We start from the raw sequence: 65200 nt of genomic DNA on the forward strand, positions 1-65200 counted from the left end.
GATTAAATCGGCAGATATATCTTGGGGCCGACTCCAGAGGGCTTGTTTGCTGTGCTCAGCGGAGTTGCTCTATCGGCTGCCAATACTTGCTGCTTTGCTCATGCGCCATTGAACTCATCTGATAAATGTCATTCTGCTTTCTGAGCACTGCTGGGGTTTAAACAAGCTGCTCAGCGGCTGAATATCTTGTAAACCCCCTTCTTGTAAACAGTAAATAGCAGTGGTTGGTGTTTTGCTCAAAGAAATAAATATTGACTGTTTAGAAGAATGGAAGGAGTTTTTTCCCCAAGAGCTTTGGAGAGAGGATTAGACAGTGGATTTGGAAAAATCATAGCTGCTTTGCTCGGCTATGCCAAAGCCAGGAGATGGGTGCTGCCCTGCCTCCGTGCTGGGCCGTCGCGGGTGCCCCCTCCGCGGGGGAGGCCCCGGGCTGGGGCTGGGTCCCCCGGGTCGGTGCCTGCAGACGTGCCGACCCCGCCGTGCTGCCCGACGGGGACCCCAAAGGAGTCCCACGGGTGGCGATGCCTGGACCTGCTCGCTCCGGGCGCTCAGCACCGCAGCATCCCGCTGCCGCCTGGCAGCCGCTGCAGCAGCCGTGCTGTAACGTGCTCGTGGTGTTACCCATGAGATGGGTTTATTTTTTCCCTGTTTGTTTACTTAAAAACAAGAAGGAACTTTCTGCTTGTCTTTTGCTCAATCGTTTCCTTTCACAGCGAGTAAAATCCTGTTTCAACGGTGCACGTAGAATTGCAAATGCAGGCACGGAGCTCGATGGGAAAGCAGCGCTGAGGCTTTTTGGGCGTCAGGCACGCAGCAGAAGAGGTGAGCCTTGCCTAGGTGCTTCACTACCTTTTTATTTTCCTTATTCTCTGTAACTCCCGGAGTTAGAGGGAGCCGGAGCGGCCGGGCTGAGCCGTGGGTGTGCGTGGGGAAGGCCAGCGCCGGGCGAGCTGTGGGAGCGCACCGCAGAGGGGAAGAAATCCCCCGCTTCCCAGCCGAGCCCTGGCGCAAAGGCGGCAGCGCCGGGGTGCGCCCAGCCCGGCCCCGCCGCCAGAGCCGGGCACCCCGCGGCCCCGGGGGGCTCAGCCCTGGAGCACCGGGACCCGCTGCGGGATTTCCCCCTGGGCAGCGGGAAATGAGGCGGCTTTAGTCCCTCGCAGAAGAACCCCTTTCCTTGAATTCCCCCGCCCGCCTCCCCGGCGCCCCTCACCGAGGCGTCGCGGTCCCCCCTCGGCGGGAGGATGCTCCGGGCGCCCCGCCGGGCTGCCAGCTCTGCCCTCCCGCTGCCTGCAGGGGAAAGCAGCGCAAAGCAAACCCTTTTATGTGATCGTCTGCCTGCACTCCTCCTCCTCCTCCTCCTCCTCTCCCCCTCGCGGGTGTTGTGTTACAGCCCCGGGGAGGACAGTCCCAATTTGCTGAGCCCCAATGACTGCCCTCAAACTGCTGAGATCCCAAGCGACACCCTCTGCTCCTTCCTCCTGCCTCCTTTTCGTGGGTTTCCCCCCCCTCTTTTTTTTTTTTTTTTTTTTTCTTCCCTTCTTTTCGTTATTACTACAAGCCCGTTGCCAAACAGGATGATCCAGGGTTGTCCTCTTTGCCTGGAGAGCATAAATACCACTGGGGAGCTCTGGGAGGCTGCAGTTGGTACGAGCTGCTGAGCTGAGACCTTGCATCCCTCGCACCTCCTAAGGCTTATTTCATCCTTTTCCCCCTCCTCCTAGTTTAAAGATTTCAGATATATAATTTATTTTCCACAAGCAGGCTTGGAGGAGCTACAATTTCCTGGGGAGTTGGAAGTACTCGGCGAGGTAAGTGTAAGCTTTGGTCTCTGCTTCTGGAATGTGGTTTGGGGGGTGGGGGGGCGGGCAAGAAATGTCTCTAAGGAGGCACAATTTTAGTATCTTCTCACAAAAGTTGCCTGCATGGTGTAAAATAGCACAATACTGCCTGAGCTTCCCTTCTGTATGCTTTGCAGAGGTTAACGTGAGATTAATAAACGTTAATCTTGAATGAATGGGAGCAGTTTGCAAGTAGAGGAGTGGATTTCTACACAAACAGAAAATCTCTAAGGGATGCTGCGGCAGTCTCTCACAGCTGGCTACCCACGGCACAGCTAGCCTGCTCCAGGAAGCCTGTGTTTATGCAGCTCTGCTCTGAAGTCCTGTCTAAAAGGAATTTCACAGTGTCGCCACATGTTGTGTCTGTTACCCGTGGGTTTTCCGTGTGGTTTTGAGTAGAAACTCACCCACTTCGGTTCTGTGGGAGAGGATTGTAATGGAAGATCCAGATGTTTTGGCCCATGGCCCTGAAGATGCTGAATGCGGAGTGTGTTCTGTGCAGACAACATTATGTCCTGTGTCAAGGGGCTTGTCATCCCACTTCGCTTTTGAAGCCCACACAATTCTTCAAAGCTTGACATGTGTGCATCTCGGTTAAATAGGTGACCTGGGGTTTAATGCATTAAGTATGTTGTGGCTTTAGCGTTGGATTTCTTTGCAGAGGTTAAAAGCTGATCCCAGGGTAGCTCCCTTCGGCTTTGGTGTTTTAGATGCTTTGCTGGTATCCCCTGCTAACTCTTTCATTCCCCTGCCTTGTCAGCTTGTTCCATGTATAACTCCGCAGATCCCGGGATGTTTTAGCTGCAAATGTCATCCACAACCAAGGAGTAGACACCCACTCGTGTACTTTACCAGGGAGGCAGTTAAAGATCAATAGCCATAAGGAATAAGGTGAAACGAGGACATAATGAATTACAGAAGTCTGCCTGCATGTGGCTTAGCAGGCAGCGCTGCATGCCAGGCTTCAAATGCTACCAGCTCTTCTGCTCTCTGTGAAATGCAGACACCATCCATTAGCTGGGGAAATAGCTTTCTAAAAATAATCTTTTCCAAAGTCCGGTGCTGCTTTTTAGCTTCCTCAGACCCCAGAAGAAGGCCTCCCCTTTGTCCCCAGTTTGGACAGGCTTTACAGGGTATTAAGGAGTCGGTTTCTGCTGACTCACCCGTTCCTGATCGCTCCCAGATGTTTACCTGGCACCAGTATCAAGGGCCTGATGCCTTTCAAGGGAAGCTGTGCTAATGCTCCTCTTGAACCCTTGAAAACAACAGCAGAGACTTCCTCAGCTGACTGTCAGGTGATAATTTTTTCTGAATAAAGTCAAATCCCAACTCAAAAGCAGTATGATTTCAGTCTTCCTCAATGAGGAGTTCCAGATGCAGCCTGGAGGCATTGCCCCGGCTCTGCAGGGCGCTTGGCCTGGCTGGGCTTTAGCACATGTCCGAGTGTTTCGTTGCACCTGGGCACGAGGATATTAAGAGAGGCAAATGGGCAGACATCTGAAATCAATGCGAGCTTTCTGAAATGTGAGCATCTATCTGCTGCTTTTAGTTAATCTGGCCAGGCAGCTCTTCGCTCCCTGTCCCTCTCTGATCGCTTCATCCTTCCTTTGGATGCTCAGCGCTCCCCGCCTCGAGCCAAAGCAGAGGAAGGGACCTGCACGCCCCAAGTGAAAAAGAAGATAGTGCCAAAGTGACCTGATTTTAGAGAGGTGCCAGTATCTCCTCGCTCGCAAATGGGATACAGGGAAGAACATCCTGAGGAATAATGCATCATCTGTTGCAAGGTTTTGGCTGGGACACGAAACCAGACGTGTTGGCTTCATTGCGTAGCCGTGAGTGGGGCAGCTCCTCTGGGCTTTCAGATGTTACAGCTGATTTTTTCAAGCTGCCCTGTCTGTAAGTTCAGTGTTTGCCTTAAATGGGTGGTGGATACGGGCTCCTATTTAGCAAAGGGCACCCGGCCAAATGAGGGGGTACAACTGCAGTGTATATTAGCTGTCTGTTCTGCCTGCTCTACCTACAGGGCAAGCTGCAGTTAAAATTGCTTGTGCTAAATGGCCACATTGTAAACGGCTGTGGCAGAGCATCTATTTTTAAACTCTTAGGGAAGTGCCTCAAAGTAGGAATTGTTCCCTGAATTTGGGTCAGACAGTCTACAAAAGCAAGAGCTCGTTTTGCCTCCCCTACCCCTCTGTAGCTGGGTTAGAAAGTCGGGCTGCTGCTTGGGGGGGGGGGGCAAACGCCAACAAACAGGGCTGAGAAGAGGATGAGGTTAAAGCAATATTTGTCCCGACGCTACCGAACGTCCTGTCTTTCAGGTGTGCCTGGAGCTGGGGACAAGGCGTGTGTGTTCGACTTGCTCTGCGGAGCAGGAAATAATGAGAAGCCGTTACCTAAACTGAGCAAATTACATCCCTGCATTGTTCTCGCAAGGCAAAGGCTTAATGCTCTGCCTGGAGAGAGACTGAGGGCAGCTGGTTTTCATCTGCCTTAATACAGTACAAGTCAGAAGCCTCAAACAGCAACTTTGTCTCTTTTGTGTAGAGAGCCAACAAGGTTTCAGGGTTTCTCAATGGCCTCAGAGGTTTTGGGGGTCCCCACCGGTGCAAAGCGCCTTGCGCTTGCCACTGCCCTCTGCAGATGCCTTTGTGCCGGGTCTGGGGAACAGGGGTGTGGGACTTCGTGCTCGAGCGTAGCGTTTCCAACTGGGAGATGGAAGATGCTGCCCTGCCTTGGATGGCTTCCAACTCATCCAGTCTCAGTGTATCCAAATCGCATGTCACTGGGCTGACACTTCTTGAATGATTCCTTCTAACCTGGTGTTTATTTCCTGATGGTGCGTAGGAATGCTTTCCACGTGTCTTTTAATTGTGCCGTCAAAACTAGATCCTCACCTAGTGTTGAAGACGGGGATGGCGAACCTTTCTTCCAAAATTTAACCTTAAGGAGAGAGGATGCTGTTCTTGCCCATCCGTGTGGATGCTTATTGCCCCTGATGGATTGATTCTGCTCTGGTGGCTCTTAGATCCCACCTAAAGAGCTAGGTGCTGCAGAGCCATGTAGCAGCACAGATTTCCTTCCCTGAATAGCTCATGATCTAAATAAAACCAGCCAAGATGTACAAGGCTCATTAGACAGAGAAGTCAGGGCGGGGGCAGAGGAAGGGAGGAGGAGTTGGGAAGTGGCAGGTGGAGCAGGAGCACCATGGAGCAAGGGAGGGGACTGGGGATTAAATGAAGCCATTCAGACCCAGTAATGACCAAACTGAGACCATCTCTCCAAGGCCCTGGTGCTGACAGCTACCGAGCATGCAAGGGAACACCTAATCTTCTGGCCAGGGGAGGACGGGTGCTCCGGCTCCTCTCTTACTCTGCCATAATTCATATCGCTGGCCGCGCTCCCGCTTGCCGTAAAGCGATGCGTCAGTGAGAACACCCCGGTGCGTCATTCGCCAGCAGGGATTTTAGTTGTTCGACGTTACGGTGACATTTCACATAAACAGCCGCTTTCACGGAGTCTGGCAGCTGCTCTGCTGGAGTCTATTGGCAGAGCGGGGCCTCCAAAATAGCTCTTGCTGATGTCTGACCTCTGCGATCTGGTTTGCTGGGAATTTTACTTTCCCTTTTATTCATATCCGTTCTCCACTTTTTAACAGCTGGTCTGTGGGCAAATAGCTTCAAATGTCTCCCCTTCCCGCCTGTGAAGGGATGGAGCTGGGATTGTTCAGAGCTGCTGGGCATTGCTGGGTGACACCGCACCCCTGGCATTTTTGGTGGGGAAGGCATGCGCCGTCATGCCTGGGTGCTGCCTGGCTAATGCTCGCTCCCAGTACAACTTACGGTGTTGTTCAGGTCTTCCTGTCATTGGGGTGAACGATAATTGCTTGCACTGTAGGCATCACTCTTTTTCAAGCCAAAATCTGGGTTGTGTGGCTTCCCCAGTGGGGGTCATATGCACTGGGAGCTTCTCTGGCACTGCTCTGACTGCCTGTTTCTCCCCAAAATCCAGATCCGCGCTGAGCCACGGGAGTCTCTGCAAGAAACCCGACTGTCGCCTTTGTCTCCGCTCCTGCTGGCTGTAGAGGAGGAGGCATGAATCCTGTCCTGCCTTGGATCCTTCCTCTTGGATGTGTACTGCTCCTGACAAAGGCAGCCGAATGCTTTATCTTGCCCAACTCAAGTCACCTGGAGAGTATTTTGAGTAAATATCAGGATGGGGAAACTCACTCCAGATCCAAGAGAGCCATTTTATTCTCAGACAGACAGGAGATATTGATGCTCCACAATAAATTGAGAGGTCAAGTGTACCCAGAGGCCTCTAACATGGAATACATGGTGAGTCTAGCTCCTGATACCTAACTTTTTTTTTTTTTTCTAAATTTTATTTTAATTTTCCTTACGGTGCAAGAGGTGTAGCAAATTTCCTCTAAAGTAAGTTTTTCTCCAGAGGTTTCCTGGAGCAGTTTCATTCCAGAGTGAACGATGCTTTAGATCATTGGACTGTTTTGGTTGGAAAGGGCCACTAACGGGTCATCGAGTCCATCCGCTGCATAGTTTCAGGACTGGTTCCATTATTCATAATCTAGCGTCTGGCCCAGCCCTGGACGCATCTCCAGTGATGGCAATTCCACAGCCTGCCTCAGCAGGTTCTTCCATTACCTTAATGTCATAAAAGCATCAAATTTTCCCTAGTGTTTAACCCACGTTCTCCCTGTGAAAGCTTTCAGACCATTGTGACTGGTGTTTCAGGACACCACAATCTGCTCAGAGAAACCTCTGGTGGTCTTTGGGTTGCTGTCAGCTACCGCCCAACGCTGGAGGTAGCATCTGCCCTTTTGTCATACGCTGATCACCAGAGATTATCAATGTGAGCCAAGCATCCGTGATCCTGCTGGGAATCTGCTTAGAAATCCTTAGAGAAACAGGGTTTGAGGAATGTAGCTCCATCTGCAAAGAGTTTCAATCAGTGGAAATAGCTGGAAAGACTTTGGGAGTTCATGGGTGGATGGGTCAGTGCTGTTGGCTTTTCATAGTTCAAGAAACCAAAATAAAAGTTTGGTCAATGTATTCTCCCACTTCAGAGGGAGAACTTAAAAGTATGAGTATGAAATATGCCTTTACCATCAACAATTCCGATGAATAGTTTTTTTTCACCTGATGCCAGAGACCCTACTTTGAGCTATTTTTGACAAGCCATCAAAATATTGTGGGGCCAGAAAATGATGTAGGCAAATAATTTTTTTTTTTTTGTGCTTTTTCCCAATGTGCAAATATAGTTATGACCAAAACTAGCCTGACTTCAACTGTGCACTCCTGCTGACAGATTAAATGATTAATGATTTGTTAAGACTGTGTTTAAAAGGGTAAAAGAAATAGTACACTAAATGTAACATAAAATTGTTTGCCAGCTGTGCTGAAATGAGTGCTGCAAATGGAAAATCCTGCCTTTTGTGATGGTAGGGAAAAGGAAAAGGGAAGGGAGAGCAGAGGACAGTAAGGAAGGAGAACCGTCCATCAGTTGGTCCTCGTTAGCATTCACCCTGCTGCTCTTTCATCCCGCTTTTGTCAGAAATCTCATGCCTTTCTAAGAACTGGTGCTTTGTATCTCTCTCAGCGGGCTCTCACGTTATCCTGCAGGCTGCCTGCAAGGTACGGCCAGAGAAGAGGTGACTTGAATGATTGCCAGAAAGTAAACACAAAGCATGAGAAAGCCAAATGTGTTTTGGTTGGCTTTGAGGATCTGAGAGGGCTGCTGTTGCGGACTGTCCACTGGCCGACTGCTGTTTACGCTTGCAGCGTGGTTACACTTTTATGTTTGCCTTTGCTCAGTGTGCTTTTCTAGTGGTTTTTATGGGCGATCGAGGGTAAATGAAAGGGCCTTATATGCTGTGAAGAAAGAAGCCGAGTATAAGATGGTGCTACTTGGAAAGGCTATAATCAGTCTTTCATGTATTCGTGTTTACCCAATATTACTTGGAAATGCTGTGTATATTCTGAACGTGAATTTCACTTTAATCCTTTGTTCTGCAGAGGACATTTCTCATTTGGACTCGTTTAAGAGGACGGTCTGTCTTTAGTACCGGAGATGAACTTTTTTCCTTTGGTGCCAGTGTGGAGCATCACAGGCGACGTGTGGTGCTAATTTGTGGATAAGTAGGTAGGACTTGTTCTTGCCCATCAACGTCCAAACGCTGCCTTGTGAAAGTCCTTTCTCCCAGCTCCGTATCTGACGTATTTAAGTGATCTAAAGTGGCAAGGGGAGCTAAGGTATTCCAGGAAAGGGACATATTTATCTACTACAGGATGAACTTTAGTCAGTGGAGGCTGTCAATAAGAAAGCAATAACACAGTTTGTCCCATGACTTATCTGGAGATCAAAAGAGTTATATGCATATGGGATAAAGGTGAAGTGGAGTGAAGAAATGAAGGAAGAAATAGTTTTGCTGCTGGGTTTGTATGATTAATTGAAAGCTAGCACAGGTATTCAGTGTTAATGGAAAATGAGTGAGCAGAGCACATCTTCCTGACAAAGTTGGTCAAACACAGAATTACCTTAACCCCTGTAACAGCTTTGTGATCAACACTTCCACTGTGTGTTTGGACATGTAACAGCAGTCTCGGCAGTGGATGGGTGCCAAGACCAAAACAAACTCCTTGTTAATGAACACAGAGTAAAAAAGGACATAATAGTTCCTGAAACATCTTGACCTTTTAAGATGGCTTAGTCAGATGGCTTTCAGCAGTCATGAAAGGCAGAAATCTTTCCTCTTGCGGAGGCCTCAAAGACAGCTGGATAAAATGAAATTGTTCTCAGTACAGATTGCTGGAAGGAAAATAGTTTGTTTTCATGTATAAGGTATCCATCCTTCCTCTAAACTGTAGGGTGGTGACTTTCCTTGTCAGGATGGGATAGTATTTCTGTGTGGGTTAGCAAAGCATGTCCACACTTCTGCCAGTACCTGTCAATCCTGGACTTTCAGGCCACTTTTAAAAGTAAATTGCCAGTATTGCAAACAGTCTAAGCTGGGGAGAAAAATGAGAGAGTAACCTGATCACTACAGCTCAGGTGGCTAGGGTTAGGTTTACAGACTAGTTAGGCTCAGTAAATGGACTCCTTGTGGGGTATGTTCTTATTAAATCTGAACCTACAAATTGTGGTATAGTGTGTGTATGCCATGCATGTATTTAACATGTACAGGGAATACTGTACTTTGAAAGGCCATTACAAATTTGCAGGAGTAAAAAAGAGTCCATGTGCTAAATCACTTGGAATCGCACATAACCGAAGGCTTCTTGATCTCTGCTTGAGAAGGAAACTGAGCGTAGATGTGCACTGCCCCTCTGGCTTCAGTAGTCTTCCTAGATACTGCTTTGAATATTGGCATAAAGTCTTCTTGCAAGCGTAGCTGGGAAAGTCTGAAATCTCTTTTTTTTGTGTGTGTGTTTATTGCTCTGAAATAATTCCAGCCTCCTGACCGCATTCACGTCTGAGAAGCAAGAGGCAAATAACTTCTCTAATTTAAATGGGATGGCTTTGTAATCTGATGCCTGCAGAAATGAGCTTCTCTACACATGAAGCACAAAGCCATGCAAAGACATAGCTCATTCCCAATTGCCTGTTGAGTATCTTTTGTCCGACTTCATTTATTTTATCCGTAGGCATCAAAGGAAGATGTAATGCATACGTTCACATAAATTTCCATTTAATGGCCTATTGCTCGTAACATCTCTGCATTAAATTAGAAGATGTGGAATGTCTCTGCCTTTGAGGCTGCAGGGAGTAACGCTCTGCTAGAAAGTCTGAAGTACTAGCAGCGTGTAATGTCTTGGGAGAGTTTCTGTGGCTTATGTGTTGGATGGGAAGGTGGATTGTGGCTGGTCATTGCCTGGTGCAGAAAGTGGGAGACCACAAAAAGTTGTGTGTCTAGGCACAATTGCAATAGTCTGCTTGAACAGAGGTTTGGAAATGTGTGTGTGGTGGGTCAGATCCCATACACCTTCAAGGAGCTGGAGGGCTGAGACGGAAAATGCTTTTATTCCCTCTGTCAGAGCCGTGTCCGCACGGGGTTTTGCAGACTGACATGAATTTGCTTGGCCACTGGTCAGTTCAAAGCCAAGCTGATGAGCTCAGAGCAGCTCTGGGATGTTGTAGGAATTTGGGTTGCTGAGCATGCTTAATGATAAGCTGTTCTCGGAGGTCTGGGCTGTTAGCTCAGTTAGATGAGCTCATGTTTGCCTTACGAAGATAGTGTAGACACACCAAGTTCCAGGAGACACTGCGTTTTCCTGTCGTCTTAGCCAGGGACATGCGGTCCCTCCCCATCCCGGTTATAACTGCCCAAGACTGTGTTCAGATACTAACTCGGAATGAGCACTTGATGTTTTTTAAATGTGTTTGCGAGCCTAAACGCCCTCCAGTCCTCTAAACAGGCTCTGACAGGTCCTTTGATATGTTTGAGATCATAAGTTGCTTTTCTTCTGGAGAAGATGGGACTTGGAAAGACCAGCTGGTTGTGATGGTAAATGTCCAAAGAAGACATAATCTCACGCTGGCACGTGAATGGGCTGGAGACACATTACAAGACCTGTCTTCTATTTGGTTTTATTTGTAGAAATGTGCACTAATATTTTAATCCCGATGAATTACCCTCTAAGGACTGCTCTGAATAGACCAGCTGTCAGTAATTACACAATGAATTCAGGGCACTGTCTACTGGGTCCAGCAAGTCTGGCCTTCAAAACAAATACACTCCTGGGCAGTGGAGCCAATGAAGCCTGCTTTCCTATTTGCCTTTGTATCGTGTTAGAGCTCTCGTTTGGCTTACAGCTGGGTGATATTCAATGAGGACTGATCTCACGCCAATGTCCTTCCCTCAGTGGGAACATGAACGGGATTTGTCACTTCTAACCTGATGCCTGTCTCAGTGAGAATGATATTAGCTTAACAGCTCTGGGACCTTGCCACCTCTGTTAAATTTGACTGGATCCATTGGTGGACTCAGCAGTTAGTCTGGAAGGAGAAGGGGAGATGGAACCAGGAGGCTCACACCCACACCCCTTGCTCAAGAAGTTGGGCCAAAAATCTCCACCTGTGTTGGTAGTGAACTGCAGGAGCACATCCACTGTTGTTGGAGTTCCCCTTGATGGGAACGCCAGGAAATATCCTGGTAGTAAGGACAATGGATGGAAAATCGTGCTGCAGCTACATCGGAGCACTGACTGCATGTTAGAAGTCTTGTGGATCCTAGAAATAGGTGTCACGAGGAAGTGCTGGGATCTCTGTCCTTGATGGTTTTTTGGTTGTTTTTTTTGTTTGGTTGTTTTTTTTTTTTAATAAACACATTAGAAAAACACCTGCAAAGAATGTCTTGTGTTTTACGGTGGATAGTCTAGATGGGTTCTTGAGGTCTTACAGGGTCTGTTTTCTGCTGACCTATGCAAAGCATCTCCTAAGCAGCATGACATCAAGCAGGAAAAATAATAGCCCTTTAGTGCCCTGCATTTCCATGGCAGGGGGACACCTTGAGAAACTTGCTTTTAGGTCAGGGCACATCATTAAAATGAGCTGGCTTCACAAGGACAGGCCAGACACCAGGGGTGAGCTGTAATTTAGTCTCTCTCTCTCCTCTAGTTGATGTTGGTTGAGTCTCTTGATCTAACAAGCTTGAAATGACAAATTGACCTGTTTTTTTCTCTCCCCACCCCCTGAAGACCTGGGATGATGAGCTGGAAAGATCAGCCCATGCTTGGGCTCAGCAGTGCATCTGGGACCATGGGCCTAGTGCCCTCATCAGGTCAATTGGACAGAACTTGGCAGTTCACTGGGGCAGGTAAGAGTTGGGGTGCTACAAGCTCATTGCAAAGAGCAATTTATGGATCCTTCTTTACAGCCAGTTGGAAAGGTTTGCCTTGTTGATGCTTAGTAGAGCACTGAGGAGACGGGAGAAAAGGTGAGGATCAATAATTGGTATTGCTGCAGTGAAATGGTTATAGCGATAACATCTGCAGCCACCTTCAGCTGACTGTTCCCAGCAAAGCAACACTGATGTGAGGTACTCCATTGACCTGTGTCTCCGGGTACTGCGGCTGTAATGTGCCTGAGGTCACCTTTACTTCTTAAGGAGAACAGCTACAGAAGCCATAGCCCTTGCTCCTAAATCTGCTGTTTCGGGGGTTTTCTGGCACCATGCTGAGAACGGGCTGAAAGCTGTTTCTCAAGAACAATGTCTGGAGTCAACTGCAAGTTCAGAACTCATTGCTGTAAACGTTTTAATTATTCCTTACTGTATTTCCCATAAATATTTATCCAGCTCCTAATTTCTCTTTACTGAAACCACTTTGCAGATTTTTTTTTTCAACTTCCTGGGGAAGGTTTTTAACCTAGAGTTGTTAACCCAGCTAGGAAAGCGGAGGTTAAGGCTTCCAAATGGATTTGCCTCTCCATCTCATGGTGAAATTTGTTTATTGTTAAGCCCCTGTCATTAAGCCTGTTACAGGTTAAGCTTGCTTTGTACAGCAAACATTTTGTACGTGCTCGGGAGCCCTAATGGGTGGAAATGCAGTTATGCTTGTTGTAAATCAGGTAGAACTTGGTTGAAAGCAATGGAAATTTGCTGGTGTGAAATTGGCCTGATTATAAAAATCGGGCCCGTTTTTGTTGGCAGAATTAAATAATGATTGGAAAGTAGAGTGGTTAGTCTATTGGAAACAAAGTCAAAAGATCGGGCTGTTCTTGGCTCTCCTACAAGCGTTCAAGATGGCCATGGGTTACTGATGGGGGTAGATCCAATCTCCCTCCCTTTGCAGTCACTGAGAGGAAAAAGAAATCAGATTTATCTCAGTTTTTTCAGGAACGGGCCATAACTTGATTGCCTCAATTTCCTCTCTGGTAAAATAGGATTCGGAAAGTATTCACTTAATGACATCATGAGATTAATATTTTTAAAATACTTCTAATGAATGATTTTTAATGAAGAGTTGGCTGAAAGAACAAACTCCAGTTGGTAATGATATCATTTGTATTTCTGGCCGCTTGTTTCATGTGAGCTGTTGAAAGCAATAAAAAGTAGTGGGTTTGAAGCACTGCTCGGCTTTGATAGAGAATTTGCAGATTGCTCTGTTTGCTCACTGCATACGTAGCGTGCAAAACGCATGAGTTTCTATAGGTAGTTTTAACACCGTTCCCCCAACCTGCACAAGCAGCATCAGTGCTGCCACAGACCGCAATATCTGGTGCATGGTTTGCACAAAGTACATGCAGCGTATGCGGGGGCATGGTGCAGGGGGAAATTGCTGCAATAAAAGGTGGGGTACATGTGTAGTGCATCAGCTATCCTGCACCAACTCTTGGTGTGATGCGAGTGTGAAAAAGCCCACTCACTTTCAAAGGTCTTACAGTGTTAACTGCTAGCGTACTTCCAGATTTAGCAAATTGCCTGGTGGTAAAATAGGTACATGATGGCTTTTGGTGTAAGATGTTTGGCAAACCTTAACTTCTGTTTACTTTCAAAATACAACTTTCCGCCAAACTAGAAGTTTTTTTGTAGCTGTGTGGAAAAGACAGGAGGACATTTCAGGTCAGTGGCACTTGAAGAGCATGTCAAACCTATAAATAATACAGAAAGTCAGACCCGGCTGTAAATCATAAGGGAAAAAAACATCTTTAACATTTTCAATGAAAATTTTTTTGTGTTCATTAGACCATGTTACTGGGTTCTTTAAGCAACACCTTCTCAATGAATGAAACTTCAGAAACTTTTACATAAAATTAACAACACTTGTATTCAAAAAATCTGAGCTTACAATATGGCAGGCAGCTACAGGTATTGTTTGAAAACTTCTACCAGACCTTGGTGATTTCAGCTGTGACTGGTCTTTGTTCCTTCAGGTATCGGTCTCCAGCTTTCCATGTCCAGTCTTGGTATGACGAAGTGAAAGATTACACGTACCCGTATCCTCATGAGTGCAACCCGTGGTGCCCGGACAAATGCACTGGCTCTATGTGCACACATTACACCCAGGTAAAGGAGACGAAGGGCTTTTGTATCCATACTCTCTGCATCGCCCCATGTCCCCGTTGTCACTGCAACGTGTGCCCACCGAGGGGTAGGTTGCTTATTTTCAACAACTGCGTTGCACTTGCAGATAGTCTGGGCCACGACGAACAAGATCGGCTGTGCCGTGAACGTCTGCAAGCAGATGAACGTCTGGGGAGAAATCTGGGAGAACGCCGTCTACCTGGTCTGCAACTACTCGCCGAAGTAAGGCAGATGAGCTGGGCTCTCTCCAGCTTCCCTAAAACTGGCAGGTTGCTTAACTAGCCCAGGATCTGGGGAAGAGATTTCAGGCAGTCTAGACTGGTGGTTGTGGCTTTAAATTTTCTCTTTAGACGGCAGCACAGAGCTGGTTCAAGAGCATTGCCTGGAAAACTGAATGAGGGGCTGGGGCCAGGCCGGAGCTTTGATGTTCCTGCCATGGGAAGGAGGAGCAGGAGATGGCCAGGACGGGGCTGGCGTGTGCTGCCAAGCGAGGCTCGCTCTCTCCCTGCTGCTCGGAGGGTGGGAGGGGATGGGGTGGTGATTAACGCCGCTCAGCGCTGCTCCAGCAGCCAGGTAGGCTGCCGTACCATGACACATTTTCACCCCCTCCCTGCAAAATCTGCTGGTTTAAAGACACCGCTGCTTCGTACGAAGCCAGCCCTGCAGCAGTCGCTGGTGGAAGCGAAGCAAGCTGGGGCCTGCCGCAAGGAGCTGCGAAGAGATAAATCCCAGACCTGATGAGCTCCCCGTGGCTTAAAAAAAAAAAAGAAATAGCTAGATCTTGACTGATGCAATTAACTTGATAGTTTGATTAAATTTCACTATGAAAAATCACATTTCTTGACTGCTACATCCAGGAGAAGTTTCCTCCCTGGCAATGGCAATTAATATTTTCTGCTTTAATGGCTAATAGGAGATACATGCCCACTCCGAGTCCTTGGCGATTTAGATCTTAGCAACAAAATGAAATTGGGATATCACCGCGTACGAATGGAGTGGCTTGGAGAGCATCTGACTTCTGGAGATCATAGGGCAGAGTAACGCAGAGAAATAAGATGTGCGGGTGCAGAGCTGGCAGCTCATAGCAGGATCCAGGCGGAGCCCTGTGGGCGGGTTGCCTAAGCCCCTCTCCCCACGTTAGCTCCTGAGCGCGTTGTGCTTGTGGCTGGTGGGATTTAATAACCTGCTCCTCATATGGGATCGCGCCGTCTCCCGTGGAGCTCCCGCAGCAGGCTGGGCTATTTGCACGTCATCCATTCAGGGCCGCTGGATGGAAAAATACTCTATTTCTGCAGTTTCTGCTTAATCTTTTCTCTCTGGCATCAGTGCGCATTGTCCTCATCTAGCCTTATAGGTGGAGACAGCTGAAAGAGCAATAACCCGAGGGTTCGTAGCCATGGGCTAAACTCCGGCTCCTTCAATCTTCTCAGCCCCTGAAGTCTGCAGCACAGTGCCAAAAAGGGCTTTTGTTTCTGGGTAGTTTCTTGAGGAAAATGTAGTAATCTATTGATTTACTTCTGTTTACATAAGATCGCAGTGTTTCTATTGGAGTTTAATGTAAAAGTGATATTGCATGCAATTTATCCAAGTAAATGCCTAAAAATGTCATCTTGGAGGAACATTTTTCTTACAACCAGCTTTCCTGGGCTGGTTGTTTAGTCTTTGCTGAGTTGCTCCGGGCCAGGTCGATGTTTCTGTGGCCTCAGAGGCAAAATTGGGGACTTGAGGATGCCAGGTTGGGTGAGGAGAAAGCGCAAAGTGCTGCTCTGTTTCCCAGATGATCTGGCGTGAGGGTCCATGTATTTCTGGTGTTTTTCTGTTTGGAAATGGTTCCAGATGGAAAAGGGAGCAGCTTTTAAATGGTAAGAAAGAGCTGTGCTGCAGCCTGGCCCATGCAGCTGCCTGGGGGTGTTGCAGAAAATGGTGGGAGACTTGTGGCTCTGATGAACAAGAGAGATGAAGGCAAGCGTTGGGCAAATGGGAGGCAGCAAGCAGGCAGCCCTGAGCCTGCTGAGCTATCGCTGGAGGACGACAGGCCGCACAGGGGTGGGAAAGAGTGGGGACAGGCCATCTTTTCCCAATTTACAGCCCCCTGTCCAAGGATGAGCACAGCAGAAACCCGTTTTCCCCACTCCCTTAGTGCCAGGCGGTCTCGGGGGCTTGGATGGGTATTGGGGTGTCTGACGGGTGCACGTTGCTCTTGTGCTTGCAGGGGCAACTGGATCGGAGAAGCTCCATACAAGACCGGCCGCCCCTGCTCCGAGTGCCCGCCGAGCTATGGAGGAGGCTGCCAGAACAACCTCTGCTACAAAGGTACGTGGTGGGAGGCTTGGGGCACCCTTCTGGGTTGGGGAAAAGGCTGGAGCAAACTTATGCCTGGAAACTTTTAATTAGAAGCAGCCGCAGCTCTATGCACCTTTTAATTAGCCATCCTTAATATTTCAACATCACAGCACGTGGTAAATCAGTGGCCTCTGCTGAAATCAAAAAGCCCTGAACTGCTTAAAATCTGGAGCTCGGATTCGACGAGTTTTCTCCGGTGAAAACGAGAGCGAGCGCTTGGTTGGGGGGAAGCTGCTCTGAGCTCACATGGGTTTGGCTCGGGAGCTCCAGCGGGATTTTGAGCGCTGGCAGGCTGCGGGCAGGAGCGATCCCATCCTCGCGGGGTTTGTTTGGGAAGGGAATGTTCTCCGGCGTGTACCGGAGGCGACGTGGGTGGGCAGAGCTTGGCCGCCTGCCCTGCTCCTTCAGGGGCCGGGGACGGAGCGTTTCCCTCTCTCCCCACCTTGGTTTTCACGGCTGCAAAATGAATATAGCAATTCGTGTCTCTTGGAGGAGAGAAGGGGATCGTGGATGATTTTTCCTGAAAAAAATATCTAAAAAGTGTTCTTCACACTGAAATCTCCAGTGCAGCAGTGCTAGCCCCTGGCACGCAGGATTTTCTGGGGTCATGCATTGAGGGCATTTTTCTTCCCATGTGTTCTGCTTCACAGAGAACTGGGCTCTTAGAAACAGGCAGGTTCCCTGGAGATTTGCCCAAAGGCTTATTTTGCTGCAATGTTGCATTTATCATTTTTAGCCTGGGGTTGCAGGTCCAGGTGGAGGTCCTGGGGGTGCAGGTGGCTGCAGCGGGGAGAGGGGAGGGGATGCCCCGGTGGTACAAAGCCCTCTCGGAGCCACCATCCATCATCCCTTTGTTTGCATCGTTCCTCTCCTCTGGAAAGAGGTGCAGGGTTTCGGGTAGGACCAGCCAAGCAGAATGAATTTTGCTGGCACCATTTCCCAAATCCCTTTGCTCGGCTGCAACAGCAGGCAGCTTGTTCTCTATCGAAGGTTAAAGCGAGGGATAAACCCACCGCAGGTGCTAAAGCCAGGATCATGCTGTAGCAGGGCCCGTGCTTTACGGGAGGAGCGGCTGAAGCCGTGCTGATGGGGTGGTTTGAAGGAGCAAACCCAGGTGGGAGGAGAAGAGGTTTCGGCCACCTTCCCAAATACTAGGGCCCTCTTCTTGCATGCGCCCTTCAACAAATTTGTGTTTTCCTCCAGAGAGAAAGAGCTGTATGGGAAACAGAAGAAGAAACAGCTGCCCTTTTTTTCACTAATTAGTGGGGATCATTTCAAACCTGTATTGTAAGATGCTCTAAATGCCGCTTCATGCACAGAGGAGCGGGAGAGGAGCAGATCTGCCCTCCTGGTGCTGCACCTGCCCTGGCAATAGCCCTGCGCTGCCTTTAATGGGCATTTTTGAGTTTCCAACTATTTAAAAGCAGATCCTTGTCAAACTAAATTGCCTCTCTCAAAATATGAATGTGTCCGACTTCCCCATCACTGTGAACATGCTGTAATCATTTTTAATCCCCTCTTCTAACAAGATTACCGTTACGAAGATCCCGTCATCGCTGAGACGGACGAGACTAACGAAGTGGAGATTTCGCAAGTCATGGAGCAAAAGCCAGTGCGGTTCTACCCTCCTGAAAGCAAGCCCAGCAAACCCGTCAAGCCCAACAAAATCATCCCGGACTCCTACATGAGTAAGATGGCCTCTTTCTTTTTCAGCTCCTCTAAGTTTTAAAGTACCTCTATGGGAAAAGGTGTGGAAAGTGATGAGGAGGCTTGAGGAAAAAATAACTGGGAGGATGTTTGAGTGGAGGAGGAGCTAATCTGTGTGAAAATTCCCTGTTAATTATAGCAGAAGCCTGCCAGAAGTGGGGAGCAAAGCTTTCAAAGTCCCTCGTGCCTTCTGCACGTCAGTCTGCAGTAGTTATTTGTTCTTTTAAGATATCTCAAGGAAATATTGATGAACCAAAGGTCTCCAGTAATCACTTTAGGAAATATTGGTTTTACTTCCCAGTTAAAATACTCTGCACTCAGCAGTTACCCCCTTTGCAGCTTTTGTTTCTTTTTTTTAAAATTTGTTTCCTTTTTATTTCTTGCTTGGGAAGATTTCTGAAGTTATTTGTGGAGCTGGTTGTACTTCCTCAGTTGTTTTCTAATCGCTGTTAATTAAAAGAGTCTTATTGTGAAAACAAGGTGAGGCAAGCCAACACATCCTTTTCAAGTTTATCTACCAGCATCTGGAGAGTCTGTAATTAAATGGAGAATGAGAGCTCTGGCTGCAGACCTCGGGCTGTAAATCAAAGCCTTCAGCTGTCAGATGTTTCTTCCTTGCTAATATTTCCAAAGAAAGACACCTGTCTCAGGTGAACGGCTAAAGGGGTACGAACTGCTCCAGGCTTGTTGGTCTGTGATAAGAGTTTTATCTCGCTGCACCAAAGACCTCCAGGAACGATGCGTGGTGGTTGCTCATCTCTGTAGCTCAGGAGCAGGCTGCGGCAGTCTCTTTCCTTTTTAAAATATGTATTTATTTTATTTTTTGTCCCCAGCACAAGTCATTACCTGTGAAACCAAGATGAGAGACAAATGCAGAGGCTCAACATGCAACAGGTAGCATTTTATTGATACCTCTTGGAGCGCTGTGGGAAAAAGTGGCCTAAAAATTGTCCAGTTCTCGCAAACATGGGATAGGCTATACTATGTATTTTTTGTGACTATCTAGGTAGATCTCTTTTTAAAAAAAGCCTTAATTTCTCCTAATACAAAGCCTTTAGCCAAGCCTAGCAATAAGGTGACTCAGTTTATTTTATTCAGCCGTGATGACCTACAGTTCCAGGTGTCCAAAATAGTTGAATAAATTTTGGCAGAGTCATTTCTGAGCCTTTCTCATGCATTCCGCCACTGTCCAAGCCAGACCAATAATTCATGGCTTGTCCCCTCCCAGCCAGTCAAGAACTTCTGGTTAAGGTTTCTGCAAAGAACGGGACAGTTTATCACTTGGAGAAAAACCAAATCCACAGAATCTAAATATTGGTCGGGCTTTTAAGGAGGGTGGAGAAACTGTTTTAAAAAGTAGCTATTTTGCAATCTTGTTTTTTAAATGGAAGACTTACGTGAAATGAATGGAATGACTATTAAATGAAATAGAGTCAAAGTCTGTTTTTCTTGAATTGTTTTTTTGCCACCCTCAAAGATATATATCTTTACTAGGTATTTGTGCCCAGCTGGCTGCTTGTACAGTAAGGGAAAGATCTTTGGAACATTTTATTATGAGAGTGTAAGTACCTTTTAATAGCTCATAGATGTAATTTGTGGGGAGTTAGCGGTAATAACAGAAATGGGAAATGCCAACAATTCTAGTGTAATTTGGCTTTTCGTATTCTCCAGTTGTGGTGCTGTAAAATGGTGCTAATAGAGATTATCTGTATTTTCCTCATCTTAGTGATGAAAAAAGAAGCAGTCTGGAAAGGCAAAGTGATTCCAGACTTGATTTTGACATGAATGCCCTTAATGTGCAATGAAACCCATGGAAAGTGAGGGATGGGGATCGATAGACAGCTCTTACAAAGATCTCTTCTTTCGTGTGGGCAGCTGTCATGCTAAACAGAAACTTTATACAAAAAACACTGTTAAATGTTGTAACTAAATAATATTTTGGGCTGATTTGCTGGATCTTGAATTAGCAAGATAATTTATAAATAAAGCATGGCACTGTTTTCCCATCAAAACTACTTTTGGGGTGTAGAAAGGTTGAAGATAAAAGGGGTTTTGTGTAAAAGCAAGTTTGCTTTCGCCGTTCTCACTATTGGTGCATGACTGCATCGCCCATGATACATCCTTGCCCTGCAAGTTCTGTGATTGCAGACAGCCGCCTCCTCCAAGTGGTTTCAGCAGAAATATTTTGGTTTTGAATATTTTGTTGAGAACTGGAAATATTTCATACTGGTCGTTAATTTCCAATGCTGCTTTTCTTCTAAATTGTATCTAAATGTACGGTTTTGCTATTTAAAACAAGCTTGCCATTCAGCCAGGCAGTGCTTAAAATAATAATGATAATAATAAAAGAATAAGACTGTGTTGGGAGACTAAGATTTAACAACCAGATTCCAAAGGAGTGTACTCAGCTTATTTTCCATTTGGCCCTTTGGTGGTGGTTTCATTTCTTCTTCATTTTTTGCACAGCGGCTGGTCAGCGTTGCTCTCTGAATGAGATTTATTTCACGTACTATTTGTGTTTGTACCCTTGTCAGTCATCAAGCATATGTCGTGCTGCAATTCATTACGGCATCCTGGACAATAAAGGAGGACTGGTTGATATCACGAGGAAGGGGAGGACACCAGCTTTTGTGAAGTCTACCAGGAACGGTGTGGAGTCTTTTAGGTACTATCTTCATTAAAAAGTTTTTGTATTTGCTTTAAATATCAGGACGCGTTCAGTCGTCTTTGTTACTCATACGTAGACATAGTGATTCAAGTAACTCTAGTATCCTTATTTTTTTAATAAATGTTTGTGTTTGCTTGTTTTGCAGGAAAAGTAAGCCTTCAAATGCATTCATGGTTTCCAAAGTCACAAGTAAGTTTTAAAAGTTGAGAAGAAACGGTTGTTGCTAGAGTCTTACGGGATACTTGAAAACATCATTCCTTACAGTGCTCTTTTTCATTTTAAGTGGTCATGTCAAATGGTTCAGTACCACAACTAAACCCTAGAGTGGTGATCCGTCACCCGTGATGGGCGATTCCACCATCAACCCCCTCATTTTCCTGTGGGGATCTAGGAGGAAGGTACAGAAACAGGTGGTAACAGGCCATTTCCAGCAGCAGCTGCTGGTGATGGATCACGGTTGGGCCCAAGCATCAGCTGCAGTGCCACAAGCTGCTGATAGTAAAAAGGGATGGAAGATGAGCCATTCTTGTATGAAAGCCTCAGTCTGGTGTGAACACTGTATAAAAACTGGAAAAAATAGTACCTGATATAATAGTGCAATAATATAACGAAACACATAACACGTATGAAATTAGTTTATAACAGTGAGTTGTCATATTTATGATGAGCATATAAATAAATACCATGGAGTTCAAATTTTTAGACAGTTCCCACTTTCTGAATATCTGTGAATAATTCCTCCTGGTCCATGTAATCATCATATCGATTAGATCCACTTGAGCCACTTTCAGGGAAAGCTAATAGCTGTCAGGTTATTTGGACTCCACATCTGGAGCTGTAGCAAAAACACATTGTCTTGTGGGTCAGCTGCTTCTCTCTTTTGAAAGCTGTGACCTTTTTAAGGCCACGTTGTAGTACGGTAGCAGGATTTCTGCTGGAGAGCTGGTCAGCCCTCTCCTGGGTGCATGCTGCTGGCAAAGGAGCGAGCAGCTTTCCTCCTGGTGCCCTCAGCTGGACACGGGACTCACCAGATGTGTTGCGTGACTGTGACTTGTGTTTTCTGCAGCTGCCTGAGCTATTAGGTCTAATAATTTGCCTTTCCATATTTATTTCCACAGCACAGACGCTGGATTGCTATACTACAGTAGCTGAGCTGTGCCAGTTCAAAAAGCCGGTGACCCATTGCCCGAGGTAACTGCGTGCCACGAGCACGAGCCTGCTTATGTTCAGCTTAAACCCGCTCTGCTCTGGGGATGGAGGGTGCTGAGATGCTGAGGTCTCCAAATCTGAGGGCTAGCAGGAATGGAGCTGATTTTACCAGATGAACTGGAAGAACTGGGAATGCCATGTTTCCTCCGGCCAATGTGCTTTTCTTGACATCACGATAGAAAATTCATGTTAAGCTTTTGGACCACTTCAGTAAGATAGAAGTCAGGCTATGCGATCCCGCTTCAGCACACCCCTATGTGTGAGTGTGCAGCTTCACGCTCTGCCTTTATTCTCCTGCACTTGCTGGTTTTTGGATGCGGTTTTCCTTTCCACCTTGAAACATGGAAGAAGGTTGTTGTAGAAAGCTGCTTTGTGCAGGTGTAAGTCATGGCAGGGCAGGGGGGCACAGACACATGCAAGTAATTACATGCACAGCATTGTGCAAAAATATAGGTGCTCCCCTTTGAAAATGTCATAAAAGACCAATCCCTCTTTTACTGGTCTAAACCCCTCTCTCTGCAGTTCCGCAGTAACTACCAAATGTCATCTGAGGGGAACAAATAATTAAATTCACTGTTGCCACCTGCAGACCAGATGCAGGCACTTGAAATCTCCCAAGAATGCAGCTTGCTTTCCTGTTGAGCCTTGATATAGAGAATAACTATGAATAAATTGTTTTCTAGGATTTATTGTCCAGCCCACTGTAAAGACGAGCCATCGTACTGGGCACCGGTGTTTGGCACAAACGTTTATGCCGACGTGAGTATGCTTTCCCTGATGGCCCCCTGTATCACGATGTCTATACTGCAGAGCTGGGGTCATGGTCTGTGATTTAGGGAAGGCAGTCAAAGTCTGCGTGATCATTGCAACGTGGGGATGGGGTAAATGGGGATGAAGGAAGAAGTAGCGCCAACAAAGTGCAACAGCAGCTACAGCGGGCTGGGGTCAGTGGGCCTGGGGAGCCCTTCCACTCTCCGGCACTGATTTATTCTTACGGACTTGGGCAGGTCACTTAACCTCTCCATGCTTTAGGGTGCCATCCTCTCCTATGGCTGTGAGATGATGGCAGCGCTTGTCCGCCTTTGCAATGTTTTGAGATCTGCAGATGAGCACCAAAGGGCTTTTATTATATACTATCACATTATATAGTTGGCAAAAATAGGTCTCCTTGCCCCTCCCCTGTCCTCTTTCTGGGAGCTGAACAGTCGGGATAGCACAGAGCGGTGGAAAGCAAGCATGCGAGTTGGTTTTATTGGTTTGTTTTTCTAAACTCTGCTCGTGGGGATGAGCAGAGACTTGATGCTAAAACTAGGCAAAGAGTCATTTTTTGGAAATCTCTTAATATTAGGCCTCTAAAAACTGGGTTTCAATGTTTTCCATTTGCGGGTGCTTTTCTTTTTTTTTCTCCCCCCCCCCCCCCCCCCATCAGAGATCGTGTTTAGAAACGCCAGCTCCCTGGCTGGTGTGTGTAGCCTTTAGGAACGTACTTTTTGAAGGCCTGGGGGAAGCAGTCAGCAGATCGTGGACCCCCCCAGCTTGGGGTCACCTTGGAGCTTTGCAGACTCCTGAGAAAAAACATCCTGCAGAAATCATACAATAATTTGGGGCAAGCAATTTTGAAAGCAATTTTTAAAAAAATTCTATTTTTTATTTTGCTTGAGACCAATTTTTTTAAAGGTAGAGCTGCACAAACAGGTTAGCCTGGACTAGCTCACATGCAAATTGATCGGGCAGCTGCCACCCGGCGGTACCTGCCTCGGTGCGTGCTCCGACCTGCAGGAAATGGGAAATAGTTTTCTCTCTTTTACTGAGGACAAAACTACCTCAGATTACTCCCGAACGGGGCCTGCGATTACAAGGGGATTAGGCAAGGACCAGCATCCCGCACTGGCATTGTTTCCTGATTTGTACTGACGCAAAAGGATCAGTGTCCTTTAATGAACTGCAAGCTCCATTTCCTACCGTACCCCCTGGGTACTGTTTCATAAACGGGGGCATGGACTGTGATTTGGGAGGAAAATAAAATGTGTGTGTGTGGGGGGGAAGTATTTGGCCACTTCCTAGAGGGTTTGGTTAACCTTTGTCTGGACTACTGTACTGATAGCGTGGTACGGGTATAATAAGGAAAGCATTTAGGTGTTTATGAGAGTGAGAGATAGGTGGCAAAGTAGGTGAAACCAGCTGGGAGAAAGGAGTTTGAGGAGGCTGTGAAACGTGCTGCAAAGGGAGAGGTATTGATGCGAGAAATGCTCGGGCTGGAAAGCTGACAAGAGAAACACGCGTGCTGTGCAGGGAGGGTTTGGGCAAAGGCTTTTCCCAGGGAGCGCGGGCTGGGCGGGATGCCCTCCAGGAGGGGATGCTGCGAATTAACTCAAGCCCGAGGAATGATTAAAGCAGAGAATACGCTGGATGAGACAAGTGCTAGTCTTCTGGGAGGGCTCTTTGGCTTCACGTCTAGAGTGGCACCTTCGTGGCCCTGGGGGCACTTGTGCTCCAACTGTTGTCGTCTTAAATAAGTTACCTAAAAGAAAAAGCAGCATCTTGCCCTGTTTCCAGTCTGCGCTCCTTGCGGAGTGCCCGCTGCCCTTCTAGCACCTTCTCCAAAACATTGATGTGCTAAATGCTCAGGCAGGTAAGGAGTTGGTAGTCCAAGCTGTGATGACAAAAATGCTTGGCTAGTCTGTGTAACCATCTGATTCACTGTACTTTTGGCCTGAGATAGCGTTCGCATTTACAAGATCCCAGGAAGACGTGTGAAAATTTGTTCTGCCATGAAGAGCAAAGCTGTCATGTGAAGAACTGGCAGTTTTTGAGATGAACCTGATTTTCATTCAAGGGTCATAGGCGCCACTATCCTGGTTTGTGTTTAGGGATTTTTACCCACTTTAAATGCATTCTGATTGGTTTTTTTTTTTTTTTTTTACTCATCATTATAAAATTATCTTGGATTGTGTGTTTATAAGATTATTTCCTGGGTACTCCTGGTGGCTTAAAGCACAAAGAGAGATTGGCAGCCTTTGCTTTAAAAAGCAGTGCAGGAAATTGTTCGTGGTGAAATTAGTAAGATTGTGGAACAGGAACATAGAGGAGCCTTAAAATTTGGGGTAAATGAACAAAATGCAAGAAAATATGCTAGAGGAAAAGTTCATGCCCAAATCCCAGGTCTTTCCACTGAAGAGCATTACTTTTTGGTGAGAACAGACTTGCTGCCTGCATGCAGGGTTTGCAGATTGAAGCAGCACCTGGGGGTGCGGGGGGAACGTATCCAGCATCCTTCCTGTGCTGAAATTAGTAGTGAGAAGCAGCTGGCTGGGGAAAAGAAAATTTGTTGCCTCTTTTCCCTGGTGGCACATTGCAGCAAAGTTCTTTACACTGCCATATAAATGGGGGGGGAAATAAAAAAAATTCTATGAAGACATGACTGTACCTAGAAAATAAGACTCAGCTCTTGCTAATGTGGACAGGACTAGTTCTGGGGTGATGCTGGAGCTGTGTGAACACCCAGGGGTCTTTATCAAGGCTGGAAAAGAGCTTTTAAGTTTCATGAGACACTGTCATTTGTCACTCTGCCTGGCTCCTAGCGTGACATAAGACTGCAAGGGAAACCCGTCCCCATCCCTGCTCAGGAGCCCTATCAAGCCAGGAGAGAAAACGATTCTCTGCTCTTGAGATAAGGTCTTTTATCCACAGTTGTACGGCAATTAGTTGGAGGAGGATAGATCGCCTACATAATGAGGCAGGTGTTTATCACCAGAGCAAACCATGTTGGGTGGCTCAGCTCTCAGGACATATGAACTTAATGATTAAACCAGTCACACTAATGAGGAAATTATGGGTGATTAAACTCATAGTCACAGACTATTGCTAATAGCCCACTGTAAAAAGTATTGTCATTTTATGGTGTATGCCTCAGAGTCCACTTCATCAGGAAATGCTCTCAGAGCATCCCGAGAGGCTACCCCATGGAAAGCCGTCGCGTTGTCTGTACAGCTGTTGTACTCCTGAATTCAAGGGGAAAGCCTTATTCTTGCAATGTCTCATTTTCCAAAAGCTCTGCAATCAATTCAGCAAAGCAGAGCCTGGCCTGGGATATGAGAGGGCTGTAATCCAACAGGGTGATGGGGGGGGTTGGGGTAAGGCAATTAAAAGCCTGTTGGTCAAAGCTTTGAGTAAGCGGCAGAACAGCAAGTCCTGGAAAAAAAAAGGAATGCCTTCAAAAGAACATTGTTTAGGATGTCTCCCAGTGGAGGGTGTTGCAAATTGATTCAGGACAGTTTAATTTTATGAGCCAATTTTAGATTTACAGATTTCCCACCGCATACTAGGGTGAATTCACAGCATATCTTCCAAACACAGCGTTCCCTTGCTCCCTTGACCATATATAGAAGCAAAATACCAAATTGGCACTCAAAAGTCAGAGAGCTGCCAAGAGATAGGCCATCCAAAGTGATAAATATATAGGGGACAAGGCAAACCTGCCATATATGGCTGCAAGAATGAAACAGCACGATCCGTATTGTACATACGCGACGGGAACGTTTGCCCTTGGCACTGGTTTTGTGGTGGTTTGATTTTTAGTGATCAGGGAGTTTATGGGGGTTGAGCTTTTCACCTGCTGCAGTTCCCCACGCAAAGCTGGTTTTTGCTTTTTGTTATTCCAGCTTACTGTACGTAAATCCTGTAGCGGGTTGATGGCCAAGTTTATACTACGCCTAAGTCTTCTCTGCTTTTCTGGATGCTTTGGGAACTTAGTCATCAGTTGTTAGTGTTTTGTGTTCCTCCAGCTCTTCTGACTCTGCACATCTTGGAGAGCAGGGTAACGGCGCGATGTGCAGTAGAGAAGCTTTAGTCTTTTCAGAAGTGTTAATCTCCCTCCGTACTCGATGTTGTCTAATGGGGTAATGCCTGTCCAAAAGCTACACCACTCAATGGGTGCAGTCCTTCTGTTTTTCCTAGAAAGAAGGATGAGAACTGTCCTGGATAATTGGTGGTCATTTACCTTAATTCAGGAAAAGCATCTGCTTTTCAAGCAACTGGGTGAATAAACTTTGCTGAGGTGGCTGGTCACTAGCAAAGAGTTTCACCGCAGCAGTTTCTCTGGTGCAGACCCAAGAGGCACTGGCTGGAAAGTTGTCCTCGATTCAGCTTTGGCCCTGGATAATGTCCCAGGAGCAGCTCCACCGCAGAAGGGAGTGGTGGAAAGACTGCTTGTCCTCTGCGGTGGTGGCGGATCTTCTTACAGATGTTTTGCTTTTGCATTTGCTACTGGGGCTTATGACATACCTGCAAGATCTATTCCGTGACATCTTTTATCCCTAGTTTCTCCATCAGAAGGACAGAATTGTTTCATAACTTTTTAAGTCCACTCATTTTATTTTTTTTATTCCCTGGTTTTCCTTGTTGCTAATGGAGATGGTAAATCTCCAGATACAAAATATAGACAGTTTGTAAGTCAAAATAATTAAATATTTTTCAGAGCTCCAGTATCTGCAAAACTGCAGTGCACGCAGGAGTCATTCCAGATGAAAGAGGTGGTTTTGTGGACGTGATGCCTGTAGAAAAGAAGAAAAGTTATGTTGGCTCCTTAAAGAACGGAGTCCAGTCTGAGAGGTGGGATTTTTTTCTTTGTACTTTCCTCTTATTCTCGACTGTGTGTTCAATTGTATGTCAAAGTCGGCAGCTATCAGCCAGAAAGGCTGGTGGATTGGAAATATGTGACTTAACAGTGTCACTGTGAATTTTGAGATGCAAACAAGTAGAGCGTGTTGTCCTGCTCTTACCTTCCACAAGTGAGTAGCTGCTTTCAGATTGGTGTGAAAGGTATGAAATATTGTTAAGCCTTGTTTTATTTTATTACAGTATGAGTCCATATTAATACATTTTGTTGTATGTCTTTATCACATTAAAAGACAAGCACAGGTATTTCTGCAGCTTTCAGCCTGGGCCATGCTTTGAGGCTTCTAATTGGGATTTCCATTCGGTTCTGGGGTGTGGGATGTGTTTGTATTTGTTAACGAATTTCTTCTATTGTCTTTGAAAGAAGGATGAGTAAATTAACCTATAGAGAGATGATCAAACAGGTTTTGAAGATGGGTTTGCCACCCTTGTAATTTTTTGTAGTTTCTTTTGGGCTAACCTTGCTGGTTTCAGTGTACAATTGCAAATCAGGGCTTCCAAAATCCTGCACCTCCGGATGATCGCAATGATCGAGTTGCAGTTCCTTCAGTCCTTTCTAATTTGAAGCTTCTGTTTCAGTCTGTGATGTATTTTTTCAGATATTGCTGTGATGGTACTGATTTCTCAGAGCTCTCTTTGCAAACATAGAATTTCCCACTGTTGTGGGGGGTTTTGGTCACCGCTAACATGGCTCTGTCTGTTCCATGTAGGTAATCTTTTATAATTATCATAAGAAATCAAAAAAGTTTCCTATTTTTATTCTAATAATGGATATCCCAGAATGCTGTAGAGCATCTCAGAAAATAAGAAAAGACTAAGACAGGAAAGCTATAGGCATTAAATACGGGCTTCTTTAATATAGATCTGTCAGGGTCAGCATTTTGCAGTTCTGTGATTTGCAAATGGATTTAGGTGACAAACCTCCTGTTCGTATGAGTTTTCTTCTATCTCTGTCTTGCTTTCACTTACCTTTTATACTAACAGACAACTTTTTACTTGGATGGCAAACTCTGCCCTCGCTAAGAATAAATTCTACCGCAAGCAGTGACATGCAATATGAGCACCAGGTGCTGATCTAGGAGGTGAGGGAAACCAAAGACGTTCTCGCAGCAGGGATGAGTACGAAGGTTTGGAAAGTGTTATTTACACTCAGCAACAAGGAGCACCTTCGTGCTCTGAGATCCACTGGAGAGTGAAATAGCTTTTCAAAGATCAAGGTGAAACCCGTACCCTTTAGGACACTGGAAATAACTTTGGTAAATATACATACCCAAACAGGTATGGGAAAAGGTTGCCTTTGAGATTTACTGAGCCTTTACCCTTGTTGGAATGTTTATTTTGCGGGAATATGAAATTTTGCCTTTTTCCTGAGGTTTTGCAGCCCAGCAGGGCTGAAGAAATAAGGGCTGGGAACAGAAAAGGCCCCTTGCTCCCATGCACACAGCCACCCGCAGCAGCTTGGAGTCAGAGCTGTTGGGGGCGCCTCTGCAGATTGAGAAGGGATATACATCTTTATTGTCATTTAACGTGAGCTGATCTGGCTGCTCCCACTGCCAGCACTAGGAGATGGGCCAGACAGGCCCTGGGAACCTGCCAGCCTATTTGACAACTGTTTTTAGGAAAACATGTTCCTCTTTATGCCTGAATCCCTGCATAAGGGAGCACAGTGTTCCTTGGATAAAAGCTGGCACTGTAAGAGAGGCTTTTGCTTCCCAGATCCTTTTGTTGGCATTAGCACTGTAGATTTGGACTCAAAGCATAAAATAAAAGCGAACTCATGGATTTGTGCCTCTTCTTTTTTATCCTTTATCTTTCTCCTGCTCCTGGTGGGGCCACATCAGCACAGAGTCAGCGTGCTGAGGCCGTGCACCCCAAAGAAATTTGGAGTTACCTGTAGGTCTATCACACTTTGGGTCCTGCAGTGCCTGCATTTGGTTCATTACTTTTTTCTTTTTTTTTTTTTCTTTTTCTCCAGCTTGAAGAATCCTTCAGATGGAAACGCTTTCCGAATTTTCGCTGTGAAGCAGTAAATTCCCAGGGAAGGTGCAGGTTTCTTTGGGAGAGCGCTCTGTTGATCTCCAGAGACAGGAAGGCTCCTCTGACAGCATCAGCTCTGACCGTACCCTCCTTGCCGATCTCTTTCAGGGAATTAAAAAAGAAAAGGAAAAAAAAAAAAAAAAAAGACGCCAAGTTCTGACTCAGCTGTTCGCATCTCATCGCACCCGTTCAGCGTTGTTATCTTTTCGTTTTGTGTTTTTATTTCTCTAGGGGCATTCAGCAAAGATAAACTGTTCTAACTTTCAATTTACGAGAGAGGTGTGCTACACAGAACGGCGGTGGCTCAATGTGCAGCAGATGTAGGGATCTCGGCCTGGCCCTGCGTGGCATTTTTAGGGTGTGAAGCATCTTCTGCGATGGGCGTGAGGACGTGCACTGCTAAGCAGACTCAGAAGTGAGCGACTGTCCAGGTGCTGGGCCCTTTGAAACGAGAAACTATTTTAAAAGTTGCATCTTTTGAGGAGAGGCTGGGCTTTGATAGAGTGTTTTTGTGTATGTTTGATGTTTTCTGTGCAAAAGAAGAGAAAATTTGGTATTTTCCCAAGGAAGTGGCATGCATCAGCACTGCTGTGTAAGGCTGCTGGGGCATCGCGCTAGGCTACGTTGTACGATGGTGTCACGTTGGGGAGAGGACATTCCTGTCGGCCGGACATCAAGGTTTTTTGGGGACTGGAGTAGGGCATGAAATGGTGGCAGAGATCCTTGCTGCAGAAAAAGAGGCCACCAGATAAACAAAACAGCAGGTTTAGTGTTTGCTGGTCAAACATTCGCAGGTATTTTGCAAGTCTGGCAACCTATGAGAAGTCAGTGAACCGGGGCTCCTGTGCTGGCACATCTCATTCTATACTACCCGCCGTTTCAAATAAAATTTCAGTTAAATGCAGTGTATTGTTTTATACAGCAGTGCTGGTCGTTTTATCTGTAGTAGTTAAGTAGTGATAAAGTTAATCTTATTTCTGCTAGGAATGGTTGCATCCATAGGAAGCATGTTCACTTCACCTTCGTGAAGCTCTTCGTGGTGTGTGCAGTTCTGAGACTTTAAAGATATGGCATAAATTGGGGTAGATGAATTTTTCCTGTTCAGTTTGTGACACCAACAGATCCCAACTTTCAGTGTAAATGCTGTACCCATGGGCATTTGTCATCCAGGATGGTATGTTTTGCAAAACCCATAGGTGCTGTAATGATGTTGTTTAATATTTCATTATTTATGTCTCAACATGCATCCAAATGCATTTCAAAGCCAAGAGAAGAGCCTAGCATGACCTGCTTTTCAAGGCAGGAGAATATTCCTGGACACGTTTAAGACTCAGCTGGACAGGGTGCTGGGCCATCATGTCTAGACTGTGCTCTTGCCTAGAAAGGTTGGACCAGATGATCCTTGAGGTCCCTTCCAACCTGGCATTCTATGACTCTATGATTCTCTGCTTTGTATTGGAAATGAATTTTTAGAATTGGTCTAAACACAAATCTGGTTGTCTTCTGATGCGCACACATCCAGTAACTTCATTACTCATGAGAAGGCAATGTAAACTTTAGTTCTTCAGTCCTTGTAAATGCATAGTCCTTCTGCTCAACAACTTGATTGTAATATTGTATAACAAATGGGGAAAATATTTCCCTCTATTTGGCAGATGTCTCATAGCTGCTCTTATGCTCAGGCTATGTTTGGTTTAATCTAGACAGATATAAAAGCCATCTCTTCAAGCTGTTTCAAAACACAGACCAAAAATGTTCATACGATTAAGCACTACTTTAATTCTGTAAACACCATGAAATCAGCAAGGAAATGACTTTTATCACTCGGTTTGTCTCACTGATGAGGTTTCTTTCTCTGTGAAATCTGAATCTGGTAAGAGACCTTTTGTAAAATATGAAATTGGAGCTGCTTTGCATGGTCTCCAAAAGTGCTGCACAGCAAACCTACCTTTGGGGTGGATAGAAAGAAATGACTCTGTGTCATCGTTGTTTATATAGTATCATCTTCCAAGGTGTGCGGTATTTGCTTTAGATAGGAAAACTGAAGTATTTTTTTCTTACTAGGTAAATTGATGTTAAAAACAGCTGGAACATATCTTAGAAGAGCTGCTGGTTGGAAGCATTTGAGATCTTGGCAGTGAGATAAGGCTTCCCTGTTTCTGCCCACTGTGAATAATTATGCTATACATGGTCTGGTTCAAGCCCATTAAATACTGCAGCATGAATCTATGACCATCATGGGCCAAATGGTAGCCACAGTGCTATTTATTGAATTGGAAAGTGCGAGAGATGCAGTCAGGCATGGGGACTGCAAGAGCACATAAAACGCCTTGATGGTAATGTAGGATCCCACCTCTAATATGCTGTCCGTGACAATTACGTATGCTGTAAAATGATGGAAAGAAATGTGAGGGCTCTTGGAGAAAACTCCAGGGGATTATTGTGAGTACATAAAAATCCAAACAGCTTGGGATATATCTACCTGATGAAAAGGGGGCGAGGGAAGAATTATTATTCCAACAGAAATATCCTAAAATGCTTAGGTCAAGTTACAATTGCGTATTTTTATCTTCAGCCAACTGGTTTGGAGTTTTAGAAACCGATGTTAATTTAAGTCTGTATCTGTTTATTTTTATATTTGTTGTACAAAAGAGAAATTGTGACTTTACTACACAAATATTATTTGAGGTCCTAGGTGCTATTAATTTAAACATACCTCCACCAGAATTAGGGGCGATCAGGTCCTCCAGTCATGATATATCAATTATTTGCAATCATGTGTGCTAGCTGTTCATATATAGGTGGGACAGTACCAGTTTTTAGCCAAATATTTACTGATTTTATTTCTGATACCAAAACATTTCTCAGCCTAATGTATTTCAATGCCGCTTAAAGATGCAGCACGTCTTTATATCACCAGATCCGTTCCTTCTTAGACCCCAGCTCAGCAGATTAGTAAGCACGTGCCAACTTGAAGCACCCAGGTGTAGCCTTGCTGAAGCATCTGGTTAAACCCCTGGCAAAGCCGATGTTGCCTGGTTGTTCTTTTCCAATAAATTTATTTTTGAAACCAAGACTGCCAGTGCAGACACTGCCATTGCAGAGCATCTGGCTCGGCACAGCCAAATCTCCAGCAAACACAACCAGCGTGAAAGCTGAAGCGCGGCGCTTCCCCAGCTGCCGGTGTGCTGTCGGGTCCGTTGGCTCCATTAATTCCTTCATTTTAAGACGTTCAGCCAACAGCTGGTTGAGGAGTCTCCAGTTGGACGGTTGTGCAGTCTAAATATTTAGGGCCAGTTCATAGACTTGCTTTTTTTCTATGAAAAATGATGTATTTTACTTCCTATGTATAAAAGTTTCTTGTAAATTTTTTGTGTACCTTTGCATGTTTTTCAAGGGGTTCAGTGTTTGTTTATAAACTATAATTTTTTTCTAAATACAGAATTGTAAAATATCTTTTTCCCCCCTCCATTTTCTTTTGATTTCTGTATTATTTGTGAAATAAAACCTTCCCAGAATGAATGCTTCCCTTGTCTTTAATGCTCAGCCAGAGCTGGGGTTGAATTTAGAAGAGCTATTTGGGATTACTCCTGGGGACTAGAGTATCCCCTGGAGAGCCCAAGTGAGATCAGGATGTGCTGAGTCTGTTCCACAAACAAATAAATAAAACTGCCCAGTACCCAGGCATTAAAAGTCAACCTTTACCCCATCAAGAATCAGTTGTATCCTTTCCTGAAACATCCTGAGAGTAAGGGAAAACCAGTGTCTGTCTTAAGTAGATTAATGAGTTGGAAATAGCGTTTAATGAAGTAGTGCTGCAAAATACAACTGAGATGAACCCCTCCCCACCTGACCAGGCTGTTGTTAAATGCACCCTTATTTTTTTTGAAGGGGAAAGTATACAGATTTTTTTTTTTTTTAACTCCCCTTGAAATTTTCTCCAAGCTCATACTTGCCGACAGCGCCACAAATCAAACCAAGTTGTTTCATGGTAATTCAACACCATCTTGTTTAAAGGAGCAACATGACAAGGAGGTTTACAACTTAGCCTCCAGGCAATGAGCACCATATGGCTTTTGACCAAAAATGTGGACTGAGCCATGGGAGGGAGTCCTGATTGACAAGAAGGCCATGAAATTTTATGTTTTTCATTACATATATAACAAGATCAACATAAAATACAGAGATGTTTGCATTACTCCAAGGCTGGCCTGATACAGTTATGGTTGAACGGTATTTACCTGTAAAACCCAAACCAAGGACTGACATGGTAACACGGTTATGGAGCTGCCGATGATTTCTGCAGAAGGAAAGTTGTGGCTGTTGCATGCTCTGCAATTACCAACTGCCTGTTTGAAGTTGCTCGTGCCCAATTTGTGCTTGCTCTCCCCCACTCTCACTGCTGCAAAACTTATCTCCCTTGTTGAAAGTATTGGGGAAGATTTTCATGAGCTTAGAAGTAAGCAGAGAAGGGTATTCAGACTAATGCTCATGGTCATGCTGAGGCTGCTTAGATCATCCTATTGATTGCAACACTTACTTGATTTCCTATTTGCTAGTGCTACAAAATGCCCCAAAATACTGTTGCAAAATTTAGGTCCACGTTGGCGTAGGGAGAAAAACAGCATAACATCCAAAATGTAAGGCTGATATTCCCATCCTTTGTGTTAGCTTCCATCTCTTTGATGCTGCCTCTGGTTTTGCTAACTGTTGTCTTCTCCTGCTCCAGCCGTGTGCTTTACCCTATGCTCGTCAACAAAAAAAAAATGGTGTTATCAGGAGCACTGTGTGTGAGCAATGCTGCAGACAAAGCTGTGTCTTCTTTCCGTAGAGCAGCTGCGTAAATCAGGTAAGTGAAAACTTAAAGCAACACGCAAAGAGGTAGGAGTGAAATGTAGGGTTTTTTTTCCCAGCTGAGGGTGGGATTCAGGTTCACGCTTTGGTGAAGAGGACATAAAAATTGGAAAGCTGAATATAAGTAAAGTGGAAAGGAAAGAGAAACCCATGTGGATCTGAGTGAGGGTAGCAGTCTACAAAAGGAGCGGACCTGATAACCCTGTTTTCCCACTTTGCTGGTAGTCCTCCAGGATCAGCAGGATGCAGGGCTCTCCCTGCTTGCAGTTTCAGGAGGAACGTCTTGTTGCCTGTTGCTCTACCTTCTGCTGCCTGCTCCTCATCCTGTGCTGAGCTCATCAGAGGCTATGTATAGCATGGGCATACCTTGGGATGGGTGTTCTTCCAAAAACCCACATTCATTTATAGGATGCACCCAGGCAATGTTTTCAAAGCCATTTTGCAAACGACGGGGTTGGTTCTCATTTATACTAAGGACCTACTTTAAGGCACTTAGAAGACATTTATGCCACTTTAGGGTGTGGACAGAGCAGTGTAAAGAAGCCTCAGTGTAAATAGAAACCACCCTTATATCTTGTTGACAGTGGTTAAAATAGGGTTATGGAGTTAAATCAACAGACAAGGTCTCCCTTATGCGGTGCTCTTCTCTGCAGTGTTTGCTCCTCGCCCTCCGTACCATGTGAGCAGGCAAGGGCTATATGCAGTTTCCCTCATCATCTGCTGTGTAGCCGAGCACATCGTAATGCTGTTAAGTGTCAAATTGAATACAAGGATATTTATAGCGGGCTAAAAGTCAGGAGGCTCAGGTGGAATATTATAGCTGGAAGTAGGAGGAGAAGGGAGCACAGGCTTGCAAAATAAATGCAGTGCTTCAGACTGCCTTACAAGTGTTGCTTCTCCCAGGTTTGGGGCTCCTCTGGTTTAGGGGCTGTGGGTGACCATGACCCTGAGAGAGGACCTGCCAACACATACGCTGTCCTGAGAAGTGCTTGACACTGGTATCCCTAAGTTTTTATTTCAGTAGCTGCTTCAAGGCTTGTTTCTGCACATCCATCTTTTGCACTTGTGGAAGCTAAGAAAATACCATCTACGAACTATGCCAAGGGGCCAGAGGACAAGTTTGTCAGAAACAAATCTTAAAACCAGCCTAATTTCCTTCTCTTCCGGCTTAACAGACTTCGTGAGTTGGAAAAAAAGAGTAAAACCTGATAGATATTGACTGTAGGAGGGTTTTTAATACCATCTCACTTGACGTTCTTGTAATCAAAATACAGTTTGGATGAATACAAGGGCGCTCCAAAACTGGATCAGTAACTGTGTCAGTCTGGAGAGTAATTCTCAATGGTTCACAGCTGATACCTGTTTAGTTTCATCTGTTTAAATCTATGGAGGACTGTCCTCTGCAGGCAAAATTTCAGCCTGATTCTGACTAGTAATATCATTAATAATCTTTCCGGTGGAACAGAGAATACACTTATTAAATCTGCATGGGGATGGGTGGCACAGAGCTGCGAAGGTCTGAGAGTGTGGTGAAAGGTAAGGCCTGAAAACAAAAATTACTGTAAAAGTTGGAGAAACAGTCTGTGAAAAGACGCCAGCATTCAGGAGGGAGGAATACAAGGAATAATAAACGATGGAGACCAAACCAGTAGGGCAATAACTCAGCCCAGCTGAGGTAAAAAAAGAGTCAAAAGCATCACTGTTGCCAAGCTGTTGCCAAGGAGGTAAATGTCATATTAGATGTGGAAAGAGGGATACGGTCTGCAAGACATAAGAAACCTTCCAGCTTTGCTTCGTGCTGTTAAGATCTCTAGTGCAGTATGTCTATGTATGATGTACACTATTGCCCAAAAAGCATGCAACCAACTGTGGCAAGTCCAGGAGGAAGCAAAGAGAATGACCTGAGAGCTAAAACAACCCCTGAGAAAGGAGGAAGGACCACCGAGGATAACACAGGAGAGGAAGAGAACTCTTGAAGTGTGTAAAGATACCGTAAAGGGAGAGGGCATTTGTTCTTCTTGCCCAAAGGGACCCCACTGAGAAGTAATGGGCTAAAACTGTAGTAGGAAACATTGAGACTGGCCATTAGGAAAGGCTCTGACTGGAACATATACTCTGCATGGTCTTTTCACGCTATCGTTCAATGTTTTTAAGAAAATGCTGTCTGTCAGCTCCTAAGAATGAGATAACCACTGCTAATCCTGCTTTGAGAGGAGGATGGACTAGAAAATGTCTTGATGGCCCTCCCAACTGTAATTTCTATAATTTTCAAGGCTAAAGGAAACATAAAATGATATGGGAAGGGTTGTCATCTATTTGGACCAGGAGGGTGCACAATCATGGACTGGCATCATGCCACGGGTGATACAGACAGTAGAAGTGGCCTAGTTAAAGGTGCACAGCGTCATGCTAGTATGGATTGAGATAACAAAAACTAGTCATTGCTCTCCTGACTCTTTGTTGTTCAGATTTTTTTTCCTGTAGGTCTTTTGGCACACCGATGAGTCTTGTGGGACCCTGAGGTGGGTTTGCAGATGGACCTGTGGACCTCCTGCCACGTCTGAGGTAAAGTACTGGGGACAACCCTAGAAAAATGCTGATCTGAAATGTTGGCAAGGGGGGATTTGGGGCATCCCTGTCGGATGTCACTGAGCAGAGTAACACAAACTGAGTGTTGGCTGTTGGAGAGCAGCACGGACTGCTGAAATGCAGAGGAGGCATCTCGTACCAGTGCCAGGCATGTAGCACCACCTGAGGACAGGCTTTTGGTGGGAAGATGGAGACCATGGAAATTTTCTCATCTGCAGAGTCACGAAACAATCTCAGGCGTCTGAGGGCGGCCGGCCAGCTCAGCAGGCTGCGTTCGCCTTTCCAGATACACGAGTGAACTTAAGCTGTCTTAAACTGTTACAGCAAAACAGATGCACGGAGCTAAGTAGCCTACTGCTGGTCAATGCTTTTCTGGGGAACAGCTTCTTTATCAGAAAACAATGATTTTTTTAAGTCCAAAGCACTAAACAGGAATTTGTTTGGACACTAACCATTTTAACAAGAGCAATAAAATTATGAAAACACTCAGGTTTTGGTGAGCTCAAAACTCTCTAGTCTAGACCAAGAAAAGGACTTTAAAAGCCAACTCTAGTTGATGTCATGGACAGCTCGGGATGCAGCTACAGAAAATGTTTGTGATCCTCTTTTGAGGAGAGTTACTGGGAAAGTGGTCAAGCCCTGGTCCCTCGGCCACGTGCACAGCATGGCCCGATGGGAAGGGCTCGGTGCGGAGGGGGTCCCCAGCCCCCGCAGGGCGTCCCATGCTGACGCAGGAGAAACGTGTGTGAGGTCTCTGCTCTTCTCTTATATAATCCATGACTTCAGATAAAATTAATGCCAAGTACCCAAAAAAGGGATTGTGTGTGCTCTCTCGCAGCCTCTTCCCGTAATCTGAACACAGCATTCGACTGTGACAGTTTTGCCAGTAAAAGAGAGGTTTTTCCTTTGCCTTGAGATCCAGATTTAAAATTAGCTGCGTCTCAGCAGAGCCATCGGCAGCGATCCCTGCCAGCCTCAGTGCGCAGCGTTAGAGGTTCAGGGCCATAAAAGAGCCCAGCAGCCCAGTTTAAACAGTGACCAGAAAAGTTTGTTCAGGGAGGGCTCCCTGGCTGTTAACAACAGGAGCCTCCATTAGCTCCTACGTCGAGAAAACCAGTCAAACTTTATAAAAATACTTCCTAAGGTAAATATTAGTGGGTCACAGATACCAAATATTAATAATTCATACATTGGGAACAGAAATATTAGCAGGATCTGTAAGGCAGGTCTTTTTTACGTGCAATATTACAGAATTGGGTATGTGTTCCTCTCTCTCTCTCTTTTTTTTTTTTTTTTTGTCTTACGTGTGCCAACCTTTCACGTCTGAGATGCAGGCTTGGAGCTGCTCCGAGGTCTTGGGTCAGTGAAGCTGGTTGGTGTCTAAGTCCCACGAGGGGAGCAGCTTGCCTGGAAGGGACCCAAGCAGGGAGGGCACTGAGCAGCGCTCCTCGTCCGGGGGTCAGTAGCGGGGCACTTCTGGGGAATCGGAGGGTTTGACTCCATACTTGCAAATTGCAGATAAATGAGGGTTGTTTTTTTTTTTTTTCATTGCCAGACTGGCCTCTGGAAAAAAAAAATCAACCCCAAACCAACCACATTTTTGCAAAGTTCATGCAACCACCCAATCCCCCAAAGCACTTTTGTCGCATTAAGGAGCAAAATGGAGTGAGAGCCACCCCTCATTTTTCTAGTGAGGCAGTTTTAAGTGAAAAGTGGATTTGTTGATCAAAATGAAAAAAAAAAAAATCAGAGTTTTAAAAAGTGAAATTGCAGTTATTTCAGTCATTTCTTTTCATGTTTGAAAGCATGACTTCTTAAAAGTCTGTTGGCACTGAAAAGCGCTAATGGAAAATTTTAATTAGATTTTTTTTTTTTTTTTTTTTAGTTTCCCATGGTGTATAACTGGTATTTGCTTGCTCATGGTGGAGGCTGAGGTGTTGTCTGGGTGAAAAGGGGAGCATTTTTTTTGGTGAAATTCAAAAGGAGTGTCAACTAAAAAAAAAGAAAAAGGTTCCAGGCAGAACTGCGAAGGAGAAAGGCTTTTCTTGAAGGAATGGAGCTAAAGGAGGAGCGAGGAGCAAGGGGCTATGATGAAGACTCAAACTGGAGCCTAAGGCCTTTTTTTTTTGTCAAATCTGAGGGCAGTTTTGCCTTGGATGTTGAACGAAAGCCAGTCCCCAAAAACCAGAGGGGTGAGTGGAAGTCAGGATGTGAGGTGATCCCGACGTTTTGAACCACCACACATTTTCCTCTTCCTTCCCAAAAGAAAAGCGTTTTATTCGGCCAGTTATGAAAGACTCAGTTTCATCATCAGTGCCTAATTTCACGACGCTGTGTCCTGGCTCTGCAGCCCATCCTGCCGAGCCTGGTCCGGCGCGGCGGTGGGGAGCCTGCTGCCACTTAGGTGGTCCCAAATTACTTCTTGCTTCTTGTTCCTCAGCTCCTTTAGGCCAAACCCCAGCTTTTGCAAGGACTCTGTGAGAGCTTTGAACTCTGAGTCGTTGATTCATTAATTAGCACACACATTAGCTTGCAGGTCTGCACCTCTCAGTGGTATATTTTGGTCCTGTGTGGCAGTGCAGGTGGAGGTCCCTTTCTGGGAATGGGGAATGGATGTTCCTCTTCAGATTTTGCTTTTTAACCCTAGATCTTGTCCAATGCAAAGAGAAAAGGCATACTGTGGCTCTAGGGAAAATACTTGTTACTGAGCTGGGAGCTGTATTGGCCCAGAGATGCCAGCAAGTACACATGGAGACAGTTTTCTCTTTCATCTTAGCCTGAGGGTCTCAGGGGTGTAGGAGATAAGTCCATGTCTTCCACATCTGCTCCAGACAGTTTCTACTGAAAGGTCTCACATGATGCTGAAATTGTTCAAAAATACTGAGGACGTGTTTCACCCTTCCACTGAAAGCATGTGGAAGAGTACCACTATCAGTTCTGCCTTCTTCCAGGAAAATCTTCTGTGAGATACCAGACCACGATACTCTTCACTTAAGCTAAATGCAATGTAAAGGAAGTTTCTCACTAGGAAAGGACAGCCACAAGCAGCCTAGCTTTTCCTGAGCTAACATTTAGGCTTTCTGGGAATTAATGGGTGGCTTTCCAGCTCAGTGGGTGGGCAGACAACACGGCCGTTGTTTCTACCTCTTCGTATCAATGGTTTCCCAGTGGGCCTTCCTCAGAGAAAATGAAGTGGAACAGCTAACTCAGCTGGTCAAATAGCATACGCAACCTGGAAAACTGCTGAGGATTACAAGCCTGGACAAAAGCCCAACTTCTGCTGTCACACCAATGACAGATATCATTAGTTTTGTGCTTGATCACTGACAAGTGGATGGTCCCTTGTAGCTACTCTATTTGTAGACCTGATTTAAACACCCATGTGCTGAGGCATGCCGGTCTGCTCCCTTGCTGGGGTGCAGCGAGGCTTTGTGTCTTGCTAAGTTGCATCCCATCCATGGGGCATGTCAGTTTTGGTAGATGGGTAAAGGAGTCATTCCCGCAGCTGGGGATGCACAAAACAGAGGGAAATCCTATTCCCACCACCACCTTTTACCTACCAGCCCTCTGGGTGCAGTAATTTTGGCAGATGTGAATTTCTTATCAAAGCCCCTCTTTGTGCTGAGCTCTCCTGCCGCTTCTTATTATCACCTGCTGACCCGTCTAGTATTCTGTGGTTGCTATCTTTAATTAAAAGCAGACTGGAGACCCCTGGGACTTGCACACCCCCCCTGCTTTGCATTCCCTCTGCCTTCCCCGTGGCAGAGAAGGGCAGGCAGGGCTGTGCTGAGCACGGAGGGCAGCAGAGGCAGCAATTTGTAGGCACAGGCTGTGCTCAGAGTACACTGTCACATTAATGGTGGGGGAAGTTTTTCCTGGGAGAGCAGGGTGGCAAGAAAACTATTAGAAGAGGAAGTAAAACTGAACCACTGATTCATTTTTAATAAGTGTACTGAATATTACTGTAGATTTCAACATCTGTTTTGACTGGGACAGGAACGCAGTATTGCAAAGGGTGCAAAGACGCAGATCCCCTTTCTAAAAGAAAGGCTCACAAAATGCTGTCAGGATCTCATTCATGGAACCAGGAAGCCAGGGCCTGAGCTAGTCATTACACATCTGCCCCAAGTTTGCCTGCTCAGGGTTTGCAACTGAACCCCAGTTCTGTACAGATTTGTATTCATGGGGAACCATAGGCGCAGATCCACATTTTCTGCATGAAGCACACCACCGCCCCTCCCCAGGCTGCGCAGCACAACCAGGCTGCCTTGCATTTCGAGAGCCCCATGATCTGTATGAGAGGCTCTAAACCAGCCAGGCAGGAAAACACAGATTTTCTGGAGTGGTGGCATCTTGGTGAGGGTGTCTTTACAGGACAAATGATTCCCAGCATGGAAGAAGCAGGACAGGAAATGGCATCAAACCGTGCCTCCGGTTGTTGATGGCGATGCTGTAACAGCTGGCATTGAGAAAAAGGTATCGGCAATGTCTCCTGTGGGTATCCACAGGGCTATGGGATGGGGCCTGTAACACAGGCTCCCCAATGAATTTTCTAATTAAGGGGTCACGAGTGGTCCTCACAATTTCTTGGAAGATATTGCATGGCAAAAAAAGAGACAATCAGGTGCCATAGGAAGCCCACAGACTTGAACCGCAGCTGCGTAAGCCCTAGTTTGCAAACTGCACTGCTCTGATTCACGTATACGTGATGCACTGTTTTGTAACAGCTGCTTACTAAATTGCAACTACCTTGATGCTCATTTCCTCATTTGTTTTACTGAGGTCGGCTTTAGGCCCATTGTTAAAATAACTGCAGTGTTGGTGGGCTGATGTGGAGCAATGTCAGGGCATTGAGTCATTTGGTATTTGAATGGAGTGTCTCGCACAGTCGGTCCCCTCTGGGCACGGTAGTCCCTCTTCCTGAACATTAACCACCCCTCGTTAAGCCCCGTTAGCCTGCTGGCAGCGTGGTGGCTTGGACACCAACCCTTGTGCAAGTGAGTCAGCAGCTGATGGGATGGCATCATGCCTTATGCTGCACCCCCCGTTGCATGGTGCAACATGAGCTTTTTGTGCCTTTTAACCTGTTTTATGGCAGGAGCAGGAGTTATGGAACAGGAAAGGCATTTACTATTCCAAATCCAGAATCGAGGCATTGTGAGAGATGACCTGTGATGCACAGTAAAAGCAAGAAGGATGTTTCCAAGTATGTCTTGACTTCAGGGAACAGGATATTACTGTGATGAGTCTGACAGTTGGTTGCATCCTCTTAGATGTTCAGTCACTCTTCCTCCTCACGCCAGCTGGGACAGTTGTCCACAAACTTGTCATCGTAGCAGGGCTTAGAGTTAGTGCTCTAGGGACACGGGTATAGTTTTCTTTCTGTTGGGTAGCTAATAACAAGACAGGAGGGAATAAAATGAACTTTTAGGAAGAGAGACTATATTTTGATGAAATATATATGAGAAAAGCAAGAAAGTCTCAAGAGAGCATGACATAACTATTGCAGTTCTTGACTGTATCAAGAGCAGACATGGAGGTCTTCATGACGTGCCATGGGAAATGGGCCAGGAGGTGAAATCAGCCTCCAAGTACTGCCTGTCAGCAGGAGCCTGTATTGCTCTGGGTCAGTGAGATATGGATTCTGGACAGGAGGGCTGGGAAGAAGAAAGGTTGCTTGTCTCCTTATTAATGAGGCCAATTATTCCCTTCCAGAAGTAGGGAAGGCAGATGTGAAACATCTTTCCAATAACGTCAAAGATGTTATTACATTGTTTGTAGCCCTATTTGGCTGATGCAAGATTTCCAGTGTTTGTGCCTCATCACAATAAAAGCAAGAGCTGCTCACATCCTCGTTCACCCACAGGAACCAATCTTAACCATGAGCTTTTAGAGCCAAAGAAGCCAGGGCCATGTCCTGAGACATAGAAAAGGGAGCCACATTTTGAAGCTTACTAGATTTTCCCTCATTGTGCTTTTACTCATGTTGGATCCCTGTACACAGCCTGACTCATGGCTTCGGGAAAGAGTGGAAATAGGTATTGCCTGCTCAGAAAGCCAACGGCTAGCAATACACCCAAACCACCGTGCTGGACTCTCAAGCTCCTTGTGTGGATAATTTCCAACTAAAACTTCCCATCAGTAGTCATCAAAGGATACAAACAACAAACAGTTCCGTATTGCACATTTCATTCCACCAGTCTTGTACTCTCCTTTACCGCTATCTTGTCCTCTTTGACACAATGTCCACTAGTATCAATCTGAGATTTATTTTTGGAACAAAGATAGGATTGCCTGGTACTTCTCCAAAAAACATGTTAACTCAGGACATTCCTTTGATCATAGAGCAGATAAACATTACTCTGTGCTCTCCTTTATGAATTATTTGCCCCAAGAAAGCAACCGGGTTTTTGTCAATGGACAGCAGATCATGCAGTAGCTCTTTGTATAGCATGGAACAGAGATGCACAAGTCATTTGGAGAGCTTTGGTGCCTGCTTTAGCAATGTCGGTCTAAGGCGTGGCCATTTTCTGATCAAAATTTTTTGGTGGGAAAGTTGAACTTCTGACATGTGAATTTTGTGGCATTTTAAGTAGGGAGTTGACTTTTTCTCTGGAAAATTTTACTTCTCTCCTGGGAAGATGAGAGCATGCCCAGTCTAAAACCTAAAGAAAGTCACATGTTGCTTGAAACACTTCTTCCATGCTCCGGGAAGCTGGTGGGCAGTTACTGTGTGTTGCTCTTTTGTTTTACAGAAAACGGTGTGTTTTACAGAAAATGGTGCGTTGCTCTTTTGTTTTACAGAAAACCCCTCCAACCTGTCTTGTAGGTGTGTCACCCTGACTTCTGACATTGCATGGTATGGATTTGGGCAGTAGGAGCAAGAGGTCTTGCATTATGCTCTAACAATTACTATATTGGGGTACTTCTGATTTTGATAGAAGCATGTCTTTATTAGACACAAGTGCTCTGCTTTACGATAAATCTTTTGATCTGTTTTGATGTCTTGGGGAATGTGTCTAACTGGTCCCAGGTAGCTGGGAAATACAGTTTGTAATTCTACTTCAACTTCTTAGCCAAATGAATGAGAATCTTAAAGGAAAGTTTAATCTCAGAAATTCCTTTTCTCTAATGAAAGAAAACTGCTATTCTGCTTTGGATTTGCAGCACTTGAATACGTGGCTCAGACTGTGTTCTTGCCCGTAAGTTATCCATGAGACTGAAACTGTAAATGACTTGTTCAGGGTTTGAATGAGACACTCAGTTTTTCAAGGCACAGTAAACCGTCATCAGCAGTACCCGAGGTGGTGTAAACTGGCACAGCCTCACTGTAGTAGATGGACCTACTTCACATTTTGGCTGCAGGTGTTTACAGACTAAAAACCAACACGCTGTTGCTGCTAACAGAATAAGATATATAATGTCACGCATGCTAAACCCAACCCCATATTCTGGGGCAGTTAGACTAAAAGCAGTCTCATCACTGTCTAAGGTTCAGAACATGACCTGGTGGGGCTTGCAAGTCTTAGCCATGAATTATGCCATTGCTGACGGTGGTTTCCTGTTACGGTTGGAAAGGCTGCCTGGATTCAGGCAGAGCTGCCCTCTCCCAGGGAATCACATGGGCCTGGAAACAGAAATAAACTTCGCATGGCATTTCTTCTAACTGACTGCTTGCTCCTCTGAGGTATATGGTGTATCAAGAGACCAGCGTCAGCAAATGCATCACTCTTCACTTACTATAATGTTATTTCTAGACCCTTGCTTCGTTTACGAAGAACAGAAATCTGATAAAATGGTTGGATGAAGCACAGGATAAATTCAGCTGTTCTACAGATGCGAAATGATAGAAAGCCATTTGGTTCTGTCTTCTTTTAAAACAAACCAGCTCCTTCACTTCTTCAGCATGCAGTCTTTTAAGCACTGTCACAGCCTCTCCACCCCAGTAGAAAGAACAAATATCCTCCCCATGCTTTCACTGTTGGAAACCCATCTGCAAGAAATGTCTTTTAGGCTTTGTGCATGAACATATTTTTCATAGTCTCAGGGCTCTTTGTGGGTAAAATTGTGTGAGTAGAGCAATTATGATGAGCATAACATCTGTAAATAAAATGCAAAACAATGTTTAATAAGAATAATTTAGCAGTGAACTTGACTTTGTTGTTACTAATCCAGTTTCTCGAGCTGAATTTCTGCAAAGAGGTGGCCAAAGATGTTCAAGGATTTGTGCATTTGTCCATTGGATGAATTCAACTCTTCTCTTGGCCTTCAGGTTTCTTCACTTTTCCTGATGTGCCCAACTGGAATTGCAGGTAGATGTCATGAGAGACTCTCTTCAGCTTTCCTGATAGAAAATTGATACCTGTCCCATGTCTCACGATTCCTGTGCCTATAAAGCTAAAACACATTGCTGCCACGCTATTGTCCTTTACCCTTTTTATCTGTTGCAAGGCTTCTTGGAAATACACTCTATTTTCTCTTCTGTTCTCCTCTCTACATGGTGATATACTGGAAGATATTAACCAACAAAACAGCAAAGAGGGTATGTTTTATATTATTTTGTTTATAAGAACACTCTTCACTGGTAAATAGCTACACCCTTCATAAGTGTTTTCAATTTTCTCTTTGAAATATGAAACAAGTAATGCTTTCAACAAGCAGCTCTTCTTTGTCAAGTATTTTTCTTGTTTTAGGATACCCAAATAGTTTAAAAATCAAAATCTTTCCAGAAAACATGAAAGTTTGGGCACACTTTTTTTTTTTTTTTACAGTAAGCCATGCAAAGTTCAAGCTGTGACTGTAAAGACATGACTGTTCATGATGTTGAATGCTTCACGCTGAGTAGAGCATCTTTCCATATGGGAACCAATGTGTGATCTGTAAAAAGACACAGCAACCTTATAAAGCCATTTGCATGAGGGACTTCATCTGGTTTCTTTCTTACTAAATTCAGCAAAAAGCATCTCACATAACAAACCAATAGCTTGAGATGTATAGGGAAGAATGGTACCTTCAGACACACTGCAGTGGCCTGGAGTAAGATATTTTTGTGATGATCATTTCTCAGAAATGGATGACCAGACCATGGCATTTCAGTGTCCCTGCTATGTTGCTCCCAGCAGCATGAAATGATCACAAAAAAGCTCTTATTTACCAGCTCATGACTTTTCACTGGGAGAATTTCTGGGTGCGTGCCTGGCACTTGGTCCCTTTTCCCAAGTAGGGCACAGAGGTAGGATTCTCCTTGACTTCACCATGAGAGAACTTGAAAAATTAGATTCGAAAGTGAGGTGGCCCAGACCCAACTTATTCTAGGTTAGCCTTACATCCTCATCAAAGGCTTTTTGGTCTTGCTGTAGCTAGGATGGTTTCCTTTATATGTGCTGTAGTCTACTGTATTGTTCTACACTTCCAAAAAGTGTTATTTCAACCCAGTTTAAGGTCACCTTGAGAGTGGCTGGGCTTGGCACAGCTGATTTCTGGGCCCAGAACGTGCTGCTGATCTGAAGTTATTGGCTGATTACACAAAAGAGTTTATAGACTAAGTCTGAATAAACCCTTCAATTAAGGTTATAGTAAATAAGATTCTAAGGTTAAAGCACTTTATGGCAAAACAGGCTTTTAGGAACTAGTCATATTAAGAGTAATGATTTGATTAGGGAATGAGAAACAGGACTGGGAAGACAGGAACCTGACCTCAGCAATAAAATGCACAAAGTTGCTTTTTTTTTCTTGGAAACTGGTATGCAAAGGTACAATTATACAACACAGCCAACACTTCAGCAGGCCAATGCAAACGATTTGTGCTTTTCATGACTCTGGGCATCGGCACAGAGTTTTGCTTTGCTTTAAACTTTCGGGCCAAATCCTCTTGCTAGTATGCAGCACAAAGAGGTTGCAACACCAGGGCTGGAAGTGGTGGAGGTGCCTGTGGAGGTGAACTGACCCTGCCGAGCTGCAGGGGTGGTTGGCTCCTCCGACTCAGAATAAGCTTTTGGACACTACCAATCAATAAGAGTTGAATCTAAGGATATCTGCAAGCAGACTGTAATTTGGAAGAGCAACCAGGGCAGATAGCATGGGTCACATTGTTGGAGTTAGCTGAGATTGGAGTCGGAGGGAGGTGGAGGGGGGGATACGGAGGCAGCCAAACACCCACACGACCCCAGTGCCAACCTTCGCTGCCTTTGCAGTATTTGATTTGTTATTTCCTTAGAAAATCGGGCTAAACTCCCAGAAGCAGATCGTTTTCATCCTCTCAGCATCTGAGTTAGAAAGGAAAGGCTTTATCCCCAAAGTGGATACTTCCAGTATCACTGGAAGTGCCGAGTGGTGTTTGCATTTTGTCATTCTTTCTTCTTATCTTCCTGCAGGACGAAGGTGTCCCAGGAGCTGGGCCCATACACTTGGATCCTACTGCTGAAGGGTTAATGAAGTGTCCTACGGTTTGCTTGTGAGGATGCAGAATGCAGCCGAGAGGGCTGGGAACCAAAGGGATAGACACGGAGAGGATGCATCAGCGTGGACTGCAGCTCTGTGCCTGCTGGGAGCCCTCCATGTCTGCATGGAGGTCCTGAGGGAAGTATCAAGGGAAAAAGAAGCCTAACCCCAACTCAGCCTATGCTGAGGATTTGCTCATCCTGCCCCCCTTCAGTGGGATGCAAGCACAGAGAGGCATCCAATACAGTGGGAGGTGATAAGAGAAACTATATCAGACAGAATTCATTGATGTATGGCCTGTTATCTTTATCCCAGCAGCTACCCCATTTAATTATAGCAAGGTTTGTATAGGGCTGCCATCAGCTTTATAGCAGGAGAGGGAGATGGTGCCTTCCTCTGCCGCCCAGCCCTTGTGTGAGTAACCCAGCTTCTCTTCCAGGCTGTGAAACTGAGGGAAGAGCATAGCCCAAAGAAAGTGTCTTTGAGGGCAATGTCTGCAGATGGGGCACTGTGGTGGGACAGATGAGTCTATTCTTGTTTGCACTTCAACAGTTGGCTTTGGCAGCCTCAGAGCCATTGCAGCCCATGAGCATCAAAGGGTTCCTGTTTGGATATGGGCAGACCAGACTTTCCCAAAGGAAAAAGCAGGACCACATTATTCAAAGTAGTTGTGTGTAATTGAATAAAGAAGCTCGGCGCCTTGCAGGGGAGGTATGGCGACCATTTCGTGTCTTGTCATTTCACATAGAAGCTGCAGAAGACTTCGATCACGGGAAGGCCTCCCAGAATAAATACTCATCAAATACAAATGTGCAGCAGCACTTGAATGTCTGGTGAGAAATAATTATATTGCATTAACCGTGTCATTACATATAAGGACACCAATGCTTTAATCACAAAGGGGGTTGGAGATACTGTATGTGCACACTGCAAGAGACTCCTTCTCCAAAAAGCTGCCGGAAGATGGGGTGTAAGGAAGGCAGAGTATTCCTGTGTGGCTGTATCTTAAGCACTGTATTAGTATAGACTTTGCCACTTGTCCGCTTGGTCTTACTTGGTCTAATGAAGCTATGATGTCTCCCCACAAACTTGACTTCTTTTACCTCCTCAGAGGTTTTTGAAGGCTCTTGAGTTGCTGTGTCTGTTATGTTTCATGTGAGGCAGGTGTCAGCATTAGAGATAGTCATTAGAAAAACAAAAACAACATGGGAGATCAAGCATAACAAACTAAAGACGTGTCTGTCAGGGTTGATGGTTGCTCATAGGGAAATATGTCTCTGGGTTGCAATGGTTGTATTTCTGGTAGTGATTTGAGGGGCTGCAAAGCTAGGAGGAGAAGTTGTACATGCAGACATGTGTGTGCTTCTGGAGGTTTGTGCAAGACCCTGTCTTTTAGCAGGGCTTTGTGCTCCTTCAAGCAGCAACATTTCAGGGTAGCTGAGCTGTCATTCATAAGGCAGTGCAAAGCAAAACCCATTCTCTAAGACTACTTTATCTTCTAAAGAAGGTTTCTCCAAAAGCCTTGAGATGCAGAAAGGAACATAGCTTTCTGCTAGTTGGAAGGGTAAAAGTAATAGTGATAACACAAAATACTTCATGTGTTCTTTGTGTGGAAGAGGTAAACAAATTGTATAATCTTAGAAGCCATTTAGCCAAATTTGGATGTTCTGTTTTAAAACATGATTGTGGTTGCACCAGTTCATTTGGTGAGGCTGCAAGATAAGATCTACTGAGTCAGCAAACATTTCCATTTGCTTTACTCCACTTCTTCATTGAGGTATTGAAGCATTACATTGAAGCCCAATGTAATACAAGTTGAGGAGACTTAGACACGTACTTTTTTTTTTTTTATAATGTATCACTGTCAAACACTGAGTAATAATTCCACTGGCCTCAGTAGAAACATCCTAGTCTGAACAAAGCATTTGTCAGGTCCAAATCAACTTGTGTTTGTGGAAGATTTATGCCATTTTGCAAAGTTTATTTTCTCCAATGAGAAGAAAGAAACATCCAGAAATATCATGACTTCTGCAGAAAACAAGTTGGAGTAGGCCAAATAAAACGACAGCCTCCATTTGGCAGGGAGAGAAGATGATGCAATTAACTGATTTTTATTAAGAAATGAGTAGAAAGGTATGAATTTGAGATATAGCCTTTTTCTAGCCAGAAATATCACGGCGTACAGAACAGAAAAGATAAACAGCTAAATGCTTTAGCAAAAATGCCCTGTATCTATGTCTATAGTCAGATAATGCTCAATTATAAGACTTAAGAGATGAAAAAGTAGACTAAAATAAATCTTCTTAATTTATTTTCCTTCTATGTTCTACCACTTTAAAGTTTCTTTCAAATCTCTCCCATCTGCTGAATTTTTCTCTGGCAGAAATCTGGCCTGGTCCTTTGCAAAACTAGAGCACAAGGGATGCTTTCAAAAATCACAAACAGATAGTTTCCTCTTTGTTCTTTTCTTGAAGATATTGGAAAACACAAGCTGTTTGTGTAAAATCTCTGCTACTGTGAAGATGTGTAAAGCAATCATTATATACTCCAGAAGAACCAGAGCTGATATCTAAAAGAACAAGTAAAAGTAAGAAAAAACCAAACTACCGAGGCTTTGAGAAACCCCCGTGTCTCTACATCTACCTCTGGGGTTTGTTTTTGGCTTTTTTCCTCCCCCATTTTTATCATATGAACCAGTACTGAAATACGGAGGAGAAGGTAGTTGTGCTTAGGTCAAGGGGAGAAGGATGAAGCTTGCTCTTATGCTTGCCCAGATTACATCACCACTAAGCACTAGACAACACCATAATTTCCACTGGTTTCCATGCGTTATTGCAAGGCGTTCCCTGGTGAAATAAGGGATCTAAAATCTAGCACCCGTCACCCATTCGAGCTTTGATAGACAAAGTTTTAGACAACTGCTCAAACTTCAGGGGTTTCACTCAACCACCAAACCTTTTTAAAAAATGCCCATTAACAGTGAGAAGGGCACGGTTTGGTGACTTACTCTCCTCCCTGAAGCAAACTCAATGGTAGAAGCATTTATTACCAAAGACTCCAGGACAGTGTTGTAACTGCGTTTGGTATGTCTTGATGGCCTGGATCCATGAGGTCATACCTACCTTCTAGCACCTAATGAGAGTCAAGTGATCTATGCTGAGCATCTGGGCTGCCTCTGCATCCCTGGAGAAAGACAGACATCCCTGGGGACCCCAAGGGTCTTCTATTGATGGCTGAGAGACCAGAGAAGGAGCACAGCTCATAACCTTAGATAGGATCTCTCCTTTTTTACAAGCTACCTGAAGACTTGTCCTAAAGAGGTCAGCTCCTTAGCAAAAAGGATAAACCAGTTTAAACTGGTGTTAAGGGCAGCCACCAGTGAGGTTATGTTATTGGAGTTGGCTGTGTGAGAAGCACCAAGGGAGACATAGGGTTTGCAGAGATCCCACAAGCCCCTCCAGGTCCTGTCATCCCATCTGAAAAGTGGGATTTGATATCTCCAGGTGTCATCATAGATGCTCTCTCTCAGTAACCAAGTCTAATAACTGTCCTGTCTTTATTATAGATGTATGGGTTTAAGTATGTGTCTTTATGAAAATTTTTCAGAGCTGTGGCTGACAAATCACCGTGTGTGGCTGACCCAGCAAAGCTAACATCTGTCCAAAACTGCATTTTCATGAATGTGAGTACATCTGTTCTTGCTGCTACATCTATTTTTGAAGGTATATCAACAAATGCATTCTGGTTTTGACCTCACAGAAGGCCAATGGTGTAATAGTCAACTCTTTCATTAATCAACCTTATGTAATTTCCTTGATTTAGTAACAGTTTTGTTTTGTTCTTTTTCTCTCTTTCATTGGTGAGTTGCTGAAGTAATGTTTGCAAAATATTTGGGTTACATGTGGCAAGGCGTGAAACGTAGCTCAGGGTGAAGCCCAAGCTGGCAACGCTTTGCTGCGTCAGAGATCTTTGGAGCATAGTCCCTTGCATGATAACTGCAAATGAAAACCAGAGTTGTCTGAGGACACGTCACCAGAGGTGACCCTGGTCGTTACCTTATACTGAGAGGCAGCTTCTTCCTTTTATTTATTTTTCTGTGGTTGTCCTTGGGACTATTTGTGGTGGCATTGCGTTGAAATCTTCTCAGAGTAGAGGTGCTTTGCAGCGCTGGACGCCAGAGCTGGCTCTGGCAGCACTGGTGAGGCTGGGTGTGTGGCTGCAGAGCTGTGCTGACAGAGGATGGGAAGCTTTTTGAGAGTTTGCTTGAAGGTGTTCTTTCGCATTTGGCAGCTGGACAAAGCAAACAGACACAAAACATCATTCTCTTGAATGTTATAGCTGGTCCATCTACCAGAGGCTGTTAGAAAGGAGAATAAGCCCATTGTCCTGAATGTTTCTCCTGTCTTAAGCCTGGAGAACTGATATAATTTATTTCCCATATAATTTCTTGACCAAACCCTACTCTGCACAAGATCTTATCGTTTCCTCATACAATAATAACCAAATCTTTTCAATTATATTACATTCCTCTACCAGTGCAACCAACATCCTGTTTGCCTTCCGTGCTGCAGCTGCGCATGGAGTTGAAAGCTTCGGGAATATTTTCTACAATCTCCTAAATCTCCGGTATAATTTGCTAGCTGCAGCTCCTGTCAGCTTTTACAGCACCTCTCATCTGGATCAGGGGATAGATTGCTTCAGGAAACATTGCCCAACGTGATCATATGTCATATAGTCAAACTTTGATTATTTGCATCCTATTGAGGAAAGCAGAGCTTTTCCTACGCTGGCAGCTCGGTATGTCCCCTGAGGTTTGCCTGGCACTGCAGGAGCGCAGATGTTGCAAGAATTTTGCTTCTCCAAAGCGCAGGCACAGCAGGGGACAAAAATCAGCATTTTTGGGTGAGATTTGCAGGTTGTGCAAAGGAAGCTTTGGAGGTTGTTGAGTTCACCAGTGGAGCTTCAGGGGAGTTTCAGCTCTTGCCTCAGTCATGTATTTTGTCTCCATTCAGCTAGCAAGGGTGCAAATATCACCCCAATGTCACTGTGTTCCTGAAATGCATTAGCAGGATGTGCTGCAGGGTAGTGCGTGAAGGAAAAGGCAGCGGCCACCGTTGGTTGGGACACGGACTTGGCTCCTTCGCCCGGCACTGCTGCTCACACTGTTCCCGCTGGGTGCTGCAGGGCTCTCACGCTGCCTTTTAGTGTTTGTTGCAGCAAATGTGGCTTCTAGTTCTGTATACTTTCCGGGCTGGATCACACAATCACAGCTCAGTCGCTAACCCTGAAGTTTCTTTATGCATTAACAGGAAACACAAATGCAAGTTTTTGCTTTTGACATTCCAGCTCTGAGTTGCAGGGCTATAAGTGCTGTCTGCTCCCCCTTCTGATCCACTTTTCTTTTAATTTTCTTTAAAGATGAATGTCTCAAAATCCTAAGGAGAATCAAAACTGCATTTTGATCAAAATCTGACCGTGAAGTATTTCTCGTGCTTTGTGCTGCTTGATGTGTTTGGACCATGTGTTCTGCATAACGGAAACCAGCATTGCATGTTGATGACCAAAAACTCAACGTGTAACTCATTGCTCCTTCAGCTGCTGGTCCCAGGGGACAGGTATCATAGTTATTATGGGCTCAGTACAAAAATTGTGTTGAAAACAAACAGTGTCCTCATGGTAAAATGGACCATGTTCTTCTTGAGGTTGGAGTGCCTTTGCATCTGTGTCAAATTGAAGTTTTCCCAGCGTTTCTGTAGGGCGGATGACTAAGCTAGCATGCTGTTAATATATATATATCTACTGCTGCCTTCAGGATGTTTGATGTAAAGGGGGAAAAAAATCCTAACAAAGTAACAACTACATACAGTGTTTAAGCCCGAAGACGTGTTCAGGGTTCCCAGCTGGAGAAATTCCAGAAATGTGTTTTTGGCTGGGGAGGGTGGCAAAATGCTACTTGGGCCTCTCAGCTCTAAGGCAGGATCAGATACATCTGGCTTACCTTGGACAGGTATCTGTCACTATTGAGCCGGTCCTCAGCTATCCTTAGGATCTGCAGTGTTTTCTACTACCCAACCTCAGTATTCTTAGTTGCAAATAAAGCCAATTTCTCTGTGTGCTCCTCTCAGCAGTCTTGGAGAGCTGCTGGTTGCTGTTTTCTTGATAGTGATCTTTATGTGTTTAGCTGTGAACACATATTTCCCATCTCCTGTTGCCACTTTTCTAGTTTAGACAAATTAAATTCCTGTTCATACACTGTGTTTTCCAAAGTCTTTTTTTCCCCAGCTGTTCTCTTCCATCTTCTTTCAAGTTTATTCTCATCACCTTTCCCATTCCGGAATGAAAGCGATGGTTGAGTTTGAGAGCCAGCAGCACTGAGCAGGATGGCGTAACCCTGGAGCACTCACATTACTGCAACCTTGCACGAGGTTGGCTTTATATCAAGCAACTTGAGTCCGACTGACTCATTCGGTCTGCGGCTTCATCTCGCTCCTGGGTTCTTCACACCCAAGTAGAGCCCCTGCCACCAGTTCCACGTTCACACTTGGTTTCTCCTTTCTAAGTACAATCCTTTGCTCTTGTCTTTGTGGAATTTGATCATCTTCATTTCGGCCCATTTTGCCAGTTTTCCAAGAATATTTGGAATTTAATCTTGGCTGGTAAATCTCTTGCAAACCGTCCTACTGTGATATAATCTGAGCCTTTGCAAGTTCACTCTTTGATTCTTTATCCAAATCAGAAATACTACCTAGAACAGATTCATGGGCCTACCCCAAAGACCTGACTCTGAACTGGCAAATTTGAGCAGGGTGTTTTAATTAGTTTCACATTCATGTTAAAGGGGTTTTTGTCTCCACCATATTTACCCATGTTAGCTTATCCAGATGTCATGCAGAGTCGCAGTAAGATTCCCAGGGAAATAAATCTCCAAAACTTTGTTTCTGCTCCACGCTCGCTGGTGTCCTGCTATGAACGCTATCTAGCTCTTTGCTAAGGAATGCCGTATTTTTTCACCTCTCTTGATAAAAACAGCGGTCTTAACCCAGACCTTTTCTTTGCATTGTTGATTCTGTATTTCTCAATGTGTCCCTTTTTCAAGCAATAGCACTTGTTTTACTTTATTCAACCCAGGGCTATCATCTACTCTGTGCTTCACATAGCGAATGAATCCCTTTGCTTTTGTTAGGGGAGAGGGAGATGAAAAGCTTCAGCAAAACAGGAAGCAATGACAAGATGTGGGTTTATTGGATTATTAGCCCTGGGGCATGAAGTTTGCATGATATGATATTTTTAAAGTAGTAGCATCCAAAGGTCACTGAAAGTGTCAGACCTGAGATACACATCAGACTGATTTCTTGAAGTTCAAGTGGTGGATCGCATGGTTTATTGAAAGCCGTATGTTAGGTTATCAACATGAATAATGTTGGCCTGAATTATAGGCATTTGGTGGAGAGTTTGTTCTTGTTACGCAAAATTTATTGTGCAATTTTCTTTGGTAACTCAGGACCCCACTGGCAGCCTGTGAACTTTGATGCAGAGCGATATGTTGCAGAGCTGGACCGTAAAGGTTTCAATTTATATTTTCTGGGGTAGAAATCACTACCTGAGCAAGAACTGCTAAAATGTGAGCTGCATTCGAGGTATTGTGCAACTTATACAGGATCAGGGCTCACGCAAAGAGCGGTTCAGCCACTGCAGTTCAGAGTCTGAATGAAGGGAATTAATTGCCTGGTGCACAGATGCAGCAATGACCTGAGTTATCTCTTTGTTCTTCTTGGGCTTGTATTCCCTCCTAACATGGGAACATACTCTCAGAAATACTTGACATATATGAATTCCACTCAATTTGGGCTAGGAACTTCTTGAATAAACCACAAAACCAAAGGACTCTCAATTTCTATTTCCATTTCCTAATTACATTTTATTACATAAATGCGATTAAACTTGATAACAATGGAACACAATGTACCAAACATTCAGGGAAAACATGAGATTGGAAAGAAAACAAGTTTCAACCTTTAGTAGAATTTGGACTTTTTCTCTTTTAAATAAAACCATCTGTATTTATATTTTAAAAGTTTGTCAGGGCCAAATGTTGACAAACTGTACTATTTCCTAATCTGTAACCTGGATGGTGACCCCTTCATGTAGCCAGGCAAGTCCTTAGCCTTCATATACAAAATACGGTGTAAGAAGCCAGAGAAGGAAATTATTTGCCAAAAATACTGAAAAAAAAAAAAAAAAACAAAGAAAGAAAAATGAAGGGTTATATGATACTTGGATTGGAGCCTTAGGAAAAAAAAAATGAGTCATTCATCCTTGTTGCAATCAGGTAGACTCAGCTAAAATAAAAACCAGGTAGATTAATATACTGTAGACTAGTAAACTGTTCTCACCAATCTCAGATATTTCTGGGGTGTTTTCTTGATTTCAGGCACAAACTGGAGATTGGAGCACGGGCTTTTCTTAAGTCTAGAGTGTGCTTGGATCCTTGGCTTGGTTCATATCTACATCCCGATTCTGTTTTAACTTAAGGTATGTTTATACACATACACAAGCAGAAAAATATGTTTTTAATTCCTGTAAACCAATTCATGTTAATTAACGTTAATGAAAATAAGGATGAAAAAAAGAAGGAAAACTAGCATAGGCTCTCACTCAGTTCAGCAATTTGAACTGAACCCCAACCTAAAACCCAAATCACCTCTTGGCTGTTACTCATAACTGAAGAAGCTGGGGTGCCCACACAGCAGGTTTAAATCAACTGAGATGCAGTAATTTGTCCCGCCATCCATTACCGGACTGAGGAGCTCGTTTCTGTGGGATATTGTGAAGGCTGAGCTGTCAGATGAAGCATGGGCCCATGAGAGGCTCTTAAACATGTCCATTGGTTGGGACCTCTGACTTCAAACATTTCTAAAGCTGTGGGTTTCTAAGGGCTGAATATAGTATGTGAATTAGTCACTGCTTCCCATGCTTTTATGTTCCTCCCTGAGCATATAAGGACCTTTGATCTGAACCAGTCCATATTTTCTTGTGTTCTTGTAGTCTTTTCACCTCTATTTTAACCCGGGCTAGCTCATTGGGGTTGACCAAACTGAAATAAAAACATTTTTTTTCTTTTCAAAATAGACATAACATCAGGCATCCTTGTTCAAACAAAATCCTGTTAAAGAGACTGCAATTAAACTGAGAAATGACATGGGATCTGGTCTTTATTTTTAAGTTCTTGCCTCTACAATGATTCAGATTGTGTTGTTTAAAAAAAAGAAATCCCTCCTCCTCTTGCCATAAATCAGTGTGTTCTGGCTTTTGTCCCCAGGAAGAGACTGTCTGTTCTGTTGCCAGCGTTACTCCCAGTTTTTTGTCATAGTTATAGGACTTCATTATCTTCAGGGACAGGCTGTTGCTTTGTGGTCCTTCTAACAGTTTTCAGAAGACTGAGAAGAACTTCAGGTTGCGAGCCATCTCCTTCCCGCCTCTTCTCTAACCAAATCATTCTCTAGCAGGAGCTGAGCTGCAGAAGGATTTGTGTTTTTGAAATGTTTGCATTTTCTGTCTCCAATTTTCTTAAATGTGGGACTGATGGGACATTTGGAGCAAAAGATGGGGCAGCTGATGTCTCCTGGTGCAATAACACCGCGTATGCAGTGTGTACATGTATGCCCAGGCTCCTCCAGCTTCCCACCCTCCAGTCTTCTCTCTTTTTAATCCATATCCATGTTCATCTTACCCTTCCCTCAGCCTCCATCCCTTCCCAGTGCTTAACGTCTAGACTTAACATTTTATACATTTTAAGGGCCTTCTTTTGCTGAGGATAAAACAGGCAATATTTTCCTCTGGAAAGTCACAGTGTCAGGACACCAGGGATGGCTCATTCAAAGTGCACCTCAGGCAGTGTAATTACTATCAAAATGATTAGAATATTCAAATCATGGGCTTGCTATTGCCCAAAATTGGAAGCCACATATATAAGGTTACAGGCTGTTCTTTGTCTGTGAGAAGTGTGTTTTTCCTTTTCTTTGGCTTTTTTGTTTTCCTGTCGTCTGTCTGAAGGCTTTAGAAAGAATCCAGAGGAGTTACACGGTTTCAGAGGTCAGTGCAACAAATTAAGTAAAGAAGGCGTGTGGCTTTGATAGGGTGACAATACAAGTGTGGGCATAACAAAATGGGGTCAGCGCCTCAGAGAGGGAAAATCATCATTGCTCCCATGAAATCCATGCAGCCACACTGGTAAACGCAGGAGTTGGGGAGCTCATGCAAAAAAATGCTAAAGCAACTAAATTCATTTCCAGACCAGCCTTGGAGTTATATAAAATCTGATTGTCAAAAATTTCTCGGTTGTAGTCCACAGCTTTATCAATAAGATATCCATTAATGCTGCATTTAAGGAATGCACATAAATACATGTTTAAATACAGTTATATTCAAAACAACATGAAAAATTATTTTAAGTTCCACTAAAATTGCACAGCATATTTGAGATTGGAGGGAATGTCTGCTCAAAGCAAGGTCAACAAGAGCAGGTTGCTTAGGAGCAACTTAGGTGCTGGTTTTATTTACATTTTTTTTTTTCTGAAACAGGACTTCAGTTTTTCCTTTATATCTGAAGTGAATGGGACAACAAGGGAATTGTGTTTTTCTCCTTTCATCTTGAAGTCCTGTGTCCATGCCAAATGCAGTGACAGTTCATCTGATTTGCAGACTTTATGCATTACTGCCAAGATGACAGCAATCTTGACAGGTCAGTAACGTTGGAGAAGGAACGCCCAAAAGAGTCGCCATGACAAAAGTAACATATTCTTGACTTCTGAATAGTTTGAGTCCATCAATAAAGGCTTCGCTTCAAATTTTAGTTAATTCTGTCCCCCTAGGAATAGTGGCCAGTGCTGATGATTCTTTGTAATGTAATGTCCAGTGGGAATAAGAATCAGCAGGAACTGGTGATGCTGTCTCCATACAAAAGTCAGCAATGGGAGGAGGCCACTCGACAAGTGTGTCCAAATGCTGGAAAAAAGTCTTAGAGAGGCTGTGAAATCCCCATTTTTTGAGATTTTTCAAAGCTTGGCTGAACAAGGCCATGAGCAACCTGATACAATTTAGAAGGTAGTCCTGTTTTCAGCAGGGAGTTGGTCCTACCAGAGGCCCCTTTGAACCCACATTGCTCCATGATGCTCTGTTTCTTGCAGCCAGTGTTTGGAGGTGCTTGCCGGCCTCATGGTTTCACACCTCCTCAGTCTAAGATCCGCACTGATGCCAGAAATCTGATTTTCCGCAGGGCTTCTTTGCTTTTTGAAATGCTCCGCTTGCATTTGATCTCCCCTGTTCTCCCTGAACGAAGGCAGGCTGGCTGGCAGCTAGTGGTGGGGATGGAGGGGGTTGAAGAAGTGGAACGTAAACTCCAGATTATTGTCTGGACTGGCTCAAAGTGCCATCAGGTGTGAGGCTTGGATAGAGATTTGTGGAGTTTGACGCCTTGCCCAGACAGAGCTTGAGTTCAATCACTCAAAGGCATGTCCGGCTAGACACAGCCATTGTGTCGGATCCTGGAACAGGAATATCCTACACGCTTTCAATCAGAGCCACAGAAGTGTTTGGTTTTACAGGTCACTTCATTTGATTCTGGCCCCTGCCTGTGATAAATAGCTCCGTCTACTGCGCTCGGCTTTGCAAAGCTGTTTGCTCAATGCCTGTAGGCGTCCAGATCTACCTGAGATGATTTTTGCCTTTTGGCCCGCGTGGTCCAACCCCCGGACTGGAAAGACATGCTTTGTGAGCTTGGCATAAGTGGTATTTATTTGAGTCTGCCTTCTTGCTCATTAGACAAAGCCTGCGGTACAGAGTGCATATCTTAGCGATGGCATTGAGAAGTTTTATTTGGAGACAGCTTGAGATTTAGAGTGTCGCTTTTGACTGTTGGAAATGAAGCTGTTTTCTATTTTCACCATTAATTATGCTGTGATAATATTGCATCAGTAAAATATACCGCTTTGGCAGTATCAGCTCACGATCCCACCTGTCTAGGACTGTGGCCAAAGCTCCTTCATCACAGCTACTCCGTGACCTGAGCTGTTCACTGCCATGTCTCTTCTTCAGTCTTCACATCACAACAACAGCCACCACTGGGGCTACGGTGAGCAGACAGCCCAGGGTGACTCCCAGAATAACTGCAAAAATATGCATATTGTTTTAGCTGTGCCAATGCACAGACTGATCCATCAGTGCCATCCTGCCTTCTCCGGAGATCAGTGCTATCATCCCACAGCTGAGGTGCAGCATATATCCCCTTCTCAGCAACACATCTGAGGGGGCTTGTGGCCTCCTGCCTGCTGCAGAGCTGCCTTCATCGGGAAAGTGGGGTACGTAGCAAAGTATGGCCATTTTTAAAGGCCTGGAGAGGCCAGAATAATCCTACCTCAGGCTTGGCAAGACACGGCATTGCAGCACATTCCTTCACCATTGTAGCTGGGTTGGGGCTGTACAGCCAGACGATACTGGCAAGGCAACAGAAGTTGAGTTTGTGTTTTTTGGTGGGGGAATAAAGATTAATACCACCAACTGTAAACTCAGGGTGGGGGAATTTTAGGAGAGCAAAAATGTTCTGACTCTGAACTGTGCCAGAAATTAATATCCCAGTCCTTGCAAGAAATACAATGTTGTCTTTCCAGTATAGTTACCTCTCATCTGAAAAGAATAATATCTCTCAGGCAGCATATCCGATCAGACTTGGATGGCTTTGCTTTTAGGTACAGGTGTCTTGACTCTGTTACTAAATCCACAGGGTGGAAGGAGTCCAAGGCTGAACGGAGCATCATTCCCCAGCAACGCGTACCAGATGTTAGAGAAATGAACAGAAATGAAAGTCAATGTTCCCTGGGACAACGGTATCAAGGTATTTCCTAGGCTTTCATTTCATGGCTGGAAAGCTTACATGTGTCCTGTGTTTTGGTTATTAATGGACTTTCACTGCAGTTTGAGGGGAACAGGTGCACTATAGCTGGCTCTGATTAATTAAAATGAGGGGGGGACAACATTAAAACCAGAAAGCGTGAGTCCAGTCAGAAGGATGAGTGGTAGGAAAAGAGTGATGGCTAATGCTGAGTCCTCTGTTTGCTGCATGTCAATCAGCAACCTGTCAATCATGGCTATGTCTGTGCAGGCTTTGACAGTCGATTGCAGTAGGACAGTGCAGTAGTTCTGCCTCACAGCTCCTTTTCACCAGCCCCACCAGAGCTTCACATAATTGCCTTAGTTTTGTAAAGCTCTCATGCTGTCTGTGATCTTTCTAAAAACATTTTTCTGCTGATCTTCAACTGGTTAGAAGATGTGGTTGCTTTTTGTGGGCTCGCTGAAAAAGCCCGGAGCTGCAAGATACTTCTGGTCCCATCAGCCCTTCAAAATAACCAAAATCGTTTGGGAGAATCTTGGGTAGAATTTGATTGGGACTGGGCACGTGTGCCATGACTACCCTTAGACACAACTGTTTTAAGTGCCTCTGAACCAGTATAGTCCTGAATACAGCATTCTACCCAGGATATGAAGGAGGAACGTATTGACTATGCGTTAAGAACCTAAAAATGTGCTATTGAATTCTCTATTGCAATTCAGTTACCATAAACAGCAATTAAAATAGTTACTGGGCTATCCACTGGCATGAGGAACATTACATACCGTTATGTTTTCCACAGGCAAAGAGCCAAGCTCGGGCCAGAGTCAGTCTTGATGCCTTTTTTTTCATGCAAAGGGAATCACAAACATGATACTTTCCTTCAAAGCCCTGCAACGAGCTCCCCTGAGGCATTCCTCACCTGAAATCAGGATGCCTCCTGCTCCTGGTGCTCTCCAGCACGCAGCAGGACCTGCGTGTTGCAGAGTGGGGGCAGACAAGTGACAGCCCCTCCAGTCCTTGGGACGCATCGTTGCAGCCCCATTCATCCCCAGCAAAGCAATAACTTCTGTCTGCTTGAACTTTTCTCCTCTTTGACCAGTGCAGGGCTCTTCCCCTGCAAATGTCTTCCTATCTGACCTGACTCGGACTTGCTGAAGTGACCTCAGGGGCTTCGGGTTGAGAAAGGAGGAGGAAAAAGGTAAGCAAGATTTGCAATACCCCTTTGGGAGAAGTGAGCTGAAGTCATTAATTCTCCTGCCTCTAGTCTGAATTTTCTGAGCCTGCTGTTTCCACCTTTAAGGGTAAAAAGAGCAGTACCAGTCCCTAGGGAATTATTAGCTTCCCTTCTTTCATGTTTTTTTCTTTTAAAGGCAATGAAGATCGTTTGCAAAGAAAAAAAAAATATTCAAAACCCAAGTGTCAGCTAGTTTGTTCCCAGAACCTGGGGCTACACCAACGTGCCAGAGGTCCCAAAGTACCTGGAAAGGTCATGAGAGGTGATGCCAGTGGGAGCCTCTTGCTCCCCTTTTTCGCCAGCGGGTTTGCTCCCTTGTGTTCACTGCAGATGAAGGGCCTGGGGACGGTCCCTGTGCCGCAGCCTTTGGGGTTGTATGGCTGTGAAGCGTGAGGATGGGCTGGCCTGAAAAGACTTTGCTCTCATTGCGGCACCTGAAAAATATTTTGGATCTTGAGCCGTTTCAAAATCTAGATGTAAAGTGCTGAAATACCTCACACCTTTTAGCTAGGTTTCCCCCCAACCAGATCAAATGCTTGTAGGAGTGGTGGACAGTCCGGAACCCAGCAAAATCCAGCCTCAAGCGCATTCAGGGACCTTGTAGGGAAACTGAGGTGTTGGGAGGGTATGGACAGTGGTGCCAGCAGAGCAAAGGGCTCAACCCCAAACTCCCTGCTCTAGCTGCTAGGCTCTGCAGCTCCTAGTGCTGTATCTGTTGATGAACACATCTACAAGATTTACATGTAACCGCGCTGCAGTGAGAAGGTTCATATAAATAGATTAGATAGAGAGGTTTGCTTAAAATCATCTGTCAGACTCTGAAGGTTAATATTTTCCATCCCGAACAACTGTCTGAGCATTCATCTCATATAAATCTCAGCTCCATGTTCAACGCTATTCCAGCTGACGCTACGGCAGAGAGGTTATTCATTTCAACAGATTTCTAGAGAAAAGCTTGATGAAAAAAAAAGAAATAGGCAAAAGTACAAAAAGGAAAAAAAAAAAAAAAAGGGCAGAAGACGCAGCCAAGACATCAGTGATAAAGTGGAGCAGAAGAGACAGCCGGAGCCTTGGACTGCAGCGCGGGACATTGTGTGCTGGAATCAGGAGTCGCTCTAGAGAGATCAATATTTGTTGCCCTGCCGGTCCAAATGCCAGAGCACTGTGTCACCAAGGGGGAGAAAATCTGTTGTGTAAATCTGTGGAGAGCGAGCGATAGGGTGTGACGTGCACATAGCAGGGGATAATGTAATAAGTCTGTAAAAGAAGATATATAGACCATTTACTTGGCTATTTGGTGGCTGGGTTTTCCGCCCCTCCCTGGCTCTGCTTTCTGTCTGTGCTCCTGTGCTTGTCTTCCATGTTTCACCCTCACTTTATTCTAGTATTTCCCAGGCCTTGCAAGCAAAACTTATCACTCTGGATGGTCATGATGGCTTCTTTCTAGGACCTGACTGAGGGTAACCTTTTTACCAAGCAAGGGATCACGGGGCCATTTGTTTCTCCTCGACCCAGGTTTTTCAACTGCCGTGGGAAGAAGAGTCACTGGGAAAGCGCTTTGGTTTCTCCCATGTGTAGCTGGAGGTGGATGAAAGCTGAGAAGTCTTTGCCTCTGTGTGCAGACTGAGAAGCCCATCAGTGCAGCTGAGCAAGGGATGAAGGTATTATCTAGTCCTCTTCCCCTTGTCCTGGAGAGACCTTGGGCACCAGCCTGTGAGTCTTGGGGTCACACAGTTCCTGAGCCGCCACAACACTACCTGCTTACTCAGGGATTGCACTTACTCAGGGACTTACTACCCATCTATAAATTCCAAACTTCTGGTCTACTTATTGGATCTCTCACTAATCCTTAATGTCATCTGGACTGCCCAGTGGCAGCAGTGTCCTGCTTCATCTGGAGATACTCAGCAGAATTGCTTTCGTATGTCACTTGTTCGTAACAGGTCAGGTTTTAGCAGTTTTTGGGTTGTCTAACTCAAACATGAGTATTTATTTTCGGCCACAGAAGTAGCTTACTCACAAAGTTCTTACGCTGTCTGGTGGAGGCTTCTGTATTGCTATTTGACTTTAAAACCTGAATTTGGCGTGATGATTAGATGACAGAAAGGGTTTCTGTTTGCTTGGAAGATGCTACCATGTGATGATAATGGGACCACGGGAACCAATAAACTCATCGCTAGGATAACATCGGGCTGCAAGCTACAAATTAGCTGTCAAAGTAAGGAAATACTCATACTCAACCAAAACCAGACTTCACTCATAGTCTTCTGGGAAACAGAGGCAAACAGAGGCTAATCCCTGCAAAGAAACGCACAGTGAGACACTCCCAGGAAGAATGGATGAAGGTGTCAGCAGTCTGCTTTGGTGCACTGAGATCCAGGGCACATCAGCTCTTTCTAGCCGCGAATGCTGAGCCTTAGCAAAACCCTGAAATTAATTTTTAAGAGTGTGTTTGGTGTCCAGCCAAGGAACTTTTCCTTGCTAAAACTTTTCCACTATCACTGGCAGAACTGTAACTGCACATGAAAGATTGCACAACGCTGTCTCTCAGTGCGCCAAACAACAGGGAAAAGGCAAAGAGCATCCCAGATAGATTACAACTAGCATTTAGATGAAACAGTTTCATCACTGTATATATATACCTGCTATGAACCTCTCCATGTAGCGGGTGTAAAGACTGTGGGTCACTTCTTAATCTTTCAAGAATTACCAGACAAATATAAAGAAGTCCAACTACAAGAGATATTAGCAGAAAAAGATGAACCTTTGGTTTGTTTTAGAAATTGCTCTTATATTGTGCTTCTTCTACAGGCAGGAGACTCTTTCCCACATTGCTCGCTGTAGCCTTTTCTTGATGAATCATTTCAGACTAACGGAGCTCCTGTGTATTTGTGCTGGGCAATTTGTTAGTTGGTTTGTTGTGCAGAGAAATTTAGATGAGATAAAGCTCTGGCCCCATGTAATTTGGAAGGATCATGACTCCCACTCTCTTGGCAGAATATTAAAACCAAAAGAAATATTTCTGTTAGGTTTTAGAGAATAATTTAATGATTTAATTTTGATAATGCTTACACATACTCACTGGGCACAGCAAAATTCAGGCAGATAGCCCAAATCTCAGTATTTCCTCCCTATCCTCCCCATCTGTTTTTCATCTGTTCACAGAAGGACAAGTCTTTTGGGAGAGGAAGAGAGAGAAACTAACACCAACAAGATAATTATAGTGGGGGTGTGGAGGTCAGAAGAACATCTCAAAGAAACAGGTAAAATGGAGAGATGCATTAGGTGAGTCAATGAAGTCTTTGTGGGAGAGGATGAATTCTCTTTTACGTTATTGAATGATGTTTTTTCCCAAAGTTTAAACCAGTGATGCTTTCTACTGTAGCTCACTTTCTGTGGAAAGTTTGTATTGTCTTTCAGACTACATAGTTTTCACTGCTGAATTTATAGAAAATAGTATTTATTTTTAATGCTTAGACTTGTTTCAAGTAAAGGGAAATAAGAGAAAGGAGTTTTATACAAAAGCTTGCAGAAATATACAGCTGAAGAGCATCTGATTTAAAGTTCAGACATGTAATGCCCTCCATAAATTACCTACCATAAATTTTAAACTGATCTTATAGTTTTGATTATGTACTTTTAATGATGCATTTCATGCCTCATTCCCAGGCAGATTTATAGC

At 44.7% G+C, this 65200-nt stretch overlaps 1 protein-coding gene across 2 annotated transcripts; it reads left to right on the forward strand.

Moving 5' to 3' along the window:
• The first annotated feature begins 744 nt into the window (after positions 1 to 744).
• CRISPLD2 (cysteine rich secretory protein LCCL domain containing 2) lies at positions 745 to 29660 on the forward strand. 2 transcript variants are annotated; one of them, XM_082320447.1, is made up of 16 exons: positions 745 to 822; positions 1762 to 1808; positions 5847 to 6172; positions 11549 to 11667; positions 13725 to 13857; positions 13982 to 14097; positions 16088 to 16188; positions 17748 to 17906; positions 18759 to 18819; positions 19420 to 19486; positions 20460 to 20590; positions 20739 to 20782; positions 21712 to 21784; positions 22486 to 22561; positions 27279 to 27412; positions 29454 to 29660. In XM_082320447.1, the coding sequence occupies exons 3-16, from the start codon at positions 5930 to 5932 to the stop codon at positions 29506 to 29508; spliced, it is 1512 nt and encodes a 503-aa protein (XP_082176573.1). In that variant the 5' UTR covers positions 745 to 822; positions 1762 to 1808; positions 5847 to 5929; the 3' UTR covers positions 29509 to 29660. The 2 variants fall into 2 exon arrangements, with proteins under 2 accessions (XP_082176573.1, XP_082176574.1); XM_082320448.1 differs by lacking the exon at positions 1762 to 1808 and having other exon boundaries at positions 760 to 822.
• Positions 29661 to 65200: the final 35540 nt, after the last annotated feature.

The sequence above is a fragment of the Platalea leucorodia genome, assembly GCF_965183815.1.
Source record: "Platalea leucorodia genome assembly, chromosome: 8".
Taxonomy (NCBI): domain Eukaryota; kingdom Metazoa; phylum Chordata; class Aves; order Pelecaniformes; family Threskiornithidae; genus Platalea; species Platalea leucorodia.

Bases quoted from the DNA above. Each gene is read 5' to 3' on its own strand.
- CRISPLD2 (XM_082320447.1), top strand. From the start codon at position 5,930: ATGAATCCTGTCCTGCCTTGGATCCTTCCTCTTGGATGTGTACTGCTC. The intron at 13,858-13,981 runs GTAAAGGAGACG...TTGCACTTGCAG, and splicing joins TGTGCACACATTACACCCAG to ATAGTCTGGGCCACGACGAA. The intron at 17,907-18,758 runs GTAAGATGGCCT...TTTTGTCCCCAG, and splicing joins CATCCCGGACTCCTACATGA to CACAAGTCATTACCTGTGAA.